Source organism: Prunus persica, chromosome G3, assembly GCF_000346465.2.
Source record: "Prunus persica cultivar Lovell chromosome G3, Prunus_persica_NCBIv2, whole genome shotgun sequence".
NCBI lineage: Eukaryota > Viridiplantae > Streptophyta > Magnoliopsida > Rosales > Rosaceae > Prunus > Prunus persica.
This window is the reverse complement of record NC_034011.1, coordinates 9,994,196-10,046,826: the sequence shown is the minus strand read 5'-3', so window position 1 is coordinate 10,046,826 and position 52,631 is coordinate 9,994,196. Positions and strand designations below refer to the sequence as shown.

Genomic DNA, 52,631 nt, shown 5'->3' with positions numbered 1-52,631 from the left:
TAACTTCAAACTTCAAACTTCAAACTTCAATCTTCTAGGTCTTTCCCACGTGCCTTTTTTTGATTAGGTCAAGTTGGTGATGATATTCAACTCTCTTAGTCTGTTGCTAGTCTTCCAAATTTGTAACTCTCTCTACTTTGATAAATTATTCTCCTACCACAAGTGACAAAGCTATCTCTAAGTTTACCCATCATTGTCCAAATCCTTTTACCGACTATATTTTATAAGTTAATCAATACATACATAAAGAGTTTTACCTCTCATCACTATTAGTATATAGATGTAGTGTTCAGATCGCGGCGACGTAGGTGATTCGTTGCCTATGATGTTGGGAGAAGTCAACTGAACTTTAACATTTAGATAAAGGAGAACTCATAACAAGATAAGCTTGCGGAATGACCATTGTCAAAACCTGCCTAATAAAATAACCCGAACCATTTTTAGTGTAAGTAACTATCAATTGTTGATACGTTGTGCATGAGTAAATGTTACACGTAGCATTCATGCATGGGGTACGTAGACAAATTTTGCGCATAGTGTTGTGCTTTAGAGAATATCAAATGTTGATTTATATATATAATGAGAATCTATATTGTGGAGTTCATAAACATTAATAACTGTTAGTTCACAATTGTTTGCATATTTATTAGCTTTCACCTATATGTAAATTTTTCGTATTAGTTAATTTTGTATTAATTGTGGTGTGAATGTGTGACAATTTTTGTATTAATGAATTGTTTTCTTATTAAAAGATCTTCTTATCATTTTAAATGAGTTTTAACAATTGATTTGGCAACATTCATGGCCTTGGCAACCGATGAACGTTCCTACTCTGAATATCTTTCTTCTAAAATTTCTTCAGGCTAAGGGGCGAGTCTTGGTCTCTCCTTCTTGTCAGTTGGGGTTTTGGATCAAGAAACTAGGAGATGGCTTTTGATGTTTCATGGTAGCTCTTATTTACTTTGGGTTGCTTATGCAGTTTGCTTGTTTTTGTGTTTCATTGGTTAGACTCATTTCATGCTGAACAATTCTTGCGTTGTATAAAAGACTATGTTTACATAGGAGGCTTTCTTTGATAGAACTTGAGTGGCGTTAGTGTGCTCTTTCGATGGGCTTCTCTTAGCTTCAGTTTGTTATTTGTGTTTTGTTCATGTGGTTTGTTTGTTTGGTGCTTCATTGGTTATGACCCATTGCATGCTGGACAAATCTCGCGATGTATAAAGGACTATGTTTACATTGGATGCCTTTTTTGACAGAACCTGAGAGGCGTTGGTGTACTCTTTCGATGGGTTTCTCTTAGTTTATGTGTGTTGGTATGGTAGAGTTGTTTTAGAGGTGATTATTCTGTGTTTGTGCTTTTGTCTGACTCTTTTGTTAGTCTAGTGCATGTGTGGTACTCTTTCCTTACTCAAGGCTTTCCTATGTCGTTTTCCTCATAAGGTTTTAATGAGCGCACTGTTAACATGCTAGTTCCTTTGTATTGTTCTTGCAATATTAATGGCATGTATCTTCCTTTCAGAAGAAAATAATAATAATTGGCTTATTTTCGTTATTGTGAGATAATTCAATTTTGATAGTTTGAACTATTGATAATGAGATAAAAATAAATGATGTGGCAAAAGGCATACACTGCCATGTCATGTGGCACATCAATTAGTATATCAAAATATTGGCGAATTAGTTAGTATTTGCATCATTACTGATTAGTTTATTTATTATTATGAGATAACTCAAATTTGATAGATTGGGTTATTGATAATGAAATATGCCAAATGAAGATTAGATTTGACATGTGAATGGATGAATATGTTACACATGGAGAAGATTTGGGTTGAGTAAATGTTAACTGATAGCCTCAGCCTAACTTCAAACTTTCAAGGAAATTCCCTTTAAGCTTTCAGGTTAACCTATCTTAAAGTTTAATAAATAGCTTCAATCCAAATTTCAAGTGGTACTTAATTCCATTATTTTCTCTTCGTTTACTTCTCTTTCACCTTAAAAAACGCACATTGTGATAATGAGTACTCTAGAGAAAACTAAGCTATAATGTCTCGGAGGAGGTATTATGCAAACCTTGAAACCTTAGTAGTGGTATGGATGCGACTCTTATAACAAGCCTTTGAGTGTCTTCATTAATTTTCAATGTAAAAACACTTCATTTAGTTAGAAAGCTAACATTATTTGGGCAATTGTAACAAACTCATATTCAAGGGCGGAGTTAGAAATTTTTACAAGACTGGCTATATTTTCTTTCATTATGTATAACTTGTATAAGGAGTTGTTCGGTTGTAGTGGACCAATTTTGCAAGGGTGGGGTCTGCTAAATTTCACTTGGTAAGATGAATTTCCTAAAAATTACCACCAAATTGTTTCCAAAAACTTAGTCTAAGAGTGAATACTTCCTTGCCTATATTGAATGTGCTTATTGTAAGCACTTTTCATCGAATACCCAAGTTCATAAATAGTTCAAATTGTTTGATTTCTATAATAATCCATGAAAATTATTTAATTTTTTTTTAAAGAAAAATTAGATAAATTGTGTGTTGTATGTTTGTTTGAGAGGAAGAGAGAAAGAGGGGAGTGGTGGCTTGAATGAAATTGAAGAGATTGGTTATCCGGTTATTTTTTAATTATAGTTTAGTAAATGGAAAAGTTTACTTTAAAATGGCTATTAGTTTCATGCTTAAAAAAATATTTTCCTTATATACTTAAATATGATAAAAGTAATTTTAATTGAAAATGAAAATATGTAAGGTTTTTTACTATTCTAAAAGTTTACCAAGTTTCAACCTTTACTACGTAATTTTAATTTTTTTTTGGTCGTAAACTTTATACTCGAAGTTTGATTTTTCTACCAATTTCATGCATTCATTAGTCTGTTTGTCAAGAAGTTTGTTAACCATTGACATAGTAGTAGATGAGTCATCAAATTACACAAAAATAATTATTAAAAATTATAAACCTTTTAAAATAAAATAAAAAATCTATCTCCATCTTTGTTTCATGAGCTATGAGCCAAATGATGATCTCTAACTTCATGATACGGTACCAAAGCTTCTCAACTAATCAATCTTTTTCTGATTTAGCACAAATAAGTAGAGGACAAAACCCTCTTCTCAATTTTCACATATTATTGATTTATGGTCATTTTAAGTTGATCATAGTAAATGATGTTGGTGTGGTTGTAGCCAATGTCACAGCATGTGAATTTTTCTTCAAGTAAGTTTAAGTAGTTATGCAAACTAAATATCAAAATCCCGAGTTGTTCTTTAGAGGTCGTACTTTTGTTTCATAGGTCATTGAGCTACATACTCCCATGACTAAGAGGGAAAGTGTGATAGGCAGTAGAGTAGGTATGAAGGGAATTTGGATATTGATATACATTTTGTCCTACTTAATTTTATATTTTTATGCATTGGATGTTATGCGATGGAAAGAGAAACATTGAGGGAGAGAAAATCACTTGGGGAGAGTGATGTAGCTGGGCATGGTGTTCATGGGAAGGGGAGGTTAGGCATTAGGGATGGCAACGGGCCGGTTAGGGGCCGGGTATGACAATACCATCCCCATCCCCAGCCTCATCCCCGGTTTTTCATTTTCGGGGAATCCTCGTCCTCATTAAGGGATTAAATCCCAAATCCGGCCCTAAATACCCGAAATTGTTTTATATAAAAAAAATTAAACAATCCATATTACACTTCAATTTCACCTTAAACTATCATTCAACACAATTAAAATCAATTGAACTATAAAATTTCACTCAACTACTCAAAATCATATCAATTCAATTTGACAAAACTAATAAAATTATATAATAATAAAAAGTCAAAAGCTTCACCATCCAACAAAGTTTATAATCCAACTTATTCATCATCAAAAGAGAACAACAAAAAGTTCATCCCAATCTCACAAAAACAAGTGATTCCACAACATAGTTTAAAGTAAGCACAAACACATCCAAGTCTACAACTAGAAAACTAATCACAAATAAATATGAAAAACAAACTACACTTTCATAAAATGAAATCCCCCAGACTCACGTGCTTCTTTATTCTTAGCTTCAATCGAAAAACAAAGACATGTTTTATGTTTCAATAGTAGACTCCTAACAAAAAAGAAAACATAAGAGAAAGATATTAATTGTCTATAAAGATAATTAGAAGTTAATGATTAAATAAGAGAAAGCCATTAAAAAAGAGTGATTAATATGAGAATGTTACCTCTTCCTCATTGGTATCAACCTCCTCATCTTGAATAGTGACTTTTTAGCTTCACTATCATTAGAGCTTGAAGCTAACCATATAACAAAAAATAATAATAAGCAAATACCAATAAAAAAAGCTTTCACTACAAAAAAAATTAACAATTGTTATCTTTTTATTAGTGACTGTTGGCATTATTAGTCACCTTTTTTGGTGAGTAAAAGCAATAGTCACGGCGCAGTTACAATTTTGGGCTTCGTTACATATGAAGCCGTGACTAAAGCTTATTCTCACCATTTTAACAACATTCGTGACAAACACAAACTGACTCTCAATAGTATCTAAAGGTACAGTGGAGCCCATCATCTATCCAATCAACTTCAGTTTATAATATTTTATTACTTATTTGACTAGTTGGTATATTTTTTATATAATACGTATTGGATTCTCAATAGCATTTAAGTATAATGGGGCCTATCAAATTGAAAAAATTGAAACTATATTTGTGTATTATATTTATTAAAAAGAATTACAATTTTCATTTGTATATTTCTTACTTTTCATTTTCCAATAATTAATTAATTAATTAAAATATTATTTTTATTGATGTCTGGTCTTTATTGTAATTTCATTATAATTGAATAAACAGTTTAACAAAGATATTGACTTTCATTGCAATTTCTTCCAGTACAGTAAACATTTCATAAACATATTTGCTTTGATTTCATAATTTTCATTACAATTTACACATATAGAGGATCAGACCTCCCAAAATATTAAGTCACTAGTAATTAAATATACAATCATTTGGGATCTACTTTCAAAATAACTAATTTTATCCCACTTGAACTTGGTCTTCGAAAAGGAAATGGCATACCCTAGTACCAAAGAAGCAGTTATTATCAAAATACCAAACTAACATGTATTTTGGTATTATGAATTTCATAACACCAAAACACATATATGTTAATAAGCATGGTGTTAACAAAAAGCATAATGGTACTGCATGGTCTAGATACCATAAACTCTAACCATATTTTTCGAACTCTGAACACAGGGCCAATATTCCTTGCATGTTTCTCCTCTTCTATCCCCCTTAGTACTGATCTATAACCATCTTAATCAATTAATGTCTGGCTTGGCATGTAAGGTGAATGTAAGGTTGCACTCATAATTTCTTCCAATCTATTAGAACCAAGTGCTACCTGTGGAGTGCTAAAGCAATTAGTTGGTGAAACATGTCCCAGTAGCTATTCAGAATCAATGTTAGAAACATTGCTTGCACTAGCTAAAACCTTTTCCATGATGGTTTGTTGTTTCATTAAAAGTTGTTCCAAATGTTTTACCTTTCCGTTGTGGCTCTCCCCTCTTCTCTCAAACCTTTTCTTTCGGTCAGCACACCCGACACATCCTCAGGTCTCACCCCTATGCCATATCCTCTCACCCGATTACACTTCTCTCTTCCAAGCACTTTAGAATATACAATATTGATTTCCTATGCTGTTACTTCATCTAGTAGTTGGTTTTGCTTCTTTTTTATCCCTAATATCAATGACCTTTGAATTCATATCTTCCTGCATGAAGCAATCACAAAGAATATATTGTGTCTATATATATATATGTTAACTGTGCATTCTACTACATAGCTTTTGTAGCTGTCTCATTCACAGGTGTTCCATTCTTTCTTAGGTGGCACAATTCAAGTATTTTGCATTTGTCAGGGGAGACACCCCTGTGATTCACCTTCTAAAATCACTAGACATAGTTCACATATCAAATATTATTTTAAATCATAGCACGAGTACCTAAAAGAAGTTTTTCTTAAGCCATCCACAAAATCACTTGTTCATGGCCCATTAATTTAAAAAATTGAAAGTACATACCAACTGTCCTATGTTTTTATCATTTATATACGATCAAAACATTATGAGAATTTACATAAGCAGACTTACAATATGATAACATGCTCCACATTAATTGACTAGAAAAACTATGACACTTACATATTGATTCCTCACTTTGGCATATGATTTTGTCTCCATTGTGTGGTTCATCATCCTGCGCTTCACACGATTACATTTATTTGTGAACAATTACATTTAATAAGCAAAACTAAACTAACATTCAAACAACTTTAAATATAAAAAAGTTAACAAAACTAACATAGTGACAATCGCAACATAGTGGTCCAGTTATTAATATGAAGAAGATAGTCAATGAGTAAATTTTTAAAAATGATGGCACTCAACCAACCCAAAAGGAAAAAAAAGAGCATCAAACCAACAAGGAAAGATTTGATACCTGTTTAGAAAAATCCAACGGCAAAATCTTAAGTACTTTAGCCCTTCTTTCATTCCCTAATTTTCTCTTGAAGATGGCCAAGATAGATAGAAGAAATGGAAATACTTCGGTGATCTAAAAACTAGTTTCTGGTTGCAATCAGATATTGCACTTGGTTATTATGTATGATTAGATCTTATAGAACCAACATTGAATATCAAAAACAAAATCATCATAAATTTATCATTAAAAATAAAAATTAAATCAAATTTAACAGAAACAAAGAGAGAACAAACAACCCAATCAATAAATTAAATGCCAAAATTTGCAAGAATTCAATTCAGAGAGAAACATACCGGCAAAGTCAACGACTTTATCGAACTTGAGAAAGTAGTGATTATGAAGAATAGTCGATACCCCACGTTCAAGAAAACAAAAATACCAAAAAGCATCATATTTCATGAAACCCAAAATAGAAGAAAATAAACAAAGGGAAAAAAAAATGCTTGCAGAGAGAAGAAACATAGTTATAGTGAAAATGGCAAAACTTAGGGCATGCCTTTTTTGGCCTCCAAGGCTCCATATTTTGTAATACATAGATCTTGGGACCACCGTCACCACCACCCATCTCTCACTCGTTGAGAACCCAACTTGAACTTCAAGACCTAGAATTTTCCAAGAAATTTCCCCGCATCAATTAGGTTAGAGACCAAGTTGGCATTCCCAGAGGCTGTGGCAGATTTGATCAGACAGCTGAAAGAGGAAGAGGGTGTAAGATGATGGAGGGAGAGGTGAGATTATGGAGAAGGGTTTGTTGTGGTTAGAGACACAGCCTAAAATCATGGTATTTTCTTTTTAACATTTGTTTATGTGAAATATCCAACCCCATTAGTCTTTTTCTTCTTTGTTTATTGAACCAAAATCAAATAGTCTTCTTTTTTATATTTGTTTATTGGGTTTATCTATACGTATTGTTTTTTGTTGTGTTTTATACGTATTTAACTGGATTACTTTTACTAAAGAAGATTATCCTGAAATATTATATTACAAAATTACTATTTAAGTGTCAGATGATTTTATATTTACTATATTTAAATCAATAGTCACCAATTCCTTAAAGTGTGAGATAACTAATCACAATTAATAGTGAGTAGTAAGCAAAACCATTGACCACTCATTCAAATGTCACCAAAATCTATTTGTTGCTTTAAAAATGTGACTATTGTCTTCTTTTTTTGTAGTGTTTACTTAAATTGAAAAGTACAACCACAACAATATTTCAATACATTTAATTACACTCCATAACCAATCACAAGCACACATCAATGCCTCCACTGTTTTTGAATGAAGTCAGTTGTAGTGTGTGGACTTATAATCCTTCCACTTGTACTAAAGCAAGACTCTGAAGAAACCATAGATACAAAAATGGCCAAAATATCTCTAGCAATATCATGCAAAGTAAGATATTTGATCGCATTTAATTTCCACTAACACAATATATCAAAATCATCATCATCATTCCTAGGTAAAAGAGATTCCTCGAGATAATGATCCAACTCAGATTTCACATATGTGGTTATAGTGGAATGAGAAACAAACACATCCAATTTCTTTACCAAATTAAGTTTAGGTATAGATGCCCTTGATAGAGAGGTGTGAATTGAAGATTCAGGTTGCTCTTGCTGACTTCGTAGAGATTTTGATTGATACTCCTTGACTAAGTCATAAAGAATATCTTTATATTTCTTAATCTCTTAGGTTGCATTCTCCAGATATATTAGAGAGCACAAAAACTCAATTTGTTTCATCTTATACGTTGGATCCAAAATACTTGCAACTTCCATCAAACCATGTATCGTATCCCAATATTTCTCAAACTTTGTTTGCATTTGCAATGTCATTGCTCGTACCTCTTCTTGTTCAGAAACAAGTCATTCATATATAATAACACAATTATTCTTAAAGTAAAGATTAGTAGTAAGATACTTGGTCTCCGAGAAAAGCAGAGTCGCATCATAAAACATTGTCAATTTATCAACAAGCTCTTTTGTCTTTGCCCAATCACTTTCATTGGACATTTCTTTATACAAAGGCTCACACTGCTTCAAACGAGGAAAAACATCTTTGTATATCATTGCAGTTGTAAGCATGGAATAAGTAGAGTTCCATCTAGTCTTACAATCAAGTCTCTAACATTTTAATGGTTGGAACTATCAATTGTTTAGCTGCTTCAATAAATTTTTCCTCTCTTTTTTGGGTTCCTAGCCAATATGCAACACTATACCTAATTTTCTCAATACTCCTTTTAATCACATCTAAGCCATCTCTCACCACCAAATTTAAAATATGAGCACAACAACGCATGTGGAATAAGCATCCATCTAATATAAATGAAGTATAACAAATCTTATCTAAGACTATTGCAATCATGGAATCATTTGTAGAGCAATTATCCACAGTTAAGGTAGACAACTTACGGTTAAGATTTTCCAACAAAACATGCATTCTAATAAAGAATCTGCAAGTACCTTCACTGTGTGTGGACATGGAACATATATAAACCTATAATGAAAACCAAATAAGTCACAATCTAATTATTGTAAAAAATTAGTGATGAGAATTCAAATAAGAACAATATAATAAATTACCTTATTAGACGGCTTTGTAGATTCCATGCATCATCAATGAAATGTAATGTGATAGTCATGAATTGTCTCTTTTGATTATTCGATGTCCACATATTCGTTGTGATGGCAATTCTACTTTTGTTCCCAAGCTGGAGATCTACCTTTCCTTTTATTTACACCAACTTGAGTTGAACCTGATTTTGCAGTGTTGTTTTCATTTTCAGTTGGTGTTGGGTTGTTTTATATTTCAATTTGCGGCATAGAGTTGTTTTGATCCTTATTTGGGGTTTGAGGAGCTTGAATCTCTTCATTGTGGTCACCCAGCTAGCAAAAACAAAAAAACAAAAAAACAAAATTTATCATTTGCCTATTAAAAAAAGAAAAAAGGGGAAAAATTTTATCACTTTGTTTGCTCATCATCATAAAAAATATGGTTCCTTAAACAAAGTAAACCAAATTTAAGAACTGAATGCATGCGATAATTCTTCACCACATTTGAAGGCATGCAGATATTTGAGTTGATTATCCACTAACCTGAACTCTTTAAATGTTCATATGCAAAGCACCTTATGCGAACAACCTTTAAAAGAGCCTTCTCCAAATATCAAATTGCTTCAACTTCTGAAGTTCAAATCATGGGATTTCTATGGAAATACAAGATTGAAAAAGATGTGAAGGACTTGATTCTGATAGAGATTAAGGGAAATAAGTGAAGGTTGGACTTGATTATGACAGATATTAAAAACGAGATTAGAACTTTGTTTCAAACTTTAGTCGGTTAGAGTCAGAGAGAGAGAAGAATTAGGAAGAAAGAAGGCGAATGGTTGTGTTGGAGTTGGAATAAGGAACGTTTGTACGTGACATAGGTTTAGGAATTACTATAACTTTTTAATTAATATATTATATATTTAATTAAAATAAATACAACACTTATCGGGCCGGGTTCGGGGATAGGGATAATAATATCATCTCCAACCCATATCTTATGGGGCATTTTTAAAAATGGGGATCCCTGTACTCGCCCCAGTTTTCCTCTTGAAAAATTCTCCCTGTTAGGGCCAGAGACCTGACCATACGCGGATTATTGCCATCCCTATTAGGCATATTTCTAAAGAGTTCAGGACTAAGTCTAAGTTGTTCTGAATTCAGATTGACCATCTGGTCTTTTCTAATTTATGAACATGTTGGAGCAAGGATTTTGCACATCTCCCTTGATTTGGGATGTGTTGCATGGCTCATAGATCAACTGCATGCAACTTATTGGCTGAATTATCCTTATTTATTTCGAAAGTTTCAAAGAAACTCCTTCATTTTCTGGGTTGAGCGACAAAAAAACAGTGGTTGTTCTTTAAGATCTCTTAATGTATTAACGAAGTTGTCATGTCCTTAATACTTCCTCAAGGGAGAGAAGCACTAGGGGTGACAAAATCTATTAATAAACTTGCAAAATTCAATTTTCATTTAACAATTATCAAGACAATGCTTGACTTATCAATCCAAATTCAACTTCAAAATAACCCAAGGTATCATTATAAGTGTCAAATGCACTTGCTTATTAAAGAAATATAGAGCAAGACCCCTAAACATTCCAGAAAAAGTCAATAAACATAAGAAATACACCAGTTGCACTACTAAATCACTTGATTATGATTTGGAACTCTTGAATCTCAGTAGAAATTTGCTAGAGATAATTTATTAGTGGCATCCCCTTTTTGTCCTCCTGGTTACCTCGATACTAATGATGGCCTCCATCAAACATGTTGGTTTCACTTGGGGTGAATTCCATGTAAATCTATTGTTTTGATCCACATCATGTACATAAACCTGCCAATCCAATAAATTATAGAAAAGAAAAATAAAGATTTAGAATATGTTGCGCTCCTTTTGTACAAAGAAAGTAAAAGCAAATTGATATACTCACCATTTCCAAACGGAGCGTCTCCAAACTAGGAAAAAACCTAAGTAATTATGACAAAAGATTCCAACCATGACTATTTCCAATTGACATATTCAAGTTGATCAACACATCAGCATCTTAAGGTTCTGAAATTGAGTAAAGTGAAGGTCGTTGTGCCACCAGATCCCGCTCATCTTTCAAAGTTGTGCATGTGAACATCTCATATTATTGCTAAGAATCCTTGCAAGATTTCTACATAAACTGTCATGAGCTTAAGGGCCTAACATTGGAGGGACATCTGAACGAACATCCTAATGAAAAACGGAACTTTGATGTCAATTCAGAAAGTCTGAAGGCTTTATGCATTAAGGTGCAATCATCGTTTAATTTCGAGGATGACAGTGACAACCTAGATACATATAGTTTTGTAACTAATGTAGCAAATTTGGAGAGCCTTGTCATCGATGAAGACATCTTGGGGACTTATGAAATGGAAGAAACATCTTTCCTATGTTGAAGCAATAATTCAAGTTGGGTGGCAAGATCTAAATTACCCCAATAATAGAGAATTTATTGATAGAGCTTTTACGATAATGGCTGGTTTGACTCATGTTAGGTGTCTGACCCTGGGCGAGTGCAGTTAGGGTGAGACATTACCTTTTAATTAAATATTTTAGTGGGCGTTAGTGCACTGATTTTGTTTTGGTAAACTTTTTGGTATTTAAGAGGTGTTTTCAATCACTTCCTTTTTATTTTCCTTCTTTTTGGCGAAAACACTAAGATATGTTGTACACTCGAATTATCTACATGATCATGGTCATGGTATGCTAATTTGGGATAAAGCAGAAGTTTGGATATTGTGTGGGTAGACAGCTAGAAGTTATCTTGATCATCGACTCCGTCGTCATACGGACATATAGAAAGGTCCAGCTTCTTGACCATGTTGTTTAGAGAAGCACAAATCATAATGGTGATGGCAGGGCGTCTGGTGTGATAATCAAATTCCATTTTGACCTTGTTGAGGGCAAATAGTCGAGGAATTGGGGGGTTGAGAAGTGATAAGAGGATTGGATTTTTTTGCAAGCCTTGCATTTTAATCGATCTTGCCAGAGTTCTAGTACCCGCATTTGAGTGAACAAAAGATTTCAATTAATTGGAAACAGAGATACATTCATTTTTGAAAGAAAAGTTCCCAATTTTTCAGATTTTTCAACATACGCACCATTCAAAATACGAAAGGCCAAAGTTGATGCCTTGTGAGAAGTATTATTGCTCTTTGCCTTGGATCTGATTGAAAATTCTTTATCCTTAAGTTTCTTCTACTTAGGAGGAAATATGGTCCTCTCCTAAGTAGCAGAAACTTAAGGATAAATAAGTTTTTGACTATGTCAACAAAAAGAAACAAGAAGTGGTTGCAAGGCTTTATGAATTAGATGATACATAAGTGAGGGAGGGCCTCCTTTTTACTTAAAACTAGAAAAAGATGGCTTGCGACCCAATTTTGAGGAATTACTGATTCTGGAGGAAAGGTTTTTGATGTTAAGGGTCAAGGTTAAGTGGGCAAAGGAAGGAGATAGCAACACCAGTTTTTTTCATAAAAAAATGCAAATGGGAGACGAAAACAGAACCTCATTGACAAAACGGAGTTGGAGGAAGGAGGCTTTGTCAACCATAACGAAGCAATTGAATTTATACAACCAACAAGGACTGAAATTGTGTGGCTCAACCACTCAATAGCCTAGATGGGCTAAATAGGCTTTTATTAGTTTTAAGTACAATTTTAATATTACCAAGTTGAAATTAATCCAATTAAATTTAGTTCCAAATCAATAAAATAACCAAGCAAGAAAAATAAAGTACACATCGAATTTTAACATTGAGAAACCCCAAGACATGGTTAAAAAAAATCACGGGCATTGTGCCAACATAAACCAATCCACTAGCACAAAAAGCAATAAAAAAAGAGACTAATTGACTCAAACACTTATTTCTTAGTGGCAACCAACCCACTCTCTAACTACTACTATGACACATCTCTGAATTGATTCCACGACGTCGATCTTGATAGTGACACGAACCTCCACGATCATCAATCACCACCAAGGCACGAACACTCCAATGAAAAGAATGATATGATATGGGTGCTAGGTTGATTAGATTCACAAGGAACAATCTAATCAACCTAACGATGTTATACTTAATGAACTCTCAAAAAGATGATGATGGAAAATCTCAAGAGTTCATAAAAATTAACTCACTCAAATCTAGGGTTTGATGCAAAAGGCCAATTTCAGATTATGTGAGTTGTAAATTTTACGTCAACTAAAACAAGGTATTAATAGGGTCTAAAACTTGTTTAGGTTAAGACTAAGAAGATGTCAAAAAACCCAACATAATTAGGACAAAGATTCTTAAAAAAAACACGTGAAAATCAAAACACAAAAACAGAAATCTCGTATTTCCCCTCGAGCTTGCATCCTAGCTACTCGAGCGCCAGAGACATAAATTTTACCCACTCGAGCTGCAGAACGCAGAATGCTTGAACCACATGTACCGCTAAAGTCCCATTAATCTTGCTCAGGTGGCAGTGAACATAAATCAATATAAACTTAATGCAAACCTGATTTTTCCAAAGCCAAAAGATTTGTGAATGCATGAATTCAATTTAAAACATTTTAAGCTTACTCCAAATTACTAACCACCTAGAAATGGATGCATAGTATCTAAGTCTAACTTACCTCTCCTAAATTCATATGAAGCCTTGTTTGATGATGAATGGTCGACTATGGACATCTTCAATCTTCAATTCACATAACTCTTACTTTACAAACTTCATAACCTCACTCAAGACTCAATCTAAAAACATCCTAATGCTTACACAGAAAAGAAGCTTAGGGTAGGGAATGCCCATTTACAAATATAACACTTACAGGGAGGTAAGTTGAAAACCAGAAGGAAATAATTGGTATTCTATCTATGAAGGAGCAACAAGTTGGTTGGAGAGGCCTTTCAAAGAGGACTAAATAAGAAATGCTATTTTTTATTGTAGTAGTGAGAAATCACTATGTCCTTATGGTTTTTCATTGTTGTTTTTCAACGTCATTAGGATGTTGTTAAAAATGACTTTGTGAGGGTTTTTGAAAAGTTTTACAAGATATGGGTTATTAATGCAATCACCAATAAAACCTATATTTGTTTGTTACCAAAGAAAGCAAAGTCGGAATGGATTGGGGATTATAGGCCTAATAGCCTAATAACCAACTTGTACAAGATAATGCGAAGACTCTGGGTTGAAGACTAAAGGAAGTAATTAGAGGCACCATTTCTCAATCTCAAGAAGCTTTTGTGACACGAAGACAGATTCAAGATACAGTTTTTTGTGGCCAATAAGGTAGTTGAAGAAACAAGAGTGAAGAAGGAGGAAATGTTAGTGTTTAAAATTGACTTTGAAAAAGCTTATGATCTCATCGAATGGGACTTTCTAGTTCAGATCTTAGAAAAGAAAGGTTTTGGGGTTAAGTGGAGGTAGTGGATCATGGGTTGTTTAAAGTCAACCAACTTTTTAATCCTAATAAACGGACGACCAAGGTGTAAAGTTAGAGCATCATGAAGAGTTCGACAAGGCGATATCCACTCTTATCTTTTTTGTTTAATATCAAAGTGGACATTCTTAGCAGTTTTCTGGAAAGCGCCAAGGATGTTGGGCTTATTGAAGGGTTTTATTTTAGTAACGAAAGAGTGGATTTGTCACATTTACAATTTGCAGACGACACCATTTTGTTTTTATCTGACAATGAAATTTGGTGGGACAACTTGTTATCGACGCTGGATTGCTTTTGTGTTTTATCATGTCTCAAACTAAAGAAGATCAAATGTTCTTTGATGGACATCAACATGGAGGAAGATAAGTTAGCACGACTCGCTAAGTCATGGGGGTGCAGAATCAGTACATAGTCATCCAAATATTTGTGTCTTCCTTTAGGAAGAAATCAAAGGGCTGCAACTTTCTAGGACCCAATTGTGAAAAGTGTTAATATTAAGCTATAAATCAACATTCCTTTCAAGAGGGGGCATATTAACTTTGTTTCAATATGTTATGGGAAGCTTACCCACTTACTACCTATCTCTTTTCAAGATATGTAAGGGAGTGGCTATAAAAACAGATAAAATAATGCAGGAGTTAATGTGGGAGAGTGTGGGTGAAGGTAAGAATGACCATCACATTAGTTGAGATTTGGTTTCTAAGCCAAATGAGAAGGGAGGGTTGGGTAGTGGTAATCTCTTGGTCATAAACAAGGCACTGTTAGAGAAATGGCAGTGGCGTTTTCCACTTGAAACTGAATCTATTGCCTAGGGAATCAACCTTAGAGAGGGGGTGAATAAGGTTAATTGCAAACTTAAATTTAAATGCGGATAACTAAATTTACAAGCACAATAATAAAGAGATAGGGAAAGAGAGATTCAAACTCAGAGATTTATACTGGTTCGGTCCACCTGACCTACATCCAGTCTCAAGCACACCACTTGAGAGTTCAATCCACTATGTTGGAAAAACTCATTGCAGGTAGAGTTGAAACCTTTACACTGCTAGAGCACATCACTCTTTCATAGCTAGAGCACACCACTCTAACACACAAAGTGGAAGACACCCTTCTCTCCTCATAGGGTCAAACCAACCCCTTTTACCCCTTTTACAAGTTTGAATGAAACAACTCTCAGAACAAAAAATCTATCTTATTTGAGAGGGATATACAATTGATGCTCACACAATGATAACTCTCCTTTTTAAGTAGGTGATACAGAAGTAATTTCGAACACTAGAACCCTTGTATGAATTTGAACAAGATTGGCTCAAGAGAAAATTATATTCAGAGTATGATGAATGCTTGTAAGCTTGGATGAATATGTTGAGTTCTAATTTTACAAAAAATTTGAAGACATATTTATAAGTATAGAAATATAGTTGTTGGAAATCATTGTGCCGTTAAGAATATAGTTGTCTTTGTCATTTTACTTTACTTAAGTTTACAATGTAAATAAGGAAGTACCCCTTATTTGGATTCAAATAAAAATACTGGAAAATCAAATTCCCACAAAATCAAAATATGAAAAATTAATTTTAGTGCAAAATACGATTTAGGCAAAAGTTGATGGCTCATTAAGTCAATATATACTTCGTACTAAAATCCCATAAAATCAAGTTTTCTTATTTGATGCGTAAGGAATAAAAGCTGCCAAAATTATCTTGAGAAAATGATTATTTTGAGAAACCATTTTTCATACTTAGCCAATATTTTTACGTAAAATAATTTTGCATGTATGATATGAATTCATGAAGGGACCTAAGCTCAATCTAGGTAAAAAGCCTTAGTTGTTCAATTCATAAAGAGTTTTACAAGAATAACCTAACTCTTTCATATTGAAGAAAATATTTGCTTGAGTATCGGCTTCTTGTTTCAATGTTCCAAACGTCTTACAGTGTGTACAATATTTTTGATCCATTTGGGAATACCTGATCCTTACAACTTATCACACTTGAAATACATTAGATAAATAAGGAATAATTTGTCATCATCAAAATATGCACAACAATATTAAACACCGTAAGGCTAACAAAATCTCTCTGGCATACAGTGATTAGAAGCAAGCATGGTCTAAGTGAAAATGGATGATATACCAAGATTTTCCTAAATTAGAAACCCTTGGAAAGATATATCTCAAGGACATCCTTCTTTTTTAGGGTGCTGTCAGTCAGTGGTGAGAAAGGGGAACATTATTAAGTTATACGAAGATATGTGGTGGGGAGAGAATTCCTTGCAAAACCTATTTTCTACACTCTACAATTTGTCATGTTATCATAACTTGACTATTTTTACACTTTTGACTTCTCTTAGAAGAGATTGTTAGAAAATTATAATATTTATATTTAATTTTTTAATAATTGAATGGAAATTAAATTGTGGGACCTGTGACTTTAAGTACATAACTTTTACGAATTGGTTTGTATCCATTGGGAATAGTCATGTTCTTAACCGAGGAAAAATAAAATATTATTTATTTTGTTTGTGAATAAAATAATGATACTTTATGTGAAAAGTTGCATTGTTTCATAGAAATTGAAACATTGCACTTCTTGGCTTAAGTTGCATTGTTTCATAATAATTGAAACATTGCACTTCTTGGCTTATGGTTGCAACATGAAAAGACACATTTATTGATATTTTTCAGTCACATCTTTTCTGAACAGAGGCCTTATTGCCTATAAATAGAGAAGGTCATACTCATCCAATTATCATCCAACAATAGTAGTTTTTAGAGTATTCATAACATTATATTTTTAGAAATATAGTAGGTTAGTAATAGAGAATTCATACACAAGTTTGAGTTCGCTTTTCTTGGGGATTGTAGTGCTACTTCAACAAGAAGTCGATCGTTGTATCTTGGGAGACGTTTGCCAAGCAAATCCTAAAAGCACCTGTGAGGAGGCAATTTCAGCATAAGGAGATAGAACCAAGTTGTGGACTCGATCATCTGTAAAGTATTCTTAATTTTCCTTGTTATTTTCTTGTATTTATTTCGAATTTATAGTAAAATTTTATTTTCGAAACTCTGTAAATATAGCAATTATCTTTATATTTTTACCACCATAGATATCATCTTTGGGTTTTCGAAGAAATTTGTGAAAAGTGGAGTTAGAAGAGATATCATCTTTCCTATTAAATATTGAGCACATCCGTACCCACCCAACAAGAGTTGATTCAAGAAAGTCGCGTGTTAAGGCAATGCGTAGTTTTTCTGTATAATCCTATTTCTATTCTCTGCTTAACAATGAGACTGACAACATTTTCTAGCAACACGGCTTGATTTCCCCCCCCCCCCCCCCCCCCCCCGGGGGGGCCCTGAAAAAGGGGAGGTTTTTCCCTTGATTATCGCCCATGGGAAGGCTAATACAGGTTATATGATTTAAAAAAAAAAAACCCATTTTTTTGCCACCCGGGTTTTTTTCCCCCCCCTTGGGGGCTTTTTTTTAAGCTCGCGCCCCCAAAAAGTGAAGGTTTTTCCCTTGATTATCGCCCATGGGAAGGCTAATACAGGTTATATGATTCAAAGAAGAAGACCCAATTCCTACTTCTCCCCTCATTGGTGCATTCTTTTCAAGAGATGCTCAGAATCGGTGGATCATCTCTTCTTGTATTGGTAGGTGACCTATAATTTTGTGGCTACGTCTATTTATGGAATTCAGAATTAGCTGGGTTGTTTCCAAGGATAGTTTCTTCTTCTTGTCTGAGAAGCATAATCTTCAAGGAAATGGGGAGAAAGTTTGATTATGCTCCTCACTATGGGCTTCGACTTCTATAGACTTTATAGATATGTCCTTTAGGAGCATTTGGCTGGATTGAAATGCAGCCATCCAAGGGTAACTATACACTTCTCCCTCTCTTGAAATTAGTTTTAAAAGTCAAATGTACAAATTTTCATGAGCCTAAAAGATACTTGGTTTTCAAATTGGTTATGTTTAATGTAATAACCCAAACCTTAATTAATATTTAACTATTAAACTATTAAGAGGAAATGACACTTTTTCCCTTAGAATATTCTAGTAAAGGAAAAGTTGACTTTTTGACCGAGAAAGAATTTGACTATTCCACTTGCATCGTTACGTAGAGCGTGACAAAACGAGTCCGTAGACATGGAGTGGACTCAAATCGGAGTTGTAACGAAAAAAATACGGTTAAAATACTTAGAAGGGCAAAACGGTAATTTTGAAATCAGGATTTTTTTTTAAAAATAAATCTGACTCTCTCTCTTCCCTCACTCTTCTTCCTCACGACCACAGTGCCCGCCCCCCCGTTTTTTTTCTTTCTAACCGTCACCTTCAAACCTCCATAACCACTGCCACACTCCACTCCAACCGACGGGACCGGACCCAAGTGAGGTATGGTTTTCTAGCTATTTTCCATGCTCTAGCTGCTGGTTGGGTAGCATTCCAAAAATTCCAAGCGTAGGTCGTTTGATTTTTCAATCTAGGTTTCAGCCGGTTTTGAGAGTGTGATTCCGGCCACTTCCGGCCACTTTTTGAGGTAGGTCTAAGAACAAAAGTGGTTCCAAAATGGGTGTTTTACCTAAGTTAGGAGTTTGGACCGGCGGTTTGGAGTTTTTCCGGCCACCAGAAATTTCTCAAGCCACCCACGCACTGCCGGAGCGTGGGCAGTTTGGTGGGGACCACACTCAGTCCTAAAATGATCCTTGTGTTGTCACGAGCGCGTAGGAATTTGCGGATCTTAATTTGGATAACGTATGAACCCTGAACGGATTTCGCATCTTGTGTGATTTCCGGGTTCAATGGGTTCGAACCTTTGTTCGTGCGTTTGTGACCAAACCAACCGTCCGTTTGAGACAAGACTCTTGGGACTTGTGTCCTAGGTTTAACGGAACGTTAATGTCGGCATAAGAGTAACTTTAATTGGATGCACGCACTTCTAGGAGTCGGGGGTCAGGGTTTTATTTAAATATTTATATCAAGCAGTTTTATTAACATATATATTATATTGATAATTGAATCAGGCACCCGGGCACCAGTTGACCCGCAGGAGGGACCTTCAAAAGGTCCAGCGAGCTAGGACCAGCTGTGAATGAACTTTTGTTTTATAAATAATTTTATGCGAATGAATTTCATTATTTGATCTTGAATAAGTTTTATTGATTATGGTCTTCCTACCATGATTTGTTGAAGTTAAATATCTTTATTTATATGCTGCCTAGTTGAATATGCTAAAAAGATATGGAAAGTAAAGATTGAGATATATATATCAGATAAATGGCAGCAGAGTTCTAGATTTAATAAAATTCAGTTATTCATCAGATCTTTCAAAAATTTTATATTTTCTTAAGCCACCTTAGGTACCCAGTTATAGAAACAAGTTGCCTTCGGTATATGTTGCCTTCGGATATGACGATGTCCACGGACATCCAGATTGCCTTCAGTTCTGTCAGCGCGCTTGACATCTGCCTCACGAGTTTCAGGGACGCCCATACCGTGGGAGCCAGGAATGCGGATCAGGCTAACTACGGTCCCCTGAATCCTGTCAGTTTGTGGCTCGGGTTGACTTTGTGTCACCGAGACCTGCCAGGGGAATTGACGGATTATCAGGAATTGATAGAATTAAAGGGGTACACCTAGGTGGTAGTTTTTAACTGATTTCAGTACTTTTAAGAGTTTAAAGATGATTATGAGTATGATTGACATATATTTATAAATATATGTTCAGTATGTATATGATTAAAAGAATGAATTAGTTTTGTATAACTGTTTTTACAGTGGGGTTAGTATGTTCTTATGCTATTTTTGTTTAAAACTTTGTTTTTGGGTCCACTCACCTTTTAAATGTTTTGCTCCCCCAGGCCGTAGACGTGCATCTGAAAGCCACCACAGGGCAGTTTCCGCTTCCTGCATCTCTTCAGCCTAGTGTAGGGTCCTTGACCCTCCAAATGCTCTTCTTGTAAATTAATCTGTATAGATGCTCTGATATTGCCCCTGGGCTCAAACTTTACTATTGATTGTATATATATATAAATGCTGGAAGTTGGGTTGTCTATATATGCTTGTCTTGGCAGGTGAAATTTTGGGGATTGAACAAATTACAGGAGAGACTCTGCCGAATCTTCTGTAGAAGTCAAGGTTAAAATGAAATTAAGTTTGTAACCAGAAGGGCAACCAGGTCAATTGTGCTCAGCACTTGCCAGGTGTTGATCACGAACAGGGTTGGCTCGGATTCCAAAGGGGACTTTGGGTCGGGTCCTGTCATTTAAGCTCTAACTTTGATTTTAATGCTCCTGCTCCTTTACATTTAGTAGAAATGCATGCTAAGTAGCTTATAATGTAATATCATATAGGGTTTTTAACTATAGACGTCCCTCAACTTTGCCTCCAGTTACAATTGGGTCCTCGAATTTTTTTAAAGGCAATTACATCCGTTAACTCGACAAATAATTCCCATTAGGTCCTACTGTCCAATTCTGCCAATTTGCCCGTCAAAATGAGAGAGTAAAGCGTCCTTTTGGGTTCTTCATCCAACATCGACCCCAACAACCTCTCCTCAAGAATCTGACTATTTTGGAAAGCCATTTGTTAGAGGAGACTTTGTGCAAAAAATTCCAATGTTTTGGAATTTTAGAAAGACCAAAAAAAAAAAAAAAAGTAGTGAAAAAGAGAAACTTACCCTACCCAACAATTCTCTTCTTCAAGGAAACTTCTCAATTCCACAATCTCTTGGCCTCTTCCTGTGGTTTTCACCTTTTCTTTTGTTTTCATTTGTGTTCATCAGTTTGCATGTTTATACCAACTTGTTGGTTGCAGGTTGGGTTGGGCTTTGGGTTTTGAGGGGGTGGGGGGAATGTGTTGTGGGGGGGAGAGAGAGAGAGAGAGAGAGAGGGTTTTGAGGGGGTTGGGTTGGGATCTGGGTTTTGAGGGGGTGGTATAAGGAGGAGGGGGAATGGGTTGCGGGAGAGAGGGAGAGACAGTGAGGGAGAGCTAAGAGAGAGAGAGAGAGAGAGAGAGAGAGAGAGAGAGGATTTTGGATTTATTTATTTAAATATTATTATTATTTTTCACTTTTTTCATTTTAAAATATTTTAATTAAGATGGATGGTTTTAGCCCTCAAATTAAAGGCCAAATTGACGGAAGGACTCAATTGGAACCAATGAGAGAGTTGGATGACCTAATTGCCTAAAAAAAAAGTTCGGGTATCCAATTGCAACTTGAGGTAAAATTCAGGAACCTCTAGAGTTAAAAACCCTATCATATATTTCATTTATGAAATGATCAAAATAGTTTCCCCTACAAAATAATGGGGCTTCATGAGTCACTTGCTTTTGTGAGTCTCTTTTCGAAAACCAATTTACAAGTATGTAGCATTTTGTTGATAAGAACTTCATAAGATAAATTGCGTAGACGAATATATTAATTATGTATCATTCTTCTTTACTTAATCAATAGTACAATACTATATTTAATTATATATTATAACATAGTCAGACTTAGCTAAACCATGCCTAATCAAACGGCCAAATTTTGGACAATATATAAGATCATCCTTGCTGTTGTCGTTGGGGTGCTGATGCCGTCATTGTGTGCTACTGTCGTCGCCGTATTTTTTTACATCGTAATTTTTTTTAGGATTTTTACAATAAGACCTCTTGTGGTAAGATTCTTGACTTCACCACTGTTCATATTGAATATGCATACTTTTTTACAATTTAGATTAAAACAAATAAAAGCATGTATTTTATACATATTATTGAATAAAAATACTATACATTTATATTTTTAATAATTAATACTATTACTCTATATTGGCCAGATTTTTGGTTTAAATTTTTAGCAATTGATATACACAGTTCCCGATCTCTTGGACCACAGGAGTCCCAAGAGATTTGTGGTCACTCACCGTTGGATGTAAATTCAACGGTTCACTCAATCCTTGAACTCCTTTTAAGAAACTTTTTTGAACCATTTGATTAATATCCAACAGTGAGTGACCACAATCTCTTGGACTCCTGTGGTCCAAGAGATCAGGACTGTTGATATACATACATATTTTATTTGTAATTTTCATGTTCCCTATTATTTTATTAACTATGCTTGCAAGTTAGTAATGTAGGACTATTTTTGTATTTTATTTTGGCTAAATGAGATCCAGTATTTACCGTTGGGATTAATTATTTTCATTTCACTCCCTTCTTTGCAGAAGGAATCTATATGGCAGTACCTTCTGCGCTATCCAGTAGGGCATTGAAGACCAGACAAGTTTCTTGGCAGGGATTTTCTGCAAACAGAGAATTAATGCAGTCCTGCATCCCTTCATTAAAATATTAAACATGTCAATTATTATTAATTAACTACATCATTTACTTGTCCTTAGCGATGCTGAATCCTCAACTGTTCCATTGTCATTTTGTGGATTTAATACATATAAACTTTTTTTAATCTAAATTCAAAATAAAATTATTAGTGTTCTTGTCAAAGTAATGTTACTGAATTCAAAATAAAATCTTGGAACCAGTTTCGTAATGTAAGGGAGGGTTTTAGGAAAGTGAGAAGAAAACGAATCATGCAAGGGAGGAAGAAAGGAGAGACAATTTAGAAAATAGTTTATCGTGGACTTGTAGACGAATGATCTCAAATTTGAACTCCTATAACACCTTAATAACGTGTATGTATTAGAAAACTTCCCTCGCTCTTCTTAACTTTCCAAAAAAAAAAAAAAGTTTAAGTATTATCAAACTACTAACAAAATTGAAATTCTCATAAAAATAAAGAGTTTCCAACTATGAAGACACCACCACCCCATCATACCACCAATAATTGATAAAGGCAAATGAAATGCCAGCACGTAAAGCATATAAACAATATAAAATACAATAATGTAATCAAAATGGGGCAAAGAAAGAGATAGGCCTCATCACTCAGAGAAACACTTTTATGTAATGGGAATAATATCGTTTTTACAATTTCCAATCACTCACGTTATATTACACGTAATAACTTTTTTACGTAGCATAACATAATTTTTCGAGATAACAAAACAATACTCTCCCGTTTCATTTAAGTTCTTCTCCATCAGTTGCCTCCCCTAACAACTTTTCACACAAAAATTCACATTTCCAACGAGAAAAATTTAATGATGTTCGAGTCTTATAATATAATAAGTCTAAAAGAGTCCTATGCGTCGGTCCAGTCGTACAAAGACGACCTTTACCCTCTGTTTTTAAATCAGCATTCATTGTCCTCACATGATCCAAGCCAAGTGACCTATTATAAACAAATCCAACAAACAACAAGTAACCTACAATTTCTCATTAACTTTTATTAGTGTTCATATTATAATAATCAATCATCATTAGCTTATTATTATCTACTTTATTAATACTATTGATAATAATATTAATCCAATAAAAAATCTTTTCGAATTAGGTATACCAAAATGGATGACATGGTTATATTTTTCATTACAAACAATTTGGATGACATAACACGGTTCCTGGTTATATTTCTCATTCACTTAATTATTTGAGCTACAAATAATTTATTATATCTCTATATATTTTTGAATGAATTTAGAAGTTCAAAAGTGCCAAATTAGTTATTATCTAAAACTTGCCGTCTCAATTTTTTTTTCCCCTCCATGGGAACCTTTTTGTTTTTTAGGCCAAAGTTCAAAAGTTGCAAATCAAAGTCTAGGACAATCCAATTAACACCCAATTGGTCCTTTGAGGGAACCTTGAGGATAAGAGATTTTTCCTAAATTCGAAGGTAAGGTTACTTCACTCCATTTTTGCCTCTAGTGATTAAAAAAGTTGACTCTTATTTTTTAAAATGGATAATATAATAAAAATGAGGATATTTTTTTTGTTTCTATAAGCAAATTGAGGATTCTTTGTGGGACTCATTTTGCACTGTAATTTAAAATTTAAACAATCTATTTTTCATGCTCTCAATTGATTTTCGTTCTTACATAAAATTTCGTCAAATTAAAAATATTATTAAGATAGTCAAGTGATCAAATAAATAGACGAATATAGTGTTTTTGGTAGACAATGACACAATCAAATGTTTACATAAAATTTGGTAAGAAAGAACCAATTCAATTACCCAAAAAAGACAATTCAGATTACTGAACTACAATCTAAAATTAATCATGATTTTTTGGAAAAAAATGGAAATGACTCTCTAAAGTTGGCCCACTTAAAAAAAAGAAGAAGAAGATTCCGTCTCTAAAAGGGTCCACTTTATTAGTTTTTTTTTTTGGGTATAATCTTATTATTTCATCTCCGTTTTTAAATTTGGCTTTTCATCATCCGCGGGTAAGCTCTGCTCTGCAGCCAAGTATTAACACAAACGTACAGACCAGTTTATCTCTCTCTCTCTCCCCCTTTATTCTATTCTTTCCCTGTCACATAATTTTTAGTGTATGATTAGGTATTGATTCTCATACAATACATTACAAGCTCTCTGTCTTTCTTTCTGTGACTTCTGGAGCTCTCATTTGCTTCTCTTTCCAAGCTCCAAGCCGAGTCGGTTTCTGGGTCGGCCTCATATCCAAGCTTCTCTCTCTTCGTCTTTCAGGGTCAGTGTTTCTTTAACTCAACACTGCATATTTCTTCTTCTTCTTTTCTTCCTGAATTTGATTTATCTGAAAGAAAGCTGAGCATGGATTTGTGGGTTGACTTGTACCTTCTTGCTGCGACTTCTTCTAATATGTGAAATCTAATTTCATCAGTTAATGCGTTCTTTTAGATTTCTTGACGGTTGTTGCTTTAATAAAGATTCAGAATTTAGTATTTTTGGTTTTCTAGGTATGATTTCAAAACATTGTGATGTGGGCTAAAGTGGGTTTTGATTTTATGGATGGAGGATTAAAGATTGTTGCTAGTTTTAAAATTGTAGGTAAAAATGAATAATTTGATGTAACCCATTTAAGCAGAGTCTTTTTCTGTGGGCATTTGAACAAAAAGAAAAGGACTAGTCACTTTCATAGGGTACAATACCTTTCTGTTTGGTTGCTAAGAAAGTGAAGAGAAGGAAAGGAAGTAAAATTCAAACCTGTTGTTCATTATAATTCGTCCTACTTAATAAATTTTGTGAATCTCACCTTAATTAAATCACAGAATTGTGTTGGTTGCTGTTGCATTGACTTTCTATTTCATTGGTAAATAGTGAAAATTCAAGTTCAATTGCTTTATGCTTTTTTGGGTTCCCTGGGCTGTCAAATGAGTGTTACGCCACATTGATAACTATTATTCGGCTTCACGAAATTGTGGATCTCAAACAGTATGTGAATTTAACTTGAGTTTGTTAAATGTTTAGTAGGTTAGCACATTTGCATCACTTGAGGGAATTGTTATTTTAGTTTGGGAGGAAAAGGTAAAACGATCCCCAAGTTGCCAGTACATTAAAATAGATATGGTTTTTCTTGTAGAACCTAAACTTCTAATTTTTTGTTTGTCTAAATTTTCTTTTTGATGCAAAAAATGCAAAAGAATCGTTTACATGTAACAAAACAGTGGATTCATCTCAAATCCTATGAAAACTGAATGATTTCTGTTATCCTGAAGGGTTGAAATGTTTAGCACTCATAGAAAGTTTGATACCAAAACGAAAAATTTAGGAAAGTTTATTAGAAATCTCAATAGCTTGGATGCTCAAAAAGAGGGTCCGAAGTTTCCAAGTCAGGATGTTTTGTTATACTTGAATCAACTTTCAGTTGGAATTTACACTCTTGTTTTGGCCAGAACTGGACGGTTTATTTATCATTTGTAGGTTCATAGTAATCTTTGTTTTAGTATAGTTAGTTTTTTAGTTGCCTTCATATTGCACACCGTCACAGACAAGATTACTTTATATGAGAATCTCTCATGTGTTGCGAGTCTGGTTCCTTGCTTTTTCTTCTTTGGACTGCAATTTGATTACAAAGAGGTACTTTGCAGGAAAGTAAAGAAAATACATGATGCTAAAGAATCTGATGGAAGAGAAGCAGTTGAACTTCAATCAGCCACTTCTATCTGTGAGACGATTTTCAGCGACAGTGGTCTCCTCAGAAGCTGATGAAAAAAGAAAGGCTGAAAAGTCCCTACCCAAACTACCTCCCCTTCCTGTTTACAAATCAGAGTTGAAATCAGGTCCCGTGAGGAACCCAGGAACTGTTCCTTTTGTATGGGAGCAAATCCCAGGAAGACCCAAGGATGAAAGAAAATCACCAAATCAAGCTCTTGAATGGCTTCCCACTGCACCAAAGCTTCCGCCTGGAAGGGTTTCAAAGGTTAAGAAGCAAGCAACGGATAAAGGTTCTGAATGTACAACTGCTGCTCAATCACCAACTGGAAATGTACTTTCCAATTCTCAAAATGTTTCAACCTTGGATACAAAAGAAGTTACTAAATATGACAGCTCCAAAGTGGAGATGGAGGATAAGGGTATTGCTGGTTCAGACGATGGCGATGAGACCTATTTAGATGCACTTTCTAGGAGTGAATCATTCTTTATGAACTGTAGTATAAGTGGTTTGAGTGGACTGGATGGTCTAGATATCAAACCATCTGGAACCTTCTCAACAGATCCACAGACTCGGGATTTCATGATGGGCCGGTTCTTGCCTGCAGCAAAAGCTCTGGCTTCAGAAACACCTCAATATGCTAGCAGGAAGCAACCAGTTGCCCGAGAGCAACCACTTTTGCAAGAGCAACCAAGTGGGATGAAGAAGGTAGTAAGTGGGGATAAGCAACATCCACTTAATCAACATAGGCCAAAGGATTTGCCACATTATGTTCAAGATATAGCTGGGGACAAAAGTGAGGATGAAGGTGATTATAACAAAAATGTATTAGCTAAGTTTGTTGGGTTATTTACTTGATTTATTCTTAAAAATTTCCGTTTGCCTTTTGAATCCTGTTCTAGGTATGAGAGTGCAAGCGCAATTACCCATTTCTTCAGTTAGGAGAGTGCGGGCTAAATCTTCTTATGCCATTTCGTACAGAGAAGCTAAAAAAGAGGTATTTATCCTTCCCCTTTTTTGTTCTTTTTTTTTGTTTTGTTCCTGGTTTTCTTTTGTCATCATCATGCCAAGAATCCTGGTTGAACATCTGCTATTTATTTCTCTAGCATTCTCTGGGTGATTCATCTGAAAAAAGATTAATGAGTGGACATCCGGAAGGTAGGGTGCCTGAGGATAAGAACGATTTGATACATGAATCCAATCAGATCACCAACAGAAGTGATTGTCAGAAATTAGATGGGTCACCTATGTACAGGCGTCTACAGGGTAGTGGCATATCACCCTACCGAAATGAATGTTCTCAGCATGAAGAAAAAGGTTTTCTTGGTATTCCCGAAAAAGCTAAGAATTCCAGAGAAGCTAATAGCTCTGGCAAATATCGAAAATGCCACAACAATTTTCAGGAATTATTGGCTGCCGAGAATGTTGCCGAGTTGGAAATGGGCCCAGGGAGTCCTGTGGTTGAGAAGACTCTGTATATTGATTCAGTACAAACTGTAAAATCTCCATGTTCCTCAGATACAAAGGGCCGTATTATTGATTACAGAGGGAATGGTTTTGAAATTCGTGAGAAAAGGGATAAAGTGGAAGAAATAACCCATTCAGTAGAGTCTTCATTCCAAGATACTGAGCACTTGGGTGATGGGAATGAAAAGGCAATAGTGCGGCATAAAAGTTTGGAGTTTCCTGACTCCAGCTTTCTATCTTCTTCTGGCAGATCCAGTGATGATGTGCAAACCGACATTAGAATTGGTTATATACCAAATCAGGATCTTATTCAACATTCTAGCCAAGTGACAAGCTCAAAAGGTGCTGATCAAGAGAAGTTAAATTTAGAAAGCAAACAGTTAGTGAAATCAGGTGATAGGGAAAATTTTGTTGGCCTTACTCCGGATTGTTCTACATTGACAAGCACAAAACTGGCTGGTGAGAAAAAGATTGGTTTAGAAAGCCAACAGTCTAGGCAATCAGGTAGAGAAGACAGTTCTCATGGCCATGTTCAGAATTCAGTTTCATTGACCAACTCGAAACTGGCCAATAGGGGGAAGATTGATTTAGAAAGTCACCGGCTTCTGAAACTTGGTAACCAAGAAAGTCCCCGGGGAAACAAAGTACCACTGCCTCTTGGACCGCCTTTACCAAAATCTCCATCAGAGTCTTGGCTAAAGCGTACCTTACCTAGTATTTCCTCCAGGAGTTCATCTTCACAGTCTTCTCTTGGTTCGCGGAGTTATACTAGCAGTCAGGCTTCCAAGACTTCTTCTCTTGATCCCAAGTGGGAGACAATTGTTAAAACTTCTAAACCACACCATGGACATTTGCGGTTTTCAGAGGTAGTTCTCAACTCTAAACCTTCCTGGCTTTAGTTTTACCTGTTTGTTGAGGGTTGTTTATGTTACTCAATATTTTATCAGGAGCTTCTGACACCTATACCGGAAGCTTAGACGTACGGAAGTTGTGTCTGAAGCTCACCAGTTTATACATTTGCCTTGATGGAATAATGTCCACTCTTTTGATGGGAATATAGGTGCAAAAAATATAATTTTCACTTTAATACAGCCTCTATTCTCCAAGGTATCCCCTTACAAGTTACTTTACTCAGAAGTTTGGTATATAATGGATACTGTACATCAACGAGCCCATTTCTTATCCTGTAATTTTCTTGTAAATCTCATCTCATCATTTTTTTTTCTTTCTGAACTTAAAGTTTGTTCCTCTATTGGGATTCTTGTGTAATGGTATTCAATAGCTGTATATCTTTTTCTTATTTAAAGTTCTTTTAATAAAAGGAATCTGATGTACTTAAAGCCATGTGCATTATCTGCCATGCATAACAAGCAGAGCAGTTTTCTTATATCTTCGTTGACCAAGGAAATTTTCACATATCTAAAATCCATGGACCATCTCATCAATTTTCTTGAGTTAAGGCCAAGATATGTCTCCAAATCCATACATTTTTCTTGGATGGAAGAATAACTCAGCTTTAGCATTTATTGGTGTTAAGACATGTATATTTAGATATAGCATTTCCTGTTTTTCATATATCAGATTTTGATAGCCCTACCAATAGAGTTTAGCCGAGTGAAAAAGGACCTAGACTTGCAAATTAGTGGTCTTAGGTTTGAACATCCATGACACCAATAGCGTGAGAAATCCTCGTCATCCTATTAGTTTAGACTATTGCTTGTATTTAAAAAAAAAAAAAAGGTTTTAATAGCTTTTTTTTTAGGTGCTACTCATGGCCAATTTGCAAGATCATATAAGTATTGATTGAGGATTTTATTTTAACCTAATAAGCCTGTTCAATTTATTAAGCTGCACACAAATAATGTAATACCATCTTGTGGTCTTTCCTAAGTCAGAAATGAATTTTATTGCCAGCTCATGTATTTTGACCATTTCTATTTCAATCCATAGAATTTCCAAGTCTTGATCACTTTTCGACAACCAGAATAGTCAACCAAGAAATTTGAATGGTACGACTTAAAGAAAAATAGAAGAAAGTTTCAAGTCATCAATTCTTTTTAACACGGCATTTGTGCACATGATAATATAAAAAAAATAAAATAGTATATATATAATATGCTTGAAGGTCATATAGATAATCTTGTAACACATAGATTGGAAAAATGGCTAGAAAATTTGTTGTTGTGGCCGGTGTCCGTGCAGAGGAAGTAGGTTTCATGCCAGACAACTCGGGAGGCCTACTTTTGTTGTGCATGATTTTTGTTTCCCTCTCACTTGTATCAATGGTCATATTTGCTTGTAGTGATAAAGGATCAAAGAAGAAAAAGCGCCGAGATGACTGTGGTGACTGCGATTTCACCGGTTGTTGTTGTGGTGGAGGCGGTCCATGTGGAGGTGGAGATGGAGGCGGAGGCGGAGATGGAGGGGGAGGCGGAGGCGGAGATGGAGGTGGAGGTGGTGGTGGAGGATGTGGAGGCGGTGGTGGAAGTTGAGATTGTTTAGAAAGAAATGGTAACTAGTCCAAATTTATATGTAAGCTATAATGTAACTAATAGATATGAATTTGTAATTTGAATATGATAATCTGTTTATGATCCGAATTTAAAAACTCATTGGTTTAACAAAACATATATAAATTTTGGGAAAAAAAAATTATATATATATATCTATCTAATTTGATCCGACTATATGATAATTTGTTTGTTCAACCAAATTGCCAGCTCAAGTAAAATTGACCTTGTTGTATAAACCAATGCTTGGGCATTTTTATTGCAACTCTGCAATTAAAATAAAGAAAGGAAATGCTAGCAACCTTCTCTTTAATCTTCTCTTTTGGACTTTCTCTATTTTTTGCTTAACATGTATCATTTTCCTTAAACTTAAAACAATGTCATTAATATATTATACAAGCTAACTTTTGCTTTCCAAGTTTATCCTTATTAAATGTATTCAATTTATCCAAAAAAAATTCACAACTTTCTTTCCATCTTAGTTTATTGTTATTTTTTTTTTAACGTTAGTTATTATTATTATTTTAAAGAAAATGTCTGCTTTTAAAAAAAAAGAGGAAATGTCCTTTATTTATTTATTTTTTTTTACACAAAGGGTTTAGATAGAAAAAAAAAAAAAAAAGTCATTCACATCCGTAAGCACCCCAATGGTATAGAGTTTACAGACTAACAATTTTTATTTTTTTTTCAAAGGATATTGCTTGATTGCATTTCTTATACTACTAAATAAACCAAAATATCCCCCAAATCTGAGTAGAAACAAAACAACACATTTTAATAGTAGCAACTTTTGCATCGACCCAAAACACATTTACCAAATGTCGTTCTTCATCCAAATCCATTGCATAAAAAAAAGTTAGGATTCTCTTCTTGCATTCTCGTGAAAAGCTCAAGCATTGCCTTAGCATCCCTGGATTGTTTGAGCTTTTCACGATTTCTAATGTATTTTTCTAAAAACCCAATTTTCTCATATCCTCCGTATTGTTTGATCATTGCAGCAAAAATTTTACTTGGCTTCACTCCAACTGAATGCAAAGCATTAGGGTTAATGACCTAAATGGTCCTCCAACTATTGCTCCAGTATCATTTGGTCTACCAACTAAAATTTTCATTTCAAACATCCTTAAACTTTTTATTTTGTACCAAGATGGTCCTTCCATCAAAGTCTATGTATTATTTCGTGAAATCGAGGGACAAAACAGTATTTTTAGGTGAGTATCCTCCTCTAAAAGGGTTATTGATCCCAATGGTTCTCCAATTATTGCTCCAATATCATTTTGGTCCACCAACTAAAATTTTCATTTGAACCGTCCTTCAACTTTTTTTTTTTTTTTTTTTTTTTTTTGTATCAAGATGGTTCTACTATTAAAGTCTATCAATTTTATTGTTAAATTGAGGAGTAAAAATGTCTCTATGAATTAAAATAGCAATATATAATTAAAAATTAAAGGAAACTATTATAAAACTGCCACATAAGATGGTATAGAGATGTGGTATACAAATGTGGTAAGAGTAGCATTATTCTTGTTATTTAGGTTCACATGCGAGAGGTAAACAAAACTATATATATATATAATCAAATAGAAACTTCATAAGATAAACTTCAACGGTACAATCAAAGACATCAACAAGACATCTAAAATATCAATTCCAAGAGGGCAACAAACTAACATGCTAAAAACACAACTAACGCGGACAAAATTCGCACTAAAACTACTAGTCCACATCACCACAATTAACATAAACCCAAACAAAGCCCACAAACCCAACATAACCAAAACCCTAAAGCAACCCTTGAGCCTAGACGAACCTTACCACCACCACCTGATAAAGCGTGGTCGTGGCCACACCCACCACCACGTCCGTAACATATATGGGGAAAATATGATTTCCAATGATCTACCTGCACATAAGAGTGAATAAATAAACGAAAACAACAAATTTGCCAAAGAACAATTGGGTGATTTGCAGCAACCTACGTCAAAGACGATGTAGAATCAAATTTAGAGAACATGAGCGAGGTCAGAGAGCGAATTTTGGGAGCAGGATTTGATTGAGAACATAGACTAAAAGGGGTGATGGGGGAACTTCAATCTAACCATGGCTCAGAAGAAACCACCACAAGGGGCTTTTTTTTTTTTTTTTTCAAAACACCACAGTGAACTTATTCACTAACCTAAAAGGAAAAGATAAGAAAAGAGGATGGGGAGGAGGTTCTTGTAGGTCATATTGATAATCTTGTAACACATAGATTGGAAAAATGGCTAGAAAATTTGTTGTTGTGGCTGGTGTCCGTGCAGAGGAAGTAGGTTTCATGCCATATAACTCGGGAGGGCTACTTTTGTTGTGCATGATTTTTGTATCCCTCTCACTTATATCAATGGTCATATTTGCTTGTAGTGGTAAAGGATCAAAGAAGAAAAAGCGCCGAGCTGACTGTGGCAACTTAGATTTCACCGGCTGTTGTTGTGGTGATGAAGGTGGTCCATGTGGAGGCGGAGGCAGAGATGGAAGTGGAGGAAGAGATGGAGGTGGAGGAGGAGATGGAGGCAAAGGCGGAGGTTGTGGCGGTGGAGGTGGAGGTTGAGATTGTTTAGAAAGAAATGGTAACTAGTCCAAAGTTATATGTAAGCTACAAGCAAGCACAATAATGTAATTAATAGATATGAATTTGTAATTTGAATATGATAATCTGTTTATGATCCGAATCTAAAAACTCATTGGTTTAACAAATCATATATAAATTTTGGAGGAAAAAATATAAATTATATATATATATATAATCTGATCCGACTATATGATAATTTGTTTGTTCGACTAAATTGCCAGTTCAAGTAAAATTGATCTTGTTGTTTTAACCAATGCTTGGGCATTTTTATTGTTTGATATGACTTCTATTCTTCAAAAACATAAAAAATTAAAGGTTTTTATCACAAATGGTCTTTGATGTTTGCGAAATTATCACCTTTGGTCATTTTATTTTTTTCTCGACATTATGGGTCCTTTATGTTACACCTCATACATCAATTTGGTCATACCGTGTAGATTCTGTCAAAATTTATGTTAAATTGATGACATGTCACGTATGTGATGTCCACATATTCAATGAGATAATGGCACGTGAATCTAAAAAAAAAATTAATTTTTTAAAAATGGTTTAAGATTTAAAATCTAAAAAAAAAAATTAGAAAACTAAAATAAAGAAATGAAAAAAGAAAAACTGCAACTTTGCAACTCCCCTTCCCCTCAACATTTAAAAAAAAAAAAAAGATATTTAGTCATATACCCATTCTTAGCACTAATACTATAGATAAACCCTATACCATTTAATTTCTATAAACAAAAAAAAAAAAAAACTCAAAAAATGACAGCAGGCCCTATTGAATTTAATTTTGATTATTAAATCACTTTGATGCCCTATTGAGTGTTTTGGGCTTTTTTTTATGAGGTTTTGAGATTGGGTTTGTTTTAAGAAATTAATGGCAATTTTGTAATTTGAAAGAAGTTATAAGCTTTTTTGTTATGTTGTAAATGGACTTTGAGTATGTTTATAAAGTTCATTTCATATAGGGTTTTATTTATTTATTTATAATTTGGGCTCCTTTTATGTAAACAACACACACCACTTGAGTTGTTGCTCTCCACTTGATACCCAAGTGAACCCAAGAGAAACCCCTCTTGATTTTGCTGGAGTTCATGGGACTGCTTGCTTGCATCTCACAAGCAGCCTACTCCCACTTACATTGCCGTAAGAACTCTCAGGGGTCGTTTGGTACACAGGCTTGGCTTGAACTGGCTTGGACTAAATTTAGTACCATGTTTGTTTCATTTAATTCTAGTCTTAGATGGGATTGCTAATACCGGGCCCACCAAAAACACCTCCTTAGGAGGGGACTACTAATCCCATGTAGAAAGGGAGGATTAGCTAGTCCTATGTTTACCAATGTATGAGATGCATATATTATATTGTAATACTAATAACATATATTACTATTATTATTATTATTATTACATACACATATACTATAATGTACATATATACATGTATATACACATATACAAGTATATATATATACATATATATACATATATAATATATATAAATACATATAGATATATACACATATATTATTATTATAATATACTCATATACACATACATATTAATATTATAATAATAGCATACATGTATACATGTATATATGTAATATATATTATATTATATATTAATGTACATATATACACGTATATACATGTATATATATAAACACATATATACATATATAATATATAAATACATATAGATATATACACGTATATTATTATTATAATATACCCATATACACATGCATATTAATATTATAATAATAGCATACAAGTATATTTGTAATATATATTATTATAATACATATATATAAGTATATATACATATATGTGTATATATTATACCCATGTATGTATTATAATATACATATACACACGTATATAGACATATACATTATATATTTATATTATATGTATATATATATTATAATATACATATATACACGTATATACATGTATATTATTATTATAACATACCCATATATATTATCTATTATAATATACATATGTATATGTATATGTATTATACCCATGTATATATTATAATATATAGATACACCTATATACACATATATTATATACATGTATATACGTATACATATGTATATTATAATATATATAATATATACTAGCCTCTCTGCACGCGCTTCCGCGCATGCGAGAGGTTTTTTTTAAAAAAAATTTAAATTTATTTTAAAATTAAAAAAAGATAATGAATATTTGTGATCCATAAACATAGGACCCATTATCTGAATTTTCTTTTAATTTTAATTTTTTTAATACAAAAAATTGTGAATTTACCATATTATCCTCATTTAATTAATAATTTCAATTCTTAATATTTGCATTAACCAATGGCATTTTCTGGTATTTTGAATGTTTCACCATTCTCTGCCTTTTGCTTTATATATATAGATATATAATATATATGTATATATACATACATATATAATATACATATATACACGTATATACATATCTATTATTATTATTATTATTATTATTATAACATACTCATATATATATATATATATATATTATCTATTATAATATACATACATATATATAAATATATGTATATGTATTATACCCATGTATATTATAATATACATATATACACCTATATACACTTATATATATGTATGTACGTTTATATTATTTAAAATATATAATATTATTATAATATACTTATATACATGTATATACATATATATTATATATATTATAAAATACATATATACATATATATATATTTTTGAAAAAATAAAAAAATTATAGTCCTAGTCAAAGCATACACCAAACGCAGGATAAGTGTTATCCAACTTAGACCAAGCCAAGCCAAGCCAAGCCAAGCCAGTCCCTAAGCATAGTCCATGCCAAGACAGTCCTGTGTACCAAACGAGCACTCAGTTTGGTTTGACCCACAAGCACACACCGCTTGCATGCTCCACACACTAAATGAATCAGCTGCTGTATATTAATAGGCCATTGGCTCAATGTGAAAAGCAAGACTTTTCCCATACTCTACACCAATGTCGGCAGCCCCAAGTGAAGACCTAAATTTCTTCAATTTCAATCAACCACTCATTTAATGCAACATGACTTCCTCCAATAGCCAAACAAAATCTCACATATTATGTTTTCACGAAGCAAAACATAAGGCTTGCAGCAATTATTGCATCTCAATCTGGTTAGCTATCCTATCTCTTTCTCTTTGAAAATTTTGGCGAGTTTTTGTGTCTCTTCAAACCCTTCAACATCAGGTTGTGAAGAATGAAGTTTCTAGGAAGTGTTCATGAATTTTCCGCAGCCAGAATCGTCAACCGAATACTTTGAATAGCAGGACTTGGAATTGCACACGTCATTTGTTGACATTACATTATAAAAATATATATAGCTTGGATTAACGAACAACTAGCTAATCTTGTAACTCATCGAAAACATGTCTAGAGGAGCATATGTTTTTCTAGGTGGTGGCCACGCAGAGGAACTAGGCATCATGCAAGACAACTCGGGGACGATACTTTTGCTCTGCATGATTCTTATGTCTCTCACACTTATATCAATGGTCATATTTGCTTGTGGTGATGATGAAGGATCAAGCAAGAAAAGATACGGAGGCGGCGGCGGCGGTATTGTTGGTGATGGTGGTGCAGCTTGTGGTGGCGGTGGCGGTTGTGGAGGTGGCGGTTGTGGAGGTGGAGGTTGTTAGGAAGATATATATAACTATGTTTTCATAAAATTAAGAAAAGTTCGAATTTATGTCCACAAAACCTGTCGTTCTTATAATTGTTCTTGTTGATACTAATATTGGTTTGTAAGTTATGTTATATCGATGGAGCTTCTTATGTACATGATGGTCAGATTTTGGCTTTTACTAAGTTTGATGGTAGTGTTTGTTTTTCTCTTTTAAAATTCACTTTAAATTTCTATCCACAAAAATGCAATATTCAGTAAATTCCCATATTGCCATTCTCTGCTGTTTACAATTTGAGAGAGAGAAAGAGAGAGAGAGAGAGAGTCGGTCTACAATACAAAGGTGGGGCCCGTTGGCAGAGGGAGGAGAACGCAGCGGGGGGATTGTTGCATGTATTTTTGTTTTAATCTTTTTTATTTATAAAAAGACTTAATTTAAAAAAAAAAAGGATTTGAAGTTTTAAACTATTTAAAATATATCATTATATTTTATTTTAAGTCATGTGTGATTATCTCATTGGATATGTGGACACCACCGCCGGAATCCGGCCTCCAGCCATTGCCGCTGGAATCCCGCCGCCTGCCACCGTCTGCAGGGGACCAACTTTGTTGCTCTTTATTCACCTTTAAAAAAAAAAAATTGTGTCACTGAATGGACTCGAACCTTGACCCTTAAAGGAGAAAGGCTCACTCACAAACCACTACACCAAAACTTCATTTTGTAATATTTATTCAGTTATACAATATTTATATAAACAATCAACGATTTTAAAAATAAAATAAAAATCATTTCAACACTTACTCACACAAAAACTGCAAATAAAAACAGAAACTGCAACAAAAATACAATGTAGATATCAATTATGTTAAATAATAAAAAAAATAAAAACAACTACAAAAACTGTTGTAATTAAATGGAAACTCCAATTTTTGAGTTCCCTTACTCTTGGGTACTTATACTCCTCTTGCCCACCCAATTCTTCATATGGGTTGCCTTTACTCTTCAACTTGGTGAGGTTGAAGGGCAAGGAAAGAACAAAATTCAAATTGTAATTAAATGAAAACTTCAATGCAGTTTCCAGTTTCCAAAAGTCCAATTTTGAGTTCCCTTGCTCTTAGGTAGTTCTCCTCTTCTTGCCCACCCCATTCCTCATCTGGGTAGCCTCTACTCTTCAAATTGGTGAGGTTGAAGGCCAAGGAAAGAGCAAAAATCCAATTGTAATTAAATGAAACTGCAATGCAGTTTCCAAAAGTCCAATTTTGAGTTCCCTTGCTCTTCGGTAGTTCTACTCTTCTCTTGCCCACCCAATCCCTCATCTAGATAGCCTCTACTCTTTAAATTGATGAGGTTAAAGGCTGAGGAAAGAGCAAAAATTCAATTGTAATTGCCAAAACTGCAATACACTTTCTGAAAATGCAATGTAGTTTGTGCAAAACTACAATGTAGTTTTTGCAAAACTACAACGCAGAACCTGTGTAAAATTTCACTGAACTAAAGCTTAAATGGTATTACAAAATATCATATGACAGTGATGGCATCAACCATTTCCAAATCAAGACAAATGCATAGTAAATGAGCTTTATAATAATAAGTTGCTTATTTCAAATCAAGACAAATGCACAGCAAGTGAGCTTTATACCATGGAAGAGTTGTTTATTTCATATAGAATAGACCCAACAAGCTCTCAGTAGACATAAACAGGGAATAAAAATGAAGCAATTCAAATTACCTTCATGCACCAGCCAGCCCACATATCACCATATCTTCCAATTGGCTCACCAATACCCATGAGTCCAAAGTACATTGCTGGTCCAATCAGTTCACGGCTGAATGCCAAGTTCATACCACACATAGGAAATAGAGTTCCCCAAGTATGGTCAGAACTACATCAACAAACCTGAAAAAATTCAAGAAGAAATGAACAGGCAATTATGTAAAAACTAGCTTTTCAGTAGTAATTAGTCTAGTTTAAAAGGAAAAGAAAAGGGAAAAATAGGCATACAATCAGTAATTTGTGTAATTTGGGATCATATCTAAATAACTACTAACAAACACAAAAAGCCTAATTTATTAACAAAAAGAAAACTAATTTATTAAGCTACACTAGAGGTTATAGAGATGTAAAACAAGCCTCTTTCAACCTATTATGCGCTAAAATTAGCTTATTACACAAAAAATGTGGTGGCTTCTTTTAATTAACTCTTATAATAGAGCATTTCAACCCACATTAATGACAAAGCTGGCCTAACGGATCTATTGTTAGATCCATATAGTCTTAATAAATCAATAGATACAGAAATTGAACTTTTGCAGATACCTATTCGGTTTAGAAACTGAAATTTTGCAGATATCTATTGCTAGATCCATATGTCACAGCACTCAGCATCCCATGAGAAGTCCATTTCCATGGCATCCATTATCTTTATTTTCCACTTCAACGGGTTGTTTCTCTTCACATAGACAGGAGAACAGATTTAAAGAACATTAGCACCTTGTTAGTAATTTCCTATAAGTGGAGAAGAGAATATGAAAATTTAATGAGCTTGTAAAGAATTACATAAATTTGATCCAGGGCTTGGCTTATAGACATATTTCCAAAAGTAGAGCTAATGAAACGTGAGAAGTTAGTGGTATCATAGTCATGTTCCACAAAGTTCCTTTTAGAAGATATCGCCAACAGAGACATATATAAGTATCCTTTAACTGAAACAATGGTACAAGCAAAAGCATATCCAACAATAGTTCTCATGTGGAAGAAGCAACATTACCTGAACCCGTCATCATTAAAGTTTACTGCAATTGGACCGGCCCCGTACTTTAAAGCCTTTAGCTACATGAATGAGTACATGGATGGCAATGTTTGTAATGGAGATTCAGGCCAATCAAGGAACCTCAGCATAGAAGACCTTGGAGTTGCCGGTGAAGGCCGAAGGGATGAGCCGCGAGTCAATCGATCTTGAACTCAGCAAGATAGCAATCGTAATTGCCCTTCATCTTGAGCTAGAAAACCTTGGAGTCGCCGGTGAAGGTCGAAGGGATAAGCCGCGAGTCAAGCACCGTGGAGTTGTCGTCGCTGCAGAGAGAGAGAGATTAGAGCAACTCCACCCCTTAGGGCAAAGTCTAAGGCAAGGGCAAGCAAGGGCTGACACTATTCACGTGAATAGTGTCAGCCTTGCCATTTGTGGTTCCACCCACAAGGGCAAAGTCTAGGGCAAGTCTAGGGCAATTACTATTCATTGTACTTTATTTCCTATTTTTTTATACTTTAAATCATTAATTTTGATAATCTTTTGTAATTAAATTTTCGGATGTGAATCTCGGTTGCCACGTGTCTTATTCCAGATAAAATTTTCGGATATTCATTAATAAAAATTATAATCTCAGATTTTCGATAAAATTTTCACCCTCTAAAATTGTGCCACGTGTCCCATGTCAGATAAGATTTTCAGATATTTTTAAAAAATTATAATCTCATATTTCAGATAAGATTTTCACCCTCTAAAATTGTGCCACGTGTCCCATGTCTGATAAGATTTTCAGATATTTTTTTACAAATAGTGATCTCAGATTTCAGATAAGATTTTCACCCTCTAAAATTGTGCCACGTGTCATCTCTATCTTCTGAATCCCTCTATATAACTACACCATCAACACCACTCCTCTCACACCATCTCTGATATATTCCTTCATTTCTCAGATTTTACAAAACACATTATACTCTCAATGTCAAACTTCAGGAGGGTGTTGGAGAGGCAACAGAAAGAATGGGAAGAAATCCGGCGTAGACGTGAGGAAGAAGATCAGGACGCCGATGAAGAAGAGGAAGAAATGCTTGAAGTAGCGGCGGTGTGTATGATGAATCAATCAAGCCAACATCATCGTCGTCGTGCCCCGAATGTGGACAGACACAGAGAGTCTCGGGGTAAGAATCTCTTGGAGGATTACTTTATCCCAAATTCGTTATATCCTGCTCATAAGTTTCGAGAGAGATATAGAATGCAGCCACATTTGTTCCAAAAAATCATGCATGATATTTGTAATTACGACACATACTTCATTCAAAAGCATGATGCTGTTGGAGTTTTGGGTCTTATCCCGAAGCAAAAACTTACAGCTACATTGCGGATGCTTGCTTATGGGGCATCTGCAGAGCAGGTGGATGAGATTGCAAGGATGGGAAAATCTACTATCCTAGAGTGCTTGGTGAGATTCTGTGATGCAGTGGAAAATTTGTACACGAGGGAGTACCTTCGCAAACCCACTCCGAGGGACCTGCAAAGGCTTCTACAAAAAGGCGAGGCTCGAGGTTTCCCAGGAATGATCGGAAACATCGATTGCATGCATTGGCAGTGGAAGAATTGTCCTACTGCGTGGCAAGGAGAGTATGGGAATCGGAAGGGCCAAAAAAGTATCATTTTGGAGGCCGTAGCTTCATTCGACACTTGGGTTTGGCATGCCTTTTTTGGGGTTGCCGGATCTCAGAATGACCTCAATGTCCTTGGTCAATCCCCGGTGTTCGACGAGGTATTGCGAGGTCATTCCCCTCAGGTCACATACCAAATCAACAATACTGTATACTCTGGTGCCTACTACCTTGCCCGGGCTGCTTTGCACGCGCTGGAGCTGGACTTGGGCTGATTTTTGCCTTTTGCCTGGGCCAACCCCTCAGCGCTGTACATGCTCTTAGATCTGATCAATAAAAAGGAAAACCAACTAATTTAGGTCAGGTTTATAAACAAAAAAGTTATAATTGTTTTTTCAATGGTTAATAGAAGGTGGGCCAAACAATCTGGAAAATTCTGCAGTCAGTTATCCAAGGGTCAGTATTGCATCGTAAAAATGAAGGGCTGAGATTGAATGACCTGAAGACTTGTTGAGCCCTTTGTTATTAAATATCACGTGATATACACGTGACTGAGAAAACAAGTGAAAAGCTTCAACGAACGCGCGGAAGCCCTGGCGTGCACTGGACTGCTTATCTCTGCGATCGATCTCTCTCTCTTGGAAATCCACAATCCTCATCTATGTCCCCAAATCAGAATCTGGGCGTCTCACCTCTGCCGACGCCGAGATGCAACAGTCATCGGACATCGCCGATTCCGGAATCACCATCCACGCAAGGTTTGCCTGCTTAGTTGTCTTCTGTTTCCATCGGTTCAATTCAGAAGATTACTCGGTTTTTGTCTTTGAAGAATCTTGATCAAGAAGCTTGGAAGCAATTGGGTTTTGGGGTTGATACATCTGGCATATCACCACATGCTCTCCATTTGTTTGCTGAAATGTCACACTCATGTTGGGTATGCAATGGTGGTACTGCACTTCTTGATTTTGATCTTGGCTACCATATGGGCATTCGAGACAATGGTGGTGGTGAGTTTCTCACGAGTTGCTGCACAATTTTTTCTGTTCAAGAAGACTCTACGCCAGTGGAGAGAATTGTGCAGCAGAGTTTTGGTCATTTATTTCTTTTTGAATTTGCAATAGTCATGTTAATTGTATCAAGGTTTCTTCTTTCTGTTGTTTATTGTGTGCTATTCATAGTTTTATACCAGTTATCGCGCATCATTGGTCATGAATCTTTGCAACCTTTGAGTTGGATTTCTCTGATTACATCAAGTGCTTATCCAGGAAATGGCAATTGTCCTTTACACAAAGAATCCGACTGGAAAGAAGCTGGATATCATGACCACGGAGTAAGACTCCGTTTTCAGGCCACTTTTTTGGTGTTACACTCCAAATAACACGGTGCTTCCAGTTTTTGATTGTGTACTGACATTGAGAGGGACAAGTTATGTGCCATTCATAGATGACATTTGGAATGTCGAGTGGTATTTTTGCTTTTCGAGTGTTGTATTAATTTGTTTGAGTTTTAGATAACATGTTATTTGTGTTAGATTTAATGTGTCAATTTCTGTTACAGAATTCTGAATCATGCAATTTTTTTTTTTCCATGTAAGAGTACTGGGATGGATGCTTGCTTGGGCATTCTTCTCATTCTCTTTTCCACTGCAGATTATAAGCTTAGATGGGTCTGCTTCAAGAAGCTTTGTTATATTCATAATCAGCAGTTCATTTTAGTTGCTTCCAGTTTTGCGATGCTCTCCTCTTCATCTCTGCTTTTCTCATTAATTCATTTATTTAGAGTTGTGTCCAGATTAGGCTTTGATTTTTGTTCTTCTTTTGTTTTCTCAGGGGATTCTTTTGGCAGAGGAGTTGAAGGGTTAGAAGCAGTTAGGTGAAGAAAATGCTTTCTTTGAGTTACTTCTATTTCAACTTTCTGTGAAATTCCCTTTTCTTTTGACTGAAAACGCTCTGACCTTCTAATGCAGATCTTATAAGAAAGAAACAAATTGGATGATATTTAATCCAAGTTATATCATCTTTATATGTTGAATAAATTGTTTTAGTATTTGAACCCAAAGATTGAGTCTTTGGGTGACTATGCCTTTGTTTGTTTGTTTAAACTTATTTATCTGTTTGCCAGATCAATAGCTTCATTTTGGTTTATTACGAAGCATACATTTGGTATGTGATTTGGCAATAGAACATAAATTCAGCCACTATTCCTGTTTTCAATAGTTGATATTAGTTTTGTTCTTTAAACTATCTATTCTGTTTTGTTGTGCATAATGGATGAAGTCAAAAAATTTCAGAGGGGAACAATTAAGAGATAAAGCTGTGAAGCATTTAAGGTATATACATTACTATTATTTGTAAAGGAGGAGGACACAACCAGGAGGAAATTGTTGACGAAGTTAAAGGATCTTCACAGGCAACCAGCAGTTAGATTACACACAACAGGTTGTAAGAACAAAACATGTTTAGCAGACAAACATGCAAATTCCACGAAATAGCAGATGATTGTCTTTTTAGCGGAGAAATAATTAGTATAGCTCTACTTTTTCTTTTCTTTTCCTTTTTTGGGTAAAGAGTTAGTTTAAGTACAGAGTTGCCGTATGAAATTTGTTAATGTTTTTGTGTGATATCTTTTTCTCTTTGTATAAAAAGCCTTAAAGGCTTCTAATATTTCCATTTTCCCAATTGAACTCCTATATTAGTCCCTTTTCCTATAATAGGAACATTTGGTTGCAATTTTTTTCTTTCCTGTTCTGTATTCAGTTTAAGTTTCATGCTTCATGATTGTAATGTTTTTGTTTTAAATAAAAGAAAAGCGATAATTTTCTTTTTTAGTTGCACTATTAGAATTCTGAAACTTTAATTATTTACTTCAATTTGGGTAATTGTCATTATAGAATTTGATTCGTTGTATTTTGAGGTTCTCTCATTATTTGGTTGTTGTAGTTCATTCTAAGTACTGTTTTTTTCTTTCTTGCTGTTCAAATTTGTAGATTGTGCAATTTTACGATTTCTCTTGGGTCTAATTTTTTCCATTTTTCCTATTGTAGGCGCACAAATTGCAAGGAAGGTTTGCATCACTGCATTGGTTACTGAAAAGGAGTATGGATACATGTGAAAAAACAAATAAAGGAAATTTGTACTGGATAATTTATCTTTGTGCCAAAATCATGAGTTGCTTAGGTGAAATACAAATCTGTTTTTATTATTTGATTGTGTCTTCTGAGGGGTGGTGCCAAGCTATGCGTTATTCTCTGTGAAAGGAAAATCCGTTTGAGAAACCAAAGTAATTTTATATTTATTCTGTTCTTAATAATGGAAGCAAATTTAACCTTTTGATGAACCGTAATTCTAATATATTGCACCACCTAACCTCACCATTTACACTACTACAAAAAGTGAAAAAGACGACCAGAAAACAACGACGGTCTAAGTGAAAACCGTCGTGGTTTATAAAAAGACGACGGTTCTAAAAACACCGTCGTGTAATACAACCTTAGACAACTAAAAATGGAGTTTTAAATGGCTGTTCAAAAACAACGACGTACATAATTAAACAACCGACGTCTATTTGAAACAGATTTCCGCAGTGTAAAATCAATGCCAACAAAGAACGGCAGAAGTTATGAATCGACCGACGTAGAAAGTAAAGACGACGATTTCAATAAAAACTGCCGTTTTTACTCATAAAATAACACGACGAGGTTTTCGTATAAGACGCCGTATAATTACAAACAAATCCACGGCTTTAAAATACAAAATATCGCCGTATTAAATTAATTTACAACGACGGAAAATATAAATATAACGACGTCATTCTCGTATAGTTCTACGACGTTATCTTTAAATCGTACAATAAATTTTATCGTCGTATTTATTCATTTTATACGTCGTACCTTTAATTTTAACGGTCGTCTTAATAAGAATTTTTGTTAACAATTTTTTTCTTTGATTTTCTTATCCTACGTCGGTAGATCTACTTAATGACAAGAATTGAAATAACCACGACGGTTTATATAGAACACCGCCGACATAATCAGATTTGTCTGAGATCCCAAGGGTTACGAAATCTTACCAGATGGAACTCTGTTCCACATCATAATCTTAACAGATGACACAGATTTGCAAATATTGCGTCGTGTTAGTTTACAAATTCTAGAACATTAATTTCCCTCATTTTAAATTTCCTCGGGAAAGAAAAATCTATTTATCACGCTTTGGAATTGAAAACTAAAACTGAAAGAATACGGGAAAAAAAACTCTATTTATAATTTAAAATTAAAATCCACGTCGGTTGTAGTACACTTAACGACGTTTAACAAAATAATCTACGTCGGTAATTATAAATCTACCGCCATCTTAACTTAATATAGACGACGATAAAAGACGACGGTAGAACAGAAAACCGCCGTTGTTTCAGTTTCTTTAACATATCTTTCTGCAGGACTTGTGTAGTTCAAAGCATTGACAATGTCTTCATCATATCTCCCAGAAACTACTGATTCAATTGCTCATGCTTTAGAGGCCATCTGAAGCCATTTCTATTCTTTATCGCATTCTTGAAACCCATCTTCTTCTTCTGAAGCTCTACGGATAAAGGAAGAGGCTATCACAAATCCGACGGATCTTCTTAGGCAAGAAAATTAAGCAAAGGATCAGGCACATCTGATCTTCAGATTTCCCTGAGAAGCGAACTTTCCTTCGACAGCGAGTGGAGGCCAGGCTTGCATCTCTTTTGATGGAAAGCAAGGAGTATTCAGAAGCACTAAGTGTCCTATCAGGCTTGATCAAGGAAGTGAGAAGGCTAGTTGACAAGCTTCTTCTTGTGGACATATATTTGATGCGAGTAAGAGAGGAAGAACTTGGAACCTTAAATGTAAACCGAAAATGAATGAAAGCGACAAATTTATAGAATAAATTTTTAAAACCAACGGCGGTCCTTACAAAAAAAATGCCGTTTAAATTGTAAAATCAACGTCGGTATGATAGACGTATATTACAGGAATCCACGTCGGTAAATTAATAAAAACGACGTGTTAAATAATCTACCATGACGCGAGTTATTACTTATGTACTTTAATTTTTGAGTTTACTACGACGGTACCTACAAACTACTGTCGTATTTATTTACCACGTCCGAAGTTAAATGTACCGTCGTATTTTGTAATTTATACGTCGTAGTTATATGTAACCGCCGTATTATTTTTTTGAAATGGTTTTATATGTAAGCAACTTTTCGTCTACTTGACTTACACATTAGTTGTTTTTATATTCTTATTTTATTTAAATCTGTCATCCAAAAAAGAAACTTTATATATTGCAGAATATTAATTTCCTTCGTTTTAAATTTCCTCCGGAAAAAAAACTTTATTTATAACGCACTGTAATTGAAAAATAAACTGAAAGGTCACGGGAAAAAAAATTCTATTCATAATTTAAAAATTAAAATCCACGTCGGTTATATTAAACCTAACGACGTTAAATGAAATGATTCCACGTCGAACGAAAAATATTGCGTCGTGTTAGTTAAAAACGACGTAGTTAAATGTAACCGCCGTATTATTTCTTTGAAATGGTTTTATATGTAAGCAACTTTTCGACTTACACATGCACTGTTTCCAAACCCGATTAAAAATTTCAATCTCCCAGAGAAACCTTTTCGTCTTTTTTCCTTGTCAGAGCATTGTCAGAGTTTCTCATCGTCTTCCTCTCGTCTTCTTCGTCGTCTCTGAACTTAAACATCGATCATCTTCCTCTTGCTTTCATTGCACGCAAAAGGTAAGCTTTCATTTTCACTATTTTGGTTACTGTTTTGCATGCTCATACGTTTTTTGTTTGAAAAATCTTTTGACCTTTTTTCTGGCCAAAATCATTTTACTTCTTTCCAAGTTTGATAAAATATACAGACAAAGAGGGAAAGTTTCCAACTTTGAAGACAACTACATCAACTAAATAAGACGACGGTAGACCACGACGGTTCGTCAGTTGTTCTAGCGTCGTCTGAAAATTGACAAAGTTGTTTTTAAAATAATAGTCTTTTTTTATATGCTTGTTTAATTGCAGGTTTGATTTCTCTGAACAATGGTTTTTGTTTTTCCCTTATTTGATAAAATATAAAGAAAAAGAAACTAGGGTTGGTATCTAATATAGACGACAAAATATCTTATTGTTTTACGTCGTGTGAATGTTAATACCACGACGGTGTATTACTATTGACGTCGTATGAACATAAATACCACGACGTTATATAAATAATAGTTTACCACGACGGTGTATTACTATTGACGTCGTGTGAACATATATACCACGACGTTATATAAATAATGGTTTTAAACATTTATTACGTCTGAGATTATTTCATTGCGTCGTCTAAAATCATATCATACGTCGTATTTTTTTAATACCGTCGTTTGTGTTCTTAATGTTTTCCTGAAATATTTTCACTTGCAGTTTTGTCTGTTAAAATGGTTTCTCAACAACAAACTAAGGATTCTGGCTCCAAGAAGCTTGGAATGGTAGCTCCTCAAGACAAGTCTTCGAAGGAGATGAAGTCTTCGAAGAAGATGAAGTTTGCTTCATCATCTGCTGAGACAGAACAAACCAGCCAGACAACAATCTCTGATGATTTAAAGACTGGTCGAGGTATGAGCACAATGCCTCGTGTTGTGAAGAGAAAGCTTCAGAAACTGAGGCCAATTGTTGAGTACAATAAAAGGGGGAAAGGTGTTGGCCAAGCACATATTGAGATGCAGTCGTATATTGGTGTGTTGGCACGCTCCAGGATCCCACTTGTGGACAAGAAATGGTCCCAAATCCCCAAGGATATAAAGGAACAGATTTGGGAAGCAGTTGACATGGCTTTTGTCGTAGGCCAAGGGGGCAAGACCTCTGTTTTAGCTTCTGCTTCCAAGAAATGGAAGGATTTCAAGTCTACACTAACGAGGCATTATATCCTTCCATACACCAATGACAGGGAGAAATTAAGCCAACCCCCTGAAACATATAAATTCATAGAGAAAGCACAATGGGATGCCTTTGTAGCTTCAAGGCTATCCAAAGATTTTGAGTCTGTGCATTCTCAACATGCACAGATTAGGGAGAAACTCGAGTACAATCATCGATTGTCTCGAAAAGGATATGCTGGATTGGAGGATCAATTGGAGGAAACCATGCCTGGGGTAGAAATTGATCGATCTACCTTATGGAAGAGAGCTAGACAGGACAAACATGGTAACATCCCTGATCCAAAGGTGGCAGAGAAAGCAAAATTAATTGTAAGCCTACTATCACTCTGTTTTAAATTTTTATTAAACTGTGAATTATTCTTATTACGTCGTATGTTATATTTTTCGTCGTTTGAATGATATTACCACGTCGAAAAGTTTTTAAAAACGTCGTTAAAGGTCTAAATAGGAATCACTACTATGTTTTCTGTAATTACAGCATAAGACGTCGGTGGTTCATTTTCGCGTCGTGTGAATGATATTACCACGTCGAAACTTTTTTAAAAACGTCGTTAACGGTCTAAATAGGAATCACTACTCTGTTATCTTTAATTATAGCATAAGACGTCGGTTGTTTATTCATTTCGTCGTTTTAAATAAATAACCACGTCGGTATAACTACCGTCGTGATAAGTTATAATAACGTCGGTTTATACGTTATTGCGTCGTGTGAAATTATATAATACGTCGTTTGTACATAAATAACCGTCGTGTGTTTTTTGTTTATCTTTTTTTAGGATGAATTGCAGAAACAAGTCTCGGAAGGCAAAGTCAGAGTAGATGGCAGCAATGATGTGCTGACCATGGCTTTGGGCCCCGAGCATCCAGGCAGACTGAGGGGAGTTGGTGCTGGTGTTTCCCCAAGGCAATATTTCAATTTGCCCAAACCACAGAGGGTGAGCTTTGACGACCGTTTGAAGGACAGTTTAAGAGTTCTCCTTCAATAAGAGACTAAAAAGATGGAGGCTAAGGCAAGGGAAGAGGCCTTAAGGATGGAGGCTAGGACAAAACAATTGGTAGAGGCTGAGAGGGAGCATTTCCTGAGTCAGCTTTCCCAATTAATTCCCAATTTTGATCCAAGCATGCTTAAACCAAGAATTAGCCAAAGCCCCAAAAATCCAATGTCTGACAAAGCTAGCTGCTCTGGAGGTGATGTGAGATCCCTACATTTGGAGGATGATACTGCCAAAATGGGGAAACATCAGCCAGATGAAGAGAAGGAAGAAGAAAAAAGAGATGAAGAGAAGGAAGAAGAAAAGGAGAAAGAAGATGAAGAAAAGCATGACGACAAGGTATGTTCACATAACTTTGCCTTTTTTATTTGTTTTTCAAAATTTCAGACGTCGATATTTTTATTTAAGTAAATTTAGGTTTTACCCATAAAAAAACTTTCACTTTTGGAAAAAGCCAAAGCTTTTTCAAAAAAGACAGAAAAATCTCTCAACTTTCAAACCAAAGACATGCAAATGTAAAGGATTCCTTAGGAAATCAAAAAATAAATAAGGGCAATTTTGTCCATTTCGACTTCTTTTAAAATTTTTCTCTCTCCTTTGGGCTTTTCCAAAGTCTCCCTTTTATTTAATCCGTCGTTTGTTTAAAACTTAGACGGCGGACTTTTTTTAAGACGTAATAAAATATTTAAACGACGGTTTTTGCACCGTCGTTTAAATGGTTTCAGACGACGCTTTATTAATAAAACCGTCGTCTTTATTGAATTACCACGACAGTTTTTTCACCGTCGTTTAAATCCTTTTAAGACGACGTTTTATTCCTTAAACCGTCGTCTTTATTGAATTACCACGTCATTTTTTTTATTTCTTTAAACAGGTTATTGAAGTTGGTGCTTATTCAAATATGGAGGCGCCATCTTCTTTAAAAACCCTTTGTCGTTTTGTGGAAACGACACTCCTGCCTGAGGATAAGACACTCCAATTTACAATTGATAAGGAGGTGTTTGGTGGTGAGCGCGATACCTTCCTCCTGCCTGAAGATATTACACAATTTGCAGGCATGGAAGAAATTGGAGCTACTGTATTGGCTGTATATATGAGGTTTGTATTTCTAAGATAATAACTCGTTGGTTTATATATTGCGTCGTCTTAACTAACTAACCACGTCGTCTTAACTAACTACCGTCGTGATAAATATATTATAACGTCCTTATCTATTTCAGTACGTCGTGTGAAATATTATAATATGTCGTTTTTTTATACATAACCGTCGTGTTTGTTTTTGCTGACTTGTTTATATTATTTTATGTATTTAGGTACTTACACGATGTTTTGAAACAAGCCAATATGTGCAGCATGGTTGGCTTTATTGACCCTGCTACAGTTAGTGCCAACTCTGGCACAATAACTGAAAGATCACGACTGGTAGCAGCTCGACTTCAGAAGACAGACGGTGAACAGCTTTTCATGATGCCTTACAATCCAGGGTTAGTCTCCTTAGGATTTTGTTTTTATGATTTTCAATAAATGACAGCTTATAAACTAACCACGTCGGTGTTTTATTTTATTTAGTCGTTTGAAACTACTAACCACGTCGGTATTTATTTGTCGTCGTGATAAATATATAATGTCGTCGTTATCTACTTTATTTCGTCGTATGAAATACTATAATACGTCGTTTTTGTAAATAACCGTCGTTTTTATATTAATTTTGTGCAGCCGTCATTGGATCTTGCTGATTGTAAGAGCAAAGAAGGAGACCGTCTATTTTCTGGATCCTCTGCCAGGTCATCGTGTGGTCGACGAAGAGGCGAAAAACATCGTGAACAGTGCTTTAAAAATATATAATACCCACATAGGCCGAGCAGGACGTAAAAATGTAATTTGGAAAACTCTCTCAGGCACACCAAAGCAACCCAGCAATGTCGAATGCGGGTATTATGTGATGCGCTTCATGAGGGACATCATCATGGATCTTTCCTTGGGGTTTGAGAATAAGGTAAGAAGAAATTACCTTCATACATTTCACGTCATTTTTTGTATTATCAACGACGGTCATGTAAAATTAACGTCGTTGAATGGATATACTACGTCGGTTATGAAAAATATCGTCGTCTGTGATTGAATTTCTTTTTATTTATAAACCCTAATAGTCATTGTTTATGCAGTATGCCAAGGGAAACCAGGAAGCTTCATACCCCCAAGAAGCCATTGATGAAGTCCGGAATGAATGGGCAGAGTTTGTTTTCCAAATTATTAAACAGGGCAATTATTGAACACTTGATATTTATATATAATGTACAAATTTTCTCTATAATATGTAATGTAAAAATTTGTTGAGGTTTTCTTAAATTAAAAAAAAAACAAACATACAAATTGCTTAACCGACGTGTAATACTTTTCCAACGACCTAATAAAGTCACAAACCGTCGTATTTTGTTGTTTCGTGTTTTAAACAAATACGACGTAAAAATATAGTTAGACGACGTTCTTTGAACAATTGAGTCGTTTATGCTATACAACATCTTCAATTTCTTAAGGGTTCAGGGTATCATCGACGACGTTTATGTTACGACAGCGGTTAAGTCGTTGATATATATATTTTACGTCGTATAGGTAAATAGCCGCCACGGTTTCTCATTTTAACGACGTCATTTTAACGACTTAGTAGTCTATTACAATTTACAACGTCTACAATTTATTAACACCGACGTGGTTTGTTGTTGTGGTAAGAATATTTTATTATTTTTATATCAAAATATTCAAAATAAATTTAAAATAAATCAGAAAATTGAAAAGTCAACTCCTATGAAGTCATTGATATATTTTCTTCCACATAAACCTTGAAAAAATTCATTTTGAATAACAAAAATTTAAAATGACCATCCAAAACAAAATTGTTTTGATGAGTCATAAAATCACTTCTAGTTTTATGGTTTAGGGTTTAGAGTCTAGGGTTTAGAGATTAGGGTTGTTATTTATTGGGGTTTATTTTTAAAGTATAATTTTTGGGTAGTCTAGGGTATATGTTAGGCTTTAAAACCATAAAACCTTTTATAAACTTAATTTTTTAAATTGTATAATTTAGTTTTATGGGTTTAGGGTATTAATTTTTAACGACGGTGGTTGCGTCGTGGAATACATATTTTACGTCGTACAGAAAAACATACGACATGGTTACTCTTTAAACGACGTCATTTTAATATGTAAGTCGGTTTATATAATTTACAACGTCTTTAATTTCTTAACACCGACGTGGTTTTTCAGTCGTCGTTATATAAAAAATTCAAAATAAATTTAAAATTAATCCGAAAAATGAAGCTTCAAAATGAACGGCCTTACGTTCTTAATCCGAAAAATGAAGTTTCCGTCGTGGAATATTAAATTTACGTCGGTACGTGTAGAACTTTCGCCTTGGTTTTTCTTTCGACGTTTTAAAACGCGCGAACTCTAAAAATTTTCGCGCGACCTAAATTTTTTTAGATT

At 34.6% G+C, this 52,631-nt stretch overlaps 2 protein-coding genes across 3 annotated transcripts; both read left to right on the top strand.

Annotated features, from left to right (window-relative positions):
• On the top strand, positions 24,871-29,412 carry LOC18784040. 2 transcript variants are annotated; one of them, XM_020560683.1, is made up of 5 exons: positions 24,952-25,133; positions 26,494-27,366; positions 27,461-27,555; positions 27,665-28,891; positions 28,973-29,412. In XM_020560683.1, the coding sequence occupies exons 2-5, from the start codon at positions 26,511-26,513 to the stop codon at positions 29,000-29,002; spliced, it is 2,208 nt and encodes a 735-aa protein (XP_020416272.1). In that variant the 5' UTR covers positions 24,952-25,133; positions 26,494-26,510; the 3' UTR covers positions 29,003-29,412. The 2 variants fall into 2 exon arrangements, with proteins under 2 accessions (XP_020416270.1, XP_020416272.1); XM_020560681.1 differs by having other exon boundaries at positions 24,871-25,133; positions 27,665-29,412.
• Positions 41,788-43,074, top strand: LOC109948002. The gene is made up of 3 exons (XM_020559889.1): positions 41,788-42,205; positions 42,464-42,528; positions 42,793-43,074. Exons 1-3 carry the CDS (start codon positions 42,115-42,117, stop codon positions 43,072-43,074), a joined length of 438 nt encoding a protein of 145 aa, XP_020415478.1. The 5' UTR covers positions 41,788-42,114.

Bases quoted from the DNA above. Each gene is read 5' to 3' on its own strand.
- LOC18784040 (XM_020560681.1), top strand. From the start codon at position 26,511: ATGATGCTAAAGAATCTGATGGAAGAGAAGCAGTTGAACTTCAATCAG. The intron at 27,367-27,460 runs GTGATTATAACA...ATCCTGTTCTAG, and splicing joins GGACAAAAGTGAGGATGAAG to GTATGAGAGTGCAAGCGCAA. The intron at 27,556-27,664 runs GTATTTATCCTT...TTATTTCTCTAG, and splicing joins ACAGAGAAGCTAAAAAAGAG to CATTCTCTGGGTGATTCATC.
- LOC109948002 (XM_020559889.1), top strand. From the start codon at position 42,115: ATGTCACACTCATGTTGGGTATGCAATGGTGGTACTGCACTTCTTGAT. The intron at 42,206-42,463 runs GTGAGTTTCTCA...GTGCTTATCCAG, and splicing joins CATTCGAGACAATGGTGGTG to GAAATGGCAATTGTCCTTTA. The intron at 42,529-42,792 runs GTAAGACTCCGT...TTTCCATGTAAG, and splicing joins CTGGATATCATGACCACGGA to AGTACTGGGATGGATGCTTG.